General features: G+C 37.1%; 10 protein-coding genes, 2 non-coding genes and 1 pseudogene across 25 annotated transcripts; 6 read left to right on the forward strand and 7 right to left on the reverse strand.

Moving 5' to 3' along the window:
* Window positions 1-2,753: 2,753 nt before the first annotated feature.
* On the reverse strand, window positions 2,754-9,954 carry LOC121784542 (titin homolog). Its single transcript, XM_042182699.1, has 5 exons — window positions 8,679-9,954; window positions 6,679-7,795; window positions 4,248-5,637; window positions 4,080-4,157; window positions 2,754-3,455 (listed from the first exon to the last, which is right to left on the reverse strand). Exons 1-5 carry the CDS (start codon window positions 9,415-9,417, stop codon window positions 2,856-2,858), a joined length of 3,924 nt encoding a protein of 1,307 aa, XP_042038633.1. The 5' UTR covers window positions 9,418-9,954; the 3' UTR covers window positions 2,754-2,855.
* A 4,023-nt stretch (window positions 9,955-13,977) lies between these two features.
* On the forward strand, window positions 13,978-17,207 carry LOC121785124. 3 transcript variants are annotated; one of them, XM_042183490.1, is made up of 9 exons: window positions 13,978-14,078; window positions 14,294-14,387; window positions 14,581-14,722; window positions 14,811-14,925; window positions 15,018-15,100; window positions 15,580-15,643; window positions 15,742-15,859; window positions 16,596-16,750; window positions 16,872-17,207. In XM_042183490.1, exons 3-9 carry the CDS (start codon window positions 14,607-14,609, stop codon window positions 16,950-16,952), a joined length of 732 nt encoding a protein of 243 aa, XP_042039424.1. In that variant the 5' UTR covers window positions 13,978-14,078; window positions 14,294-14,387; window positions 14,581-14,606; the 3' UTR covers window positions 16,953-17,207. The 3 variants fall into 3 exon arrangements, with proteins under 3 accessions (XP_042039424.1, XP_042039425.1, XP_042039426.1); XM_042183491.1 differs by lacking the exon at window positions 14,294-14,387; XM_042183492.1 differs by lacking the exons at window positions 13,978-14,078; window positions 14,294-14,387 and having other exon boundaries at window positions 14,806-14,925.
* A 120-nt stretch (window positions 17,208-17,327) lies between these two features.
* LOC121784617 (la-related protein 1A-like) lies at window positions 17,328-18,472 on the reverse strand. Its single transcript, XM_042182795.1, has 4 exons — window positions 18,118-18,472; window positions 17,929-18,019; window positions 17,774-17,848; window positions 17,328-17,682 (listed from the first exon to the last, which is right to left on the reverse strand). Exons 1-4 carry the CDS (start codon window positions 18,432-18,434, stop codon window positions 17,593-17,595), a joined length of 573 nt encoding a protein of 190 aa, XP_042038729.1. The 5' UTR covers window positions 18,435-18,472; the 3' UTR covers window positions 17,328-17,592.
* Window positions 18,473-22,779: 4,307 nt separating this feature from the next.
* Window positions 22,780-23,711, forward strand: LOC121784390 (annotated as a pseudogene).
* Window positions 23,712-24,891: 1,180 nt separating this feature from the next.
* LOC121785362 (UDP-glucose 4-epimerase GEPI48-like) lies at window positions 24,892-29,038 on the forward strand. Of its 3 annotated transcripts, none has more exons than XM_042183756.1 (10): window positions 24,892-25,128; window positions 25,237-25,517; window positions 26,098-26,147; window positions 26,640-26,775; window positions 26,860-26,961; window positions 27,116-27,343; window positions 27,692-27,770; window positions 28,328-28,410; window positions 28,624-28,715; window positions 28,807-29,038. In XM_042183756.1, the coding sequence occupies exons 2-10, from the start codon at window positions 25,335-25,337 to the stop codon at window positions 28,889-28,891; spliced, it is 1,038 nt and encodes a 345-aa protein (XP_042039690.1). In that variant the 5' UTR covers window positions 24,892-25,128; window positions 25,237-25,334; the 3' UTR covers window positions 28,892-29,038. The 3 variants fall into 3 exon arrangements, with proteins under 3 accessions (XP_042039690.1, XP_042039689.1, XP_042039688.1); XM_042183755.1 differs by having other exon boundaries at window positions 24,893-25,128; window positions 25,205-25,517; XM_042183754.1 differs by lacking the exon at window positions 24,892-25,128 and having other exon boundaries at window positions 25,140-25,517.
* Window positions 29,039-29,134: 96 nt separating this feature from the next.
* Window positions 29,135-30,519, reverse strand: LOC121785363. 7 transcript variants are annotated; one of them, XR_006046948.1, is made up of 5 exons: window positions 30,424-30,514; window positions 30,160-30,289; window positions 29,933-30,091; window positions 29,449-29,637; window positions 29,135-29,355 (listed from the first exon to the last, which is right to left on the reverse strand). XR_006046948.1 is itself a non-coding variant. In XM_042183761.1 (4 exons), the coding sequence occupies exons 1-4, from the start codon at window positions 30,449-30,451 to the stop codon at window positions 29,595-29,597; spliced, it is 360 nt and encodes a 119-aa protein (XP_042039695.1). In that variant the 5' UTR covers window positions 30,452-30,514; the 3' UTR covers window positions 29,135-29,594. The 7 variants fall into 7 exon arrangements, 5 of the variants coding, with proteins under 5 accessions (XP_042039695.1, XP_042039692.1, XP_042039694.1 ...); XR_006046949.1 differs by having other exon boundaries at window positions 29,135-29,637; window positions 30,179-30,289; window positions 30,424-30,519; XM_042183761.1 differs by having other exon boundaries at window positions 29,135-29,637.
* A 1,988-nt stretch (window positions 30,520-32,507) lies between these two features.
* LOC121784583 (la-related protein 1B-like) lies at window positions 32,508-33,540 on the reverse strand. The gene is made up of 4 exons (XM_042182752.1): window positions 33,272-33,540; window positions 33,093-33,183; window positions 32,933-33,007; window positions 32,508-32,840 (listed from the first exon to the last, which is right to left on the reverse strand). Exons 1-4 carry the CDS (start codon window positions 33,481-33,483, stop codon window positions 32,748-32,750), a joined length of 471 nt encoding a protein of 156 aa, XP_042038686.1. The 5' UTR covers window positions 33,484-33,540; the 3' UTR covers window positions 32,508-32,747.
* A 1,119-nt stretch (window positions 33,541-34,659) lies between these two features.
* Window positions 34,660-40,832, forward strand: LOC121784619 (probable inactive ATP-dependent zinc metalloprotease FTSHI 1, chloroplastic). Its single transcript, XM_042182797.1, has 15 exons — window positions 34,660-35,591; window positions 35,669-35,753; window positions 36,375-36,809; window positions 36,890-36,943; window positions 37,031-37,096; window positions 37,405-37,500; window positions 37,597-37,725; window positions 38,319-38,371; window positions 38,678-38,873; window positions 38,975-39,089; window positions 39,190-39,464; window positions 39,592-39,675; window positions 39,773-39,885; window positions 39,956-40,205; window positions 40,489-40,832. The coding sequence occupies exons 1-15, from the start codon at window positions 34,891-34,893 to the stop codon at window positions 40,663-40,665; spliced, it is 2,829 nt and encodes a 942-aa protein (XP_042038731.1). The 5' UTR covers window positions 34,660-34,890; the 3' UTR covers window positions 40,666-40,832.
* Window positions 40,833-40,907: 75 nt separating this feature from the next.
* On the forward strand, window positions 40,908-43,936 carry LOC121784620 (F-box protein SKIP8-like). 4 transcript variants are annotated; one of them, XM_042182798.1, is made up of 3 exons: window positions 40,908-41,751; window positions 42,970-43,166; window positions 43,530-43,936. In XM_042182798.1, the coding sequence occupies exons 1-3, from the start codon at window positions 41,404-41,406 to the stop codon at window positions 43,798-43,800; spliced, it is 816 nt and encodes a 271-aa protein (XP_042038732.1). In that variant the 5' UTR covers window positions 40,908-41,403; the 3' UTR covers window positions 43,801-43,936. The 4 variants fall into 4 exon arrangements, with proteins under 4 accessions (XP_042038732.1, XP_042038735.1, XP_042038734.1 ...); XM_042182801.1 differs by having other exon boundaries at window positions 43,541-43,682; XM_042182800.1 differs by having other exon boundaries at window positions 40,915-41,751; window positions 42,970-43,096; window positions 43,541-43,936.
* Window positions 43,937-44,227: 291 nt separating this feature from the next.
* Window positions 44,228-46,995, forward strand: LOC121783183 (RNA polymerase II transcriptional coactivator KELP-like). The gene is made up of 3 exons (XM_042181172.1): window positions 44,228-44,685; window positions 45,092-45,197; window positions 46,631-46,995. The coding sequence occupies exons 1-3, from the start codon at window positions 44,395-44,397 to the stop codon at window positions 46,717-46,719; spliced, it is 486 nt and encodes a 161-aa protein (XP_042037106.1). The 5' UTR covers window positions 44,228-44,394; the 3' UTR covers window positions 46,720-46,995.
* Window positions 46,996-52,700: 5,705 nt separating this feature from the next.
* Window positions 52,701-52,786, reverse strand: LOC121785637. The gene has a single exon (XR_006047021.1). It is a non-coding gene; the product is annotated as a small nucleolar RNA Z196/R39/R59 family (small nucleolar RNA).
* Window positions 52,787-52,861: 75 nt separating this feature from the next.
* Window positions 52,862-52,946, reverse strand: LOC121785634. The gene has a single exon (XR_006047018.1). It is a non-coding gene; the product is annotated as a small nucleolar RNA Z195/SNORD33/SNORD32 family (small nucleolar RNA).
* Window positions 52,947-60,138: 7,192 nt separating this feature from the next.
* LOC121784915 (B2 protein-like) lies at window positions 60,139-61,894 on the reverse strand. Its single transcript, XM_042183188.1, has 4 exons — window positions 61,096-61,894; window positions 60,757-60,857; window positions 60,458-60,652; window positions 60,139-60,365 (listed from the first exon to the last, which is right to left on the reverse strand). Exons 1-4 carry the CDS (start codon window positions 61,709-61,711, stop codon window positions 60,324-60,326), a joined length of 954 nt encoding a protein of 317 aa, XP_042039122.1. The 5' UTR covers window positions 61,712-61,894; the 3' UTR covers window positions 60,139-60,323.
* Between the last annotated feature and the right edge of the window lie 6,205 nt (window positions 61,895-68,099).

Genomic DNA, 68,099 nt, shown 5'->3' on the forward strand with positions numbered 1-68,099 from the left:
GTGGCTGCTGAAGTGTCAAACTGCTCTAAAAGTCACAAACTATTCTCATTTTTCGGTTTTTCCCACGAACTAAAACATTATCCTGCTGACGTGTCCTTCTAAGCTGACGTGGTGGCTAAGTGCGTGTGGCTAAGTGCGTGTTGAGTGTGTACTGACGTGTTAAAATTATGCTTACCCTAATTATACTGAGTGTGTCCTTTTAACCCACAAAATCCCCAAATTTACCCTAATTTACACTCCATTTTTTACCCTAAATTCATCCCCAAATTCCTTTCACTTTACTCTCAATTCGGTGCCGACGACAATGAGCACGACGGCAGCGAGGGGCTTCTGCGTGGCGGCGGAGGAGTCACTTTCCTGGTTTTTTAAAGCTGCCACGTCGACTGACCGCGACTTCTTCCTACCCTTCCTACACAGGATAAATAATAGTAACAAGAGAAACCGTCCTAAAACAGATCCAATTGCATTTTCCGCAATGGCGCCACCACAGAACTTCTTCTTCCCTTCGCCGCCGCCACTCGCGGCAATAGCCAGAGTTTTGGGGCACAAGGTGTCAAGAGGCTTCCCACAAAGAGAAGTGTCGAGAAATTATTCCTTCGATTTTTCCACAAGGCCTTTTGGAATGGAGCCGTTTAAATTGTTGAAAGATACGTTGAATTGGTCAAGATTTAGGAGCTAGAATGAGTATTCTAAAAAACGAAATTGAAATTGAAACCATACATTCTAACCAGAAAATTGACTAATTTCGAACAAATCAAAAAATCGCACATTCAATCAAAATTGACCAAAAATCGATTGTTTGAAATGGAAAAAAAATTAAAATTGGATTACGACTGAAATCTCTGGAGAAGAAATCGCAACGAGAGAATGGAAAAAGTTCGTGGGAAAAATCAGAAAATAGGAAAAGTTTGTGACTTTTAGGGTTAATGAATTTTCGGCGTTTTCCACGTCAGATTCAGGCTTGCCACGTGTGCAAGATTTTGACCGAAAAACTCTAGGGTCGGGTCAAATGGGTAAAGTTCATGACATTATACGCCAATTGTTTAGTTCGTGGGAAAAACCGGAAAATGAAAATAGTTTATGACTTTTAAGACAGTTTGCCTATATTTATATACTGAGTACTAATTTTATAATAGAATGTGACGTAATGATTTAGTTTAATGGTAGATCCATTTACCTAAAATGAAAAAAAAATAAAACTTTAAATCACATAAATCAAAAATGCAAAAGGTATCATTTTGTCATATTACCACTTTGCCTAAGTACTAGGAGTACATTTTATCATATAAAGTACCATTCTCTTTTACATAATACTTCCAGTGTACTACTTAGTTCGACAATATGTGTCTATTTTAACTTCCTAGAAAATTTTTAATAAATATAAAAGTAAATAAAATTTATGGTATGAAATGTCACATTTATAATTTTATAATAAAATGTGAGTTAAATGAATTAATTATAACCTATTAGCTAATTATACTAAAAATATTGTTTCTGTTTGCCATTAAATTTCACATTTCCTTTTTCATCCATCAATTAATAAATATCTTGTGCTACTAACTCATCTCACTCACATTTTATGATAAAATCAATAAATAAAAAATAAAAATAACATCCACATCTAGTAACTTTTCCTAACTACTTGCTATGTTTTATAAAATTAAATAATTTCTTAAAATTCAAATAGGTTAAGAATGAGACATTTGTCGTAAGATGGAGTAAATAGGCAAGTGATGATAGATGGGTCTAACTGAAAAAATGAAAAATATAGGAGTATACATTATATCAATAATATGTTAAATTAATAACTTACGTGACTGTATTCGGCATCGTCTGAATTTAGGAGTAGTAATTAATTGCTTAACTTATTCTACATAAGTGGGTAGGAAACCACTTGCGAAACAAAAATTTCACATTTTTAGGATCAATTATATTTATCCTCGGTTACCAACACTCAATCCTCGAGTTTACTCTTACTATTACTACTACTCCTTATCTTCATTTTTTATTTTTCTTGTTTCAGTTTTATTTACAATAATTACTTATAATTAGATTAGATTACATTCAATTAGTTTATAACAAAAATAGCATTGACCGTTATGGTGGATTAATTCCTATGAGGCAGGCACACAACTTCACTATCTTATACTATACTTCCTATTGTTTTACATAATTATATCCGCCTCAATTTAATTTCTCTCCCAAGGAAAAAAAAGGGGTGGAAATGGGAAAATAGGTCAAAATAATTTGTCTCTTTCTGAACATAGGAGTACCATTTTTACCTTCCATACAAGAAAGGGGTATTTATTCACCTTTTAAGATGAAAAAATAAAAAGAGAAAGAAAAAATAATAATAACAATAATAATAATAATAGGCCATTTTCTTAACCAAGCAAAATACTCTAAAATCTGAAATTCCAAATATTAATTTCAGAAGCAATTAGGTTTTCATCAAGTATGTTTAAGCATATAATTACTATTAATATTAATCAATATAAGCAAAGAAAGAGAAGCAGGTACCTTATGTGAAGATTTGCAGAAGCAGATCAGAAGTCATCAGCTAAAACCTATTCTGGTGAAGACGAAGAAGCCTGAATCTTTGGGATCTTGGTGAGGAATAGGAAAGCACATTGTATATAGTATACAAACATTTTCCCATATTCCCCACAAAGAACCAAAGACTAGACATTCCAGGAGGAAACAAAAACCACGTTTCCGACCTGGAAAGAGAAATTCGGAGAGTAGAAAAATAATAGACGAACCAGAGTTTTATTGATTAACTAGCAGCAGCAACCACATTACGAAGATTATGAAATTACCAAAGTCATTTCAAAACCTCAGAAAAATAAATCGTCTCAATGTGTACTTTCAGGAGAATGATGTATCCGACTCAAATTGACTGACCCAGTCACGATAGACTCTGGCATCATAGCCTCAGATGCATCTGAGAATATATCAGAATTAAGCAATGGATCAGACTTAGTAGAATCTACCAACTTCACTTCCTCATTGTTACTACCAGATTCTGCAGCCAAATCTTTCGTTTCTGGTGATGGTAGTGGAGCACTCGAGCCTTCAACATCTTCAGCAGCTAAAGGCATCCCCACATCATGCTCCTCCGGCCCTGGATCAAGCACTGAATTCACCTCCAAGTTGATATGCTCTGAGGCAGAAACAGGGTCCTCCATCTTTTCACTTATACTGCCACCAGGTATGTTGGTTTCTGCATGCCCTCCATCATTGTCCATACCATTTTTGGGATCATCCTCAATATCAAAGATTGGAAGAGCATCCTCCACACCTTGCATGTCATCAGCTGGAGGCAGTTTCTCAGTTTTCTCATCTACCACGTTCATATTCTCCTGATTGGAATTTGGAACAGGACCACTCAAAGTCTTCTCGGCACCTTCAGCCTGATAATGTTCTTTCTGCCTATTGTACAGGGACATAGATTTCTGCAGTTGCAAAGAAAGAGAGAAAGCAAGCACAAATCAGGGAATGCCTACCTAGAAAAGTGTCACTCAGCATTGTCAACCAAACATCATACTTGTAAGCGATGGCAGTTTAAGAAAAAACTAAAAGTTAGGTGGAAAAGCGACGATCAGAGACAAAGAAATGTGAGCTACAACTAAACATTACAGCATTCAGGAATTAACTGCCTTTGCACCCAGAATCACTGAAAGTAATTTGTTTCTAACTCAAACACTCACCAATAGGTAGAAACCTTCTGGCTATCCCAGAATACTAAACCAGCTAGAAACAAATTTGGAGACTAATAGTTTCACAAATGGATGATTGTTATCAACTATTTAAGATAAATCTGCATGACTTAAAAGTTAATGCCAACAGAAGCATCTATATAACATCACTCACCAATAACACAAGCAACTAGTATAACATTCTATAGCAACAAGTTGGCCGTGAAATATTTGGCCTTTTATGTACTGCACAGCTAAAAGAAGTGCAGAACAGTTTTAATCAACATAAGCAGTATTAAATGACATAGTGGAGCCATTGATATATTGCCAGCAATTTTACTCATGAAAGAACTGCATAAGAAAAAGTATGCAACAATGTACCTGGAAAACAGAATCATCATTAGATCCCAATAGTACATAATTCAAATGCTTGTGAGATACCACCTCGGCTTCCAAATCCTATCACGCAAAAAGGAAAATATTATTCAGACTACACTCCAATGATATCTATAATAGGAAAATGAAGCACATAATCAATTTAACCTTTACCTCAATATAAAAAATTTTAGAATCACCTACATCAGAAGATACACTCTTGTCATTACCAATCATGTGTTTGCACTTTTCAAGTAAATCAGGGTCGGATAGATCTGCAGAAATATCAAGTTTGGAAAGGTAAACATGAATTCGATGAGCATCATCCTTTCTCGACATTTTATCAACATCGCCAGTATCCTCCAGACTACCCTCAGTTTCATTCTTTTTGGAGCTCCTTAATTGCTGCCTAATATCTGTGCTATCTGCCTGCTGATCAACTTGATTTTGCTCATTTATAGCTGTCGGAGTAGACTGACTCCCCAAAGCGTCATCTCCACTTCGAAAGGAGTTATTCTCTTTCTCAGTAGGTGGGACCTCCATGCTTCCAGTTCTATTCGGCCCCTTCCAAAAGTCTCCACCGGCATCCCATCCTCTAGTACCAGATAAGTTCCTGGAATGATCCCAATCTGATCTTCCATAAATGTGAGACTCATCCCCAAACGCAGCATTACCAGCATCCCAAGCATGTAATGGATGGCAGGAATCATCCACCTGATTGCGCCACCCCATTGGACGCCCAGGACCAGAAAACCTATCGGCTTCAGACATGTGGTAAGCACCAGGATGGTTTAACTCTATCGAAGGCCTGACTCCAAACATTGGTGGGGCAGGAAATGGCTGCATAACTGAATGAAATCCAACAGGAGGCGGAGCATGTGGGAATGGCAAGAAACCATTTGCCACAGGAGAAGGCCAGCTTGGAACACCTCTCCAAGGACTTCCTTGCATTCTGCCCAGGTTACCCACGTTGGGATCACCGACCCTCCTATGACGGATGCTGGACTTACCTCTACCATCATCATCACCTGAGCCGGGCCCCATAGGGCTATCTACACCAATCCTGAAGAGGGAAGGTGGTGGCATTGCCTTCGAACCGCTGGAGAAATGGCCTGTTCTTGTGAAAGGCGAAGCAATAGACAAATTATCTGTATCCCCTTGTAAAAATTCCTCTCCAGGAAGTACATCCATGGCATCTCGAGTTCCCCTTACATCTTTACCAGTGTACTCCTTCCAATCTCGAGAACCACCACTTCTCTGTGTTGATTCTTCAATATCATTACCCCGTCTAACATCAGGCCTACTGAACTGTCTCCTGTCACCACTCGATGATGGAGATTTATCTACTAGATGCAAGGGTGAAGAACGAATATCAGACTTGAGACGCCTTTCAGCAGAAATCTCTCCGGAAGGGCCATCATCTCTTTGACCAATCTTCTCAACCGACCGAGATGAAGAAGTTTTCTCAGATCCTCCAACAGCACTAGTATAATCTCTTGCTGAAGGTCTAATTCTCTCTTCATAATTATAATCCCTATACTTGGAGTCATCTTGCTTCAGGTTCCTGAAAATTTAATAGACATGTAAATGCATGCTCCCAGTGGAAGCTGTTCATAGATGATGTTATATTAACGTTTTAAGGAAATTAACATAATACAAAGCTATGGAACAGAAAGAAAGTAAAATGTCTGACATCCATCTCAAAAGGAAAGCAAAAATACCGATATGCAAGCTAAATTCAAGAAAATATAAGATGTATAAAACAAATTAAGCAAGGCACTGTAGTAGGCAAACAAAGTACTGAGCTCTGATCATACAAATCCTGATTAGTAACTACGGAATTATCCCACCCAAAGAAGAAAAGAGAAGAAATGTAACTAAATGAAACAAGAATTGAGAGCCATTTCCTCTCTTTAACCTTCACTTTCAATTTCTACATATTTAGAAGAAATACTCTAAATTTAAGAGTAATAAAAGTCAAGTCGCCATCAGCATGATATAACTGAATTGTATATAGAATTGAGGTACCAGGATGATCTAAAAACTCCACATGCATGTTCTCACATTCAAGATATTATTTACTATACTCCCTCCGTCCCAAGTTACTTGAGTCGTATTCCTTTTTGGGTTGTCCCAAGTTACTTGAGTCATTTCTCTTTTTGGCTAAAAACAAAACATCTAATCACACCTACTTTATTCTTTCTTTTACTTTACTCTCTCTTCTTTCTCTTACTTTATTCCCTCCTCTACTTTATTTAACTCACTAAACACAACTTTCTTAAATCCCGTGCCAAAAAGAAACGCCTCAAGTAACGTGGGACGGATGGAGTATTACTCAGATATTTTTTTACTATATATCACACACAAAATTTAATCAATCACATGATAATATACTGCTTGCTCATGCTTCCTCATCTAAGAAAATGACAAATTCTTCTTTTTAGTCATTGCTACAGATTACAAAGAATAGATTTTTCCCTTGATAACAATCACTCAATTGAAATCCAATCTCCCCGCCCCTGCTCAATAAAATTCACCCTCACCCTTAGGAAGGTCACCCAACAAAAAATTTAATTATAAAACATAAATGCAAGTATACAAGTACCTTTGGTGATCCCTCGGTGTATGAGAATTCGAAGGGGGTGAACTACGCCGTCTACCATGGCTAGAAGTAAGTTCCAAATCAGCATTTCTGGGAGCGGACCTAACTCTATCAGTAGCCAAATCCATTTTTGCACTGCTTGTACTCTTCCTTTCAGCATCAGATCTTTGATCCTTTGTGCCTCGAGATTTAATATCACTATAGTCCTCCTTTTCATTAGTTCTTCTCCTGCCTTGATCATCTCGGTACCTGACTGCTCGATCATCATGTATTGGACTATCATCATGTGCACTTGATTTTCTTGCATAATGATCCATAGCAGAGCTATCATCCCTAGAACGCTTATGGTCAGATTTATCACCAGAGCGGTCTCTTGCTGTCCGTTCATCCCTATACTTACTCTCTCTAGTTCTCCTATCTCTATCATATCCATCCTCATGCTTGCTATCCTTATGGCGGGTGTCTCTTTCAGGGTCTCCTCGATATTTTTCTTCCTTGTGCCTATTATCTTTATCAACATCGTCCCTATCCCGGCACCTATCATCTCTATCACCATCTTCATTATACCTCTCATCCTCACGCCTACTATCCTTATCAGCATCTTCATGATAATGATCATCCTTACGCCGGTGGTCTCTATCAACATCCTCATAATACTTATCATCTCGGCGGCCATCTCTACCAGAGCCTTCACGATTCTTTTCATCCTTCCGCCTACTGTCTCGATCCCCATCCTCACGATGCTTTGCATCCTTGCGTCTATTGTCCCTATCATTGTCTTCGCGATGTCTATCATCTCTACGCCTAGCATCCTTCTCACCATCATCTTGATATTTATAATCCTTATCAGCTTCTTCACGGTACTTATCATCCCTTCGCTTGTCATCCTTGTATCCATCTTCCTGATACTTATCGGTATAAACTCCGTCCTTGTGCTTATCGTCTCTAAATTTTGCATCCTTGGCACGATCACCTTTTGATGATGATCGTCGCTCACCACCTTCTTTGGAATCGTCATAATATTTCTCTCTTTCACTAGAACCTTCTCTTTTCCTACGTATTCTTTTCTCGATGTCCTTCTCCAAGTCAGGACTGCGCAACTCTTCTAGTAACAAACGCTCTGCAGAAATATTTGCAAATGAAAGTTAGGTGTGCCATCGAAAAGAAAAAAGTAGCAAAAAGAGATGACAATTAATATACACATCTCCTCTGAAATTTTTAAAATCAAATTTCAAGAAGTGACTTCTAATCATTTGTGTTGCAACATTTAATGGAATCAAGTAAAATCAGCAAGTCTGAGCATCATTTTTACTTTATCAGAATAAGTACAATCTAACACAAAAACATATATGATGATTAAAAGGTAGGAAGCAAAGAAGTTTTTGGCTTGCAATACACAAAGTCGTGACAAGAATACTCCTAGTTATGAAGTACGAACAAAGAGTGACCATAGCAACATCCAGAATTAATCAATACTGTGGAGGAAGACCACAACCAAGTGACAGATTACAATCAAATAAATATGATGTAACATGGATCTTATTCGATCCCATTCTTATAAGCATCTAGCGTGCATAAAACAAAAAAGGTTCTTTATTAGAATCTAGACATTCTTCATACAAATTTCAATTTTCAACTAAACCATATCAACCAAAAATTGGAGACAAATAAGAAAAATACAAAGGTTGAGAGCCTCGTTCCTAAGTAACACTCACTTTACCAGCAGTAACAAAACCGAATCATCCAAAAATCAAAACAAAAAAGTTTAATGTCATAAAGCAGTGGGTCAATAACAATGAGAAAGTTAACGCTTTCAGAAAAGAGCATATTGAGATAAAATAATCAATTAAGGAGAAACATAATAAAAATGATGTCGAAGCTTAGCAAGTTCAAAGATATCTCATCCTCGAGATTATTGGTTGCATAAGAGAAACCCACTGGCAGCACATCAACAAAGATAAATCGTCAGTGTCTACATTGATACCATTAACAAAGTTACTTACCAGTATTTTCTCGAGCACGTTTGCACTGTCTCTCCTCAATAAAATCACCTGGCACTGACTTTTTCCCGACATCCAATTCCACTATTTTCACCTCAGCATCACCACTCTTGCTCTCCTGACCGCCATTTTTGTCCTTGTCCGACCTGCGGTCCTTGTCCTTCAACCCTTCTTTACGCACAGAAGAATCCCTCTCAGATTTCCGTTTCGATTCCCCTTTGCTCTTACTCTCCTCTCTGTCCACCAGTGTAGCTACCAAACTGTCATCTTTTCTCTCACCAGCATTTCCACTCTCATAGCGTTTACTCTTACTCTTTGAATCAACTCTCAAGCTCTCGCCTTTACTGCTATTTTCCTTTCCTTTGCCATCAACTTTCAAGTTCTCACCTTTATGATTATCCTTCTCCACATTCCTGTCACCATCCCCTCTCTCATCTCCACCCCCATTCCAACGATCACCACCAATAGTGGCATCAGTTTTCTCCTTCCGCCGTTTGGTTGAAACGTACTCCTCCAAGGCATCACCATTCCCGTGACCACTCAGATCTTTACTGTCCTTGCCTTCCCGCACCTGGGATGAAACCTTTCTCTTTTCGCCAGATGCCGAATCCCGATGGGCCCGAACAGAATCATCTTTACTACTCTTCTCTTTCATCTTCACTACATCCTCATCGGAGTCTGAATAGTCCCTAGAGCTGTGTTTGCTCTGTTTGTGCGATTTGTGCCTCGAACTCCTTGGCATATCTACAACTTGTTGAATACTCACAAACCTAAAGATTCACGTAGCTCAAGCCCTGCTTTTGTTCCACACTCCGGCCGCCCAAATACAACTAAGCCACTGGAATTATCAATTCAACCAAACAACGGAGAAAAACCAAATCAATGATATAGCCTAGAGAGAAGAAGCGACAAAAACTGCCCTTGCAGTTGAGAAACCCGAAACCCTAATTCGGAACTTTGCCCTAATTCAGACCCCCTTGTTCCAATCCGACTACTAAAACCTAACCGGAAAGTTCCAAAAAATCGACGCCGGGAAATCGATGGTTTGCAGTCCGAAGACTTTGACCCCTCTCAGATTGCTGGATTGCGGCGGAACAAAAATGGGGAATCAATCTTCGCATACAGCACTGCTCGATTTATTTAATAAAATGCATTGGCACATTATTTTAAGAAGAAATAAAATTGAAAAAATAAAATTTGCGGGGAATGAATAGAGAAAAATTGCAGAATAAATTGGAAATTTTTGGACACGCAGAGATCGGAGGCGAGGTCTTGTTGATGTTTTTGTTGTTAGCAGCGTAATTACAATTCGTTTTGGGGATAACTGCCTGATTGAAAAGACGCTATTGTCCTTGGGCAAGGCTATAATTTACGAGGTGCCACTGTCGGCGATCTACTTCTCGTGCTTGGGCGAGCCGTCCATTTTTGGACCTAAACTTGAACCCTATATTTACTCAATAATTTTAGGACTTCAAATTTAAAAGATTTATTTTTAATATTTACAGTATCCAGTCAATTTTATTAAATATAATAATAATAATTCCTAAATACAGGGCTAATCACGTAGCATAAATTTATTTTGCATTATTTTTTCGTAATTGACATTTTTACATATTATGATATGGGTAATATGGTTCTCTTGTTAGCTGATCCATCACCGCCCAGCCCATCCCACTCTCAACTCATAGCCCAACCCAAATGGAGCTCGTCGATGAACTTGATACAACTAAGCCTACAAGACGGTGTCGTAATCGTAAACCTGCGTGCCCAAACAAATATCGAGATTTCATCTAATAGTGGATCTTGTAAATCTTGTAGATATTATTTAGGTTTCATATTTTAATTTGAGTATTTGAGTCAAATAATATCTACAAATTAGATTTTATTTTGATTATGCATTTAGAATTAATACAAAAGGGAATAACACATGATTAGTCATCTTCATATTATATTTGGTCTTATTAGTGGCTTCGTAAAATTACCGCAGGACGGGAGTGGTACGATTGCGTTGCAGAGGAGTTGTTGGATCGAGATCCACGATTAGCAATTATATTATCAATTATTGTCTTATTAAAAAATCTTAAAATAAATCTTAAAACCATGGATCAACTTAATTACAATAATTACTTTTATATTCCCAATTAATAATTTATTAAATAATTTTTATTTTTAGTGTAAATTTTCAAAATATGAATCATATTCTATGCTATATTATTATTATACTCAATTAATGATTTAATTTGAAAAATCTTACTTTAATTATTGCATCTAGTAGTTCATTAGATTTAACAAGTTGAATATAGCTACGAATAAACAAATCTTTGATATTTTTCCCTATTAAAGTTGATTAATAACAAATTCACAGTATTTAAGTTCTTCATAATGCTAACTTAAACTTGGAGCTACTAGTTAGAGAAAGTGTGTGACTATGATAACTTTAAACTTCGACCTACTAGTTATAAGTAGGGGTGGGTTGGTACGGTATACCTTACCAAAACCACCATACCGTATACCTTACCGTAAATTCGGTATATGAAAAAATCATACATTTACCTTACCAAAATTTTTGTTATACCGTACTTCGGTATACCTTATTTTCGGTATAGCAAATTTACATACTGATACCATACCTCATTCTCGGTATACCATACCGAAGTTCGGTATACCTTACTTTCAACATCAATGAAAATAGAATATTTGAGTTTTTAAAATATTATGTATATTTTATAATTTTAAAAATATGTTAAATATATTTTATTCATAATTATAACTATATTTCACAACAGATTTTAATAATTTAATAATTTTAAAATATATAAAACATATATTATATATAATTATAATTATATTTTACGGTATATACCTTAATTTACGGTATATACCGAATATCGGTATGCCACGGTATACCGCGGTATATGAAAATTCATACCGTTACCTTACCGAAAGTCACGGTATACCGAACATTTGGTATTTTTGATATTTTTTTGGTACGATAAGGCCGGTATTTCGGTAATTCGGTATTTTTTCTCAGCCCTAGTTATAAGAAACCTCATGAATATCAGTACAGGGTGCATTACCCTCCATGTCACCCTAGTATAAAACATAGGACTAATATAATCTCTTGGATCTATTAATCTGATGGCTTTGATTAAAAGCATCGCCGTACATTATTACACCATTTTCGTACATTAAAGAGCAATTTGGGTATATTACTGTTACATCATTTATATGAATTAGTATATTAACTTAATGTTTACATTAATGTGTTATTAATGTAACATTAATGTGTTTTAATGTACATGTCTCGTCTACGTAATGTAGATTATAATTTTTTTTAATAACTGACGAAAGTTATATCCATTCCTCAAGGGTTTAGCAATCCATGAGGCTAGGGTGTAGTACCGACTCAGTAACACAACGTTCACTAGGGTAATCTTGTGGATACTATACCCTAGTCCTATGGATAAGTTAACCCTGACGGACTGGATCTAATTTCCTCCGATTAGTTAACGTTATGTTAATATAATGGTATTGCACCCTAGCCCCATGGACTACTAAATCCTTGGTGAATTATGTTAACTTTCGGCCCTAAGGGAATTAATACGATGCTACATTATCATGGGCATATCGTACATTATCATGGGTATATCATACATTAGGCTAGGGTATATCATACATTATCATGTGTATATCGTACATTACTTTCCGTCTCATGAATTTGTGAATTCGTGGATGCTATATAGTATAGCTTCCATCCAAAAATTCATACGATGCTACACTATCATGGGTATATCATACATTAGACTAGGGTATATCGCACATTATCATGGGTATATCGTACATTACTTTCCGTCTCATGAATTTGTGAATTTGTGGATGCTATATAGTATAGCTTCAATCCTCAAATCCATACGATGTTACATTATCATGGGTATATCGTACATTAATGCGTGAGACTTGTACATTAAAATACCATTTTCATACATTAACATCATGTACTAATAGAACATGATGTACAAATATAACTACATCATGTAGCGAAATCATGTACAATTGTGCTTAATTATTTTTACCCTTTTCAGTTATTTTATTAATTTTTAAATTTCAAGTGACTTCCATATCCACCATCAAATCATATCACACCAGAATGAAATTAGTTTTTCTTTTAAACAGTTTTTTACACAAATATGAATATATAATTTTATAATAGGAGTATCATCATCCATTGATCTCGAGTCCAGTCAACCAAACCCTTGCAATGCAATTGGTCTAGATAGATAACAGTCATTTTATTATCCTACCGAATAAAATAATGGATAAATATGTGACGACGAAAAGAGAAATTTCGAAATAAGGGGTTAAATTCGCTGACCTTTCGTAATTAGGGATTCAATTCGCTGACCGTTCGTAATTTGGGATTGAGGCATGCGTATTCTTCAGAATAAGGGATTTGTGATATTTTATCTTATTTATGTTCTTTTTTAATATTATTTCACTCTAACCATTTATCAATTTCCTATATTACCCTTCAAATTTTTACCTAAATTCTACTTCAAGATTTTGAAGATCCAACGTTCAAACTTTTACCTAAGGTTATGTGGTGTGGTGGTAACAATCATATAAAAAATTGCTCTTTCTTGTTTTACAATTTTGTCATGATCCTGTTGCTACCTCGACTTCCGATTTACGAAGAATAATTTTAACCAAACACAAATAAAAATAAAAATAGAATATATGATTCACATGTTGAAAATAACGTAATGCGAATATAATTTAGATTATACTATCCTTTTTACAATATCATAATTACAACATTTTCATTTTCTTCAATAAAATGATTAGTGTTTAATTAGTGTACATAATATAATATGTGTACATAATACTATATTTGTTGCATTTATTAAAAGGGGAATAGTTTAATTAGAGGTTGGGAATTTGGTTTAGAGGTATATAACATAATATGTGTACATAATACTATATTTGTCGCATTTATTAAAAGGGGAATAGTTTAATTAGAGGTTGGGATTTTGAAATTTGAACATTGGATCTTCAAAATTACAAAGAACTAGAATTTAGGTAAAAATTTGAAGGGGTAATTTAGGTAATTGATAAATGGTTAGAGGGAAATAATATTAATAAAGAATATAAATAAGATAAAATATCACAAATCCCTTATTCTGAACAATACGCATGCCTCGATCCCAAATTACGAAAGGCCAGCGAATTGAATCCCTAATTACGAAAGGTCAGCGAATGTAACCCCTTATTCTGAAATCTCTCCGACGAAAAAACCCACCCACCCATCACATCAACAACTCACAATAATAAGCAAAGTTTTGGCGTCAACAGCTCAATGAACAACTTCACATTTCCTTCTCCAATTTATTAATCTTGCCAACAAAGGTTTACTTCTTTCTCCCTTCGCGGTGTACTGTTTGTAGTATTAATTGATTTTAAGTCGATTTCGATGTAAAGCACAACTGCTAGTTCATATATGGTTTTCTGAATTGATTTTAAGTCGATTTTGATTTAACAGCTAGCTCTTATCTATGATTCGAGGTATTTTTTGTCGAGATCATGTTTAATTTCGCCTGTTTCTATTGGTTGATCGATTGCAGGTTCATTTCTTTAATTTTCAAGAATTTTTATGTATTTTCCTAGTTAACCTGGCTTTGCGAGACGGGATTTTTCTGGCAATAACCGGAGGAAGTGGTTAGTTTATTAGTATGTTAGTAGTGTCTGCAAAAATAGAGAAGTATTTTGGATATGTAATTTCATCCTGGATCAAAACTATATTAAGTTGCTCCTGTAAGAGTAATTGTATTGTATATGGGAACCGGAGAATGAGATGGGGAGCAATAAGCCATTGCTGTCGTAGGAGTTCTCATAAATTTATTTTCTGCAGGCTGAGCTTACAAGTGAAATATCTTAATGGGTGATGGTCCTCGAGGAATACAAGTCATCCCTGATTATTTTGCAGCATCAACTTCTTGTTCAGGCTCTCCTTCAACTCCAAGCCAAGCATCATCATCAGCCACAGAGTTGAGGTGCTTTTTATTTGAAGAAAATTAATAAAGAAAATGGATTTATGTGACTCCAAATTGATTGCTATTGTAATTGTTTGCCTTAGCTTAGACCTCAGAGTCTCACATCATCTCGTAGAAGATTAAAAAGCGCCAGATCCATGTTGAACTTGTTTAATTTAAGGGGACGTTTGTCTTGGAAATTAGGCGCAAATGGTGAGGAAAAGGTAAAAAAGGACTCCAATAGTTTCCCAAATGATAATTGGTTGGAAATTAATGTTTTTCTGTTTTCCGAAAACTCAAGCATTACAGTTTGCAGGTTGTATTAAGTGCTGTGGAGGTGGAATCTCTTCGTTCAGAAATAGCTGATTTAGAAGAAAGAGAATCTCACTTTAAAGCTCAGTAAGCAAGCTTCATTCTGCATTTGAAATTTCCTACTTACCCACTAATCAGCTCCCTATAATATCTTATTCTTTCATTTTCTTTACACCTTCTGTCTTGCCTTCTAGTGATTGATGTAAGCCATTTTTCCAGACCAAGTTTCACTATATAATTATTAATCAAACATTACCTAAACTCTATATTACTCCCCAGTAGACCCTTTGTAGGTTAGGAGTTACATGGATAAACTTATGCAATATGCACATATGCATGTGGGAGTTTCTTATGCATTTACCTCGAGGTTGGCATCAGTCACTGCATTAATTTAATCTCTATTTTCAGTGACCCCTTAAGTGCTTCAGATGCTTGTGATTTTTCAGATTGAATGATTCTTTCTCAGCACTCACTCCTGGGTTTTTTTATGATAATTTTAATCAACTCCCCTTACAATCTGAAAAGTCTACCATTCAAGTTTTCTAGATTGTTTCTTATGTATACAGATTGGAGCATATAGATGAAATTCTGAGATCTGCACGTCTATCTGGCTATCTGTACATGCGAATGGTAAGCTGATCTATCTCATCATGTCAACATTTTCTCATCTCCTGAGCATCTCTATTTTGTCTGCTTCATGTAATATGTTCCTATTTCATTATTTGTAGAGATGGGCAGCATTACCTAGAGAACAACCTCCCATAGATGATACTGAAGTTGATGATTGGCTTCCACGCTTCATTGTCCTTCATGGATCATGCATCTACCTGTATACGAAAGCCACTGGTAATTGATCTGAAACTAAGTTTATCTTTAACTGCATTTCTTGATATTTCATAACATCTTTAGGAGTAGCTCTGTTTATGCTATTAGCTTGTTTACTTAACTTGGAATATTTAATCCGGTTATTGGCGGCAAGGTTGGCCAAAGAAATTTTGCTATTTAAAATTCCATGTTTTTAGCTTTCAGCTCCTTCTGATCAAACTAAATAACTAATGTGTCCGTAGATTTAATGAGACACTTTTTGTTACTCAAACTCTATTCCACATCTCTCAGTTCTGCTGATCATAAGAAAACTGATGTCTTTCTTTAGTGGACTATGGAGCCTTTGTTCTGTCTGGTGCTGTGTGGTTGGCTATTAATTTATGGGCATACATCTCATATTATGGTATACGTGGTGCTTCACTTTGTCGTAAATCCGCGACATAATTCTATTCAGTGATTACCTCAACCTTCATCCTCATGTTGTAGATGAACAAATTATATTTCTACCTTGATCCATCTATCTTTCCCAGCTAATAATGTGCTACTATAACTTTCTGTTTTCATGCATTACTCGATGTTTTAGATACTTGATTTTTTCGCGTTGTTCTTCTTCGATCTCGGTTATGTTTTAATGAATTTTGTTATCTGCATTGGCACAATGCATATCTTGTACGCAACACCCTTCCAATGTTTTCCTACTCTTGGCTTTCAAATGTTAATTTTTAAATTTTTTTTGTTTGTTGTATATATTATGCAGATTTAAGTCCGCAGGACTCCGCTCTCCTACCTGATGTTATTGAAGTTGGCCGTCTTCCTTGCTTAACACTGGAAGATGAAGCATCTCGATATTGCTTTTATATTTTAACCCGTCATGGGCTGCGATATGAATGCTCTAGCAAATCCAAGATACAAGTATGTCAAGTTTGCCTCATCTTCTATACCTTGCCTATATGATTACCTATCAGAAAAGTTCCAAGTGATCGAAGTATTTTGAAAGCAGTCCTTATTTTATCCATATGCTCTTGATCTCCAGGTTGATTCATGGCTGGAAGCACTGCAGATTGATTGCAAGTTGGCACTCGATCCTGACGATCTGAACGAACCAAAGGTGTAACTCGGTTTATCTTCTATGGATTGTCCTTGCATATTTCAAAACTGAATGATATCACCTTGTTGTAGCCTATTTTTATCGTGGCTGGTATCACTTTGTATAATTGTATGTAGCTTCTTTTATCATGGATCAGAGATGGTAGACGTTTTCATCATGTACATATCCTGCTTCCTGCTTTGATTTTTGTATTGTTTTTACCAGGCTCATAATATTTGTGAAGTTTTGCTATACCTAAGCATATACAATTCTTTTCGACTATTTTTTCTTTTATAATACAATTGAAAAAATATTAACGCCAAGAACACATGCAAACAAAAGAACCAGCTGGAGAAAAAGAAAAAATAGTGATATTTATTTCTCTAATGATATTGATAACAAATTTCTCTATCTATACTCCTATGCGGTTCAACTCTCATAATCTGGACAGGGAAAGAACCGACAAAGAAAATTCGGTGCGGAGTTTATAATTGGCTCTATGACTCAATTACAAGATTAAAAAAATAAAAGAAAGAAAGATACGAGATCCTAAGTCGATTACATCCTGTACATAATATATCTCAAATAGATCTTCATCTCTCTAAGTATTGCTTGGGCTTGTGAGGTGATGGATGGGGCGACGAGAGGCCGTCCCTAGCAGCTTTCTTCATAGATCGTCAGCCCATCGCTGCTGAATTCGCATGGTGGCGTCAAGTAACCATTTGTTCCAAGTAATGCGTCGCCTCACTTTCGTTCCCTACAAATTCAAACATACTACTATTTCAATAACTCAGCATATTTGCTAACAAAGCTTTCATATATATATATATATATAAAGCATTGTTAACCTCAACTTGGACCGTTTGTGAAGATGAAATCAACGTGAACAGAATAAGTCCAGTATCTTGTGTTAGCTCAGCAACCTATATGTCAAACTTTGCTTGTTACTCATCATGCAAAAAAGTAAAGAAAGAGAAGAGAAAAGCATGATGGAAGACCATACTCGTGGAAAACTGGCAATCAAAATAATGGGAACCCAACCGTCGTCATCCATATATTGTTTGAGATAAACATCTTTAGCAAGATTATCATCACTGCAACAATATCAAATTTCAAATTCCAGTTAGTATATATGTTCAAAATTATAAAGTTTTTTTAAAGAAGGCAAACATGAAAGACAGATTATAAATACCTGAAGTAGTATTCGATTTGGTTACGAATGTTGTCTCTCAATTCTTGTGTTTCTCGTAGTAGTGATAGCAGTGGTGACTCCGATGGAACAAACGGTGGTGGAGGTGGATGAACAAGTGAAGAAGGAGACGACGAAGGAAGAAACGGTGGAGGAACAAGTGAAGAAGATGGTTGTAGACATCCCAGTGGAGGATAGTAACCATAATTAGTAGTAGTAGTAGTATAAGTGAAAAACGATGAAGGTAGTTGTAGAAATCCCATTGGTGGATAGTAGTAATAATTAGTCGTATAATCAGGAGTGAAAAACGGAGGATCCATGCTATCTATGCTATGATATGCTAATTAAAGAGATTATGTAAATGTATGTATGAAGAAGAGTAATTAAATACGAGAACAAGAGAAGAGTGAAGAATGAATTACTGGCGTCTGATTAAGGGCTTGTTTATATAGATTTTACAAATGTTTGTGATTCCTTTTAGGATTATGATTCTGTACAAATATAACTCCAATTTAATTAGATACGGAGAACACTATTTCATCTAATTTTTCTTATTTTGGTTTACCGCTTCACTATTTATATAACTCCAAACAAAACATATGTTACATGATTTATATTTATGGTATGAGGGAGTCTATTAATTTGTGTATGTATATCCATATGTTTTTTTGTTGACATCTGAAGAAGTAAATATCATGTACTGTATTTATGTAAGTTAAATTTGATCATAAGCCGACGAACATAATGATTAATTTTGATCTATTAATTAATAGATTTAATTGATTGTGTATATCTCTTTATTTGCACTATATGTATCTTATATGACTATAGATTATAAAATTAATAATCTAAAGCTTAATTGACTATAAATTAATATTTTATCGAAAAAATGAATATTTTATATATAGTTGGGTAAAAGATAAACCATAATAGCAACACTGTTACTTTTTCTTAATACAACATTATAGCCACTGAACTTGAGTTTACACCTTATCTCAATATGGCGTCTCTGTCGTTTTAGATGAAAACATCTCTAGCAATTTCATGCAACGATCAAATTAAAATTCTCATTCGAAACATAAAAAGTAAATATTCAAGTTTTTATACTTTACCAATTACTACTACTTTTTTCTTGTTCGATTACTGTTTTATTTTAGATAAATTATTAAATAAATCATGGAAGGTCATCAAATTGTGGTCTGTTTATTTTGACACCCTTTCTCTCATGCAGATGTTCTCGTCCACGACAAATTTGAGAAACACAAAATCGATTTTCCTGTTGAAGGAAGGGATAATGGGTTTGACGTAGAGCTCGAAAATTGTAGTGGGAGAGTTTAGGTTTTTATCACAGAACATTGTTTTTCTTTGGATTGAGCATGCGCAGCGGTGGCGTCCGTCGCCACCGCCGTCCGCGCCGCTGGCACGGACGCCATCCTCCGCCGCTGCGCTCGCGCCGCTGGCACGGCGCTGCTCGATGTATCGAGCACGTCCGTGCCAGCGGACGCACACGTGGCGCGCTCCCATTCGTCAACGGCATAGCCGTTGTGTTTAAATATTTTTTATTTTTTTTTAAAAATCGGTATTTAATTATAAATAATGCTAAAAAATAAAAAAAAAATATTTTCCAAATCCCAAAAATATGGCCGTTTTTTCCCGTTTTTTCTGAATTTTTTTTATTTTTTTTTATTTTTATTTTTTTCCCAAAATCATCTATAAATACACACATTCATCACTCATTTATCACATCAATTCACCTCTCATTCATCTCTCATTCATAATTTTTATACAAACTATCAACACATTCAACATTCACTCAAAACATCAAATGGATTTCACTCATCTCATGGCGGAAGCGGAGCGCGAAGAACAAGAATACTACGAACAACATCGTGCCGCTTACGAAGCATATGTCGCGGCGAATACCCTCGCTCATCCTCCTCAACGCACTAGATCAAATCGCCGCTACATCCATCGTGACCGGGAGGGAGCCCACGAAAGGCTCGTTGCCGACTACTTTGCCGACCATCCGCGGTTTCCGGCAGATTACTTCAGGCGCCGTTTTCGCATGTCAAAGCGCTTGTTCATGCGAATTGTCAACACATTGTCCGCACGTGTTGAATACTTTCAAACAGGTGTAGATGCAGCCCGCCGGCAAAGTATCACGGCGTTGCAGAAGTGTACGTGTGCCATCCGACAACTCACTACTGGGCAAACGGCCGACATCTTCGACGAGTATTTGTATATCGGTGAGTCCACTGGAATCCTTTGTTTAAAGAATTTTTGCGAGGGCGTTCGTTCTGCTTTTGGGGATGAATTCCTTCGGGCACCCACCACCGATGATTGCCAACGGTTGCTTCGTCTTCACGAATCAGTCCATGGCTTTCCCGGAATGCTTGGCAGCATTGACTGCATGCATTGGAGGTGGAAGAATTGCCCGACTGCTTGGAGGGGGCAACACTTAAGCGGTCACAAAGGCGGCGGCCCAACACTTATCCTTGAGGCGGTCACCGACTATCGCCTATGGATTTGGCATGCATATTTCGGCGTTGCCGGATCCAACAACGACTTGAACGTGCTCTATTCTTCACCACTCTTCAATGATGTGATGAATGGTGTAGCACCGGCGATCGACTTCACCATCAACGGAAATACATACCGCATGGGTTACTATCTCGCCGATGGTATCTACCCAAGGTGGTCGACGTTCGTGAAGACGCTCCACAACCCGCACGACCCGAGACGGGTTCTTTTTGTGCAGCGTCAAGTGTCAGCGCGGAAGGACGTCGAAAGAGCCTTCGGGGTCCTTCAAGCTCGATTCAACATTGTGAAGGCCCCGGCTCGGCTGTGGTACGTGAATAATATCGCCGACATCATGTTCACGTGTATTATATTACACAACATGATTATAGCCGACGAAGGGCCGAGGGCGGCTAGCTTCTACGACGAGGACGAAGCCGGAAGCTCAACAGCGAGGTCTCCCCCACGCCGAGGCGAGCATACGACGGTTGGCCAGAGGATCGAGACAAGACACACAATGCGCGATACTCGAATCCACAATCAACTACAAGAAGACCTAATCAACCACATGTGGGCGAAATTCGGCAACGAGTAGTGGTTTTTTTAATTTTTAGGATTTTAATTATGTAATTTTTTATTTTTAGGAGTTTAATTATGTAATTTTTCATTTTTAGGATTTTAATTATGTAATGTTTAATTTTATTTGTCATTTGTAATATTTATTGTGGTTTTTAAATGAATTTTAATATTATGAAAATGTTATTGTTTAATTGAATTTTAAATTAATTGTGCTCGTCCTTGCGGAAGAGCACAGTTGTGGGTGTTGTGCTCTTGCCAGAGAGCAGGCATGAATAGTACCGCCAGGGCCCACAACCGTGCCGCTGGCAAGAGCACGGTTGTGGATGCTCTGAGACACATTTGGAAAAACAAAAATATTAAAATCAATACAGTAAACTTTTTTTCTAACCCATTATAAATGGGTTTTTAGCCTATAAATACATGAACTTTGAATTTTTTTTTGTTTTTCCCCTAAACTTTAAAATTTAAATATAAATACATGAACTTTTGATGCTTTTGATTTTTCCTCAATATATAAAATCAAAATACATGTGGCAAATTAAAGCTTATGTGGCAATCAAAACTACACAAATATGTTTATATTAATTAAAAAATAATAAATATTAAGTCCACATTAGCCATCTTTCACCCTCCCTGCTCTTTCTTGGTGAGCTCTTCGTGAAGGCTCTGCCCGCCGCGCGCTCATATGGTAGAGCGCCATGCGAGAGGCATGTGGTTCGATTCCAATCAACTCTACTTTTGACGTTGACGTGGCCATTGTGATGGGCAATTCTGAATTTAGTTGTTGATAGATAAGAGCATCTCAAGTGGTTCTGGACATGCAATAGCCCTCCTATAGCCTTGTCACTGTCACATCATCAGCACTAAAATCCTCCTGTCACATCATCTGAACATGCAACTTAACATGCAATAGCCCTCCCATAGTCTATCCACATCACTAATAACAATTATATAATTTAATTTACAATCGTAGCAATATACGGAATTTAATTTACAAGACAAATACAGGAAAATTGAATAATATTATTAAAATTTAAAAAATACAATAATTTTTTTAAAAAAGTACAAAAATTAAAAAGTACAATAAAAAAATTACATAAAAAATCACTCATCGACGCCGTCCTCGTTAAAACAAGTGGTGCTAATGAAAATGATGTCCAAAGCGCGTATATATAGTGTTTCGAAAAATTTAAAAAAAAATTAAAAATCTGGCGCCGGTCTGACGCCGATCCGGGGCCTACAATGGCGCCGTGAGGATCGGCGTCAGCCCAAGAATTGGCGTGGGCACGCCGATTTTGACGTCGATTTCGCCGACGCCGCTCGCAATGATTCGGCGTCAGCACCGGCGTCCGCGAAAAATCGGCGTGCCGGTGACGCCGCCGCCATTGGAGATGCTCTAAGGACGCATCATTTTCAGGTTTTTTATTGCAACGATCACACGTGCATTCCACGTGTCGGCAGCCGACCCATAACGTTCCAACACAATCCACATGTCCCCACAAAAGTTATAAAACAACCGATCCAATATCAACCTCATCATCATCCCCTACAAGAAAAAAACAAACCAAAATGGCAAATTCAAGCGAGGAATTCCGGCTAACCCTGCCCGGCGCGAGCCAGGATGGGCGGCTGCCCCGCCATTACCTGGCAGACGGGCAGGGAGCCAAGAAAAACATCTCGCCTCCCGTCGAATGGTACAACGTGCCGGAGGGGACCAAGAGCCTGGCTCTTGTGGCGCGGAACATTGACGCGCCCGAGCCCGAGGCCCCCACCATCCCGTTTAATATATGGGTGGTCGCGGACATCCCCCCACGATGAAGGGGCTACCAGAGGGGTTCTCCGGCAAGGAGGTGGAGGCCGGGGTTAAAGAAGGAACGAATGATCTCAAGAAACACGGCTGGGAGATGCCTAAGATGCCCAACCCCGGCCACCGGATTGAGTTCAAGCTTCTTGCTTTGGATCAAGAGTTGAATCGCTTCTTGCTTTGATCAAGAGTTGAATCTTGGCAATAAGGTTATTATTATTAATATTTTAGCTCTTTTTGTTCATCATATAAAATTAGTCTACATCTATTTTCAAAAACTTTTTACAACTAAAAGTGAATATATCACATAACAACCAATCTTACATTAACAGCAAATTGCACCATTTGATAAACTCCATCAGTTTCATAAAAATAGACATTTTTAGAGTGACATGAATTTTAATGCGCAAAAATAGACATTTTTAGAGTGACATGAATTTTAATGCGCAATTAATGGTAAAATAAGAAAGGGATACCAAGAAAAAAAGTTAAAAAAAATAGAAGTGTATTAGTTTTATGGGGGACGATGAAATGAAGAGTGGGTTTATTTTTATGGAATGGAACTAAGTTTTTTTTTTGGTAGATATAATTGAGGAATGTATTGATGATGATGGTTGTGCAGGTGACGGTGGAGAAGTTGTTGGAAGCAAGTGAAGGGCACGTTGTGGGCGAGGCCGTTTTCATAGTTACTACCTAAGTTAGTACTCCTACTATTTGTAAACCACATTTCCTTATTATTCGGCTATTACAATATCTGTATGTATGTTTTGGGTTTAATTTGGGACTTCTCAATAAATTTTAGCAAAATTTAAGCGTAACATTTGAGCTTGATCCAGATAAATGTTGTATATAAGCGATTCAACATTTCAACTAATATGTGAATTTCATTTCACAAATTAACTAGGATGAAAAGGGATCATTGTGTATAAAATACTTATCAAGTATCTTGGCACTCGGCAAATGGTTTTTAATTTTTATGCTAAAAATCACTCTAATGGTGTTTGCATAAATATCTAGATTTTTCCTATAAATAGGAATAGTATATCCATTATATTTAACCGTGAAAAAGTTTGACACATTTTATGCAATCGAGAAATGATAATTGAATAGGATAAAGTTGTAAGATCCCTTGCTTTATGCTTGGTCCAATTCCTTATAGAATAAAGTGATCAAGGCATATCCTGAATTCCAAGAATTTTCTGTATAGTAATCTTATGAAGCAAAAACAAATTTGTTTACAAAGTCTACTATCTAAATAAAAATGATCGCAAATCTTTGGTTGGAATGATTTTTTTTTTCTTAATTGATACACTACAGGCACTTCAAATGGATAATATTACTTTCATTAAAAAAAATCCAATTTCCGGTAACAGGAGAAACAAAAACGTGAAAAACACAGAATTACATAATGAAGAAAAAGTTGTAGGTTGATTCAAAAATTTTCTTGTCAGTTTGTTTTTATTAATAATTAATTAGGACTAATTACGTATAGTTTCAAATTTCAATCCCGGTCTATGTAAAAATTTGAAATATTATCAAAACTATCACTAATCTAAATTTTCAGTGCCTAATCGTTAACTCCAAGACTAATTTCTTTCAGAAAACCTAGAAACTATGTGCCAAATATGATTAAAATATACTACTAGCTAGTACTATAAATTTTTTATTTCAAACACCGATATGTATGTTGAAAAATCACAACTCCAAAATTGACCATTAATCACTAACTTGTAGTAACAAAATAAGAAATCATTATTTGATGGCTATGGACTATGACGGACTTCGAATTGAAATGAAAATTTATTGATCCAAAGAAAAATGAACAGAATCCAGATTAGAATATTATTCAATTTTCAAATGAGAAAACCGGCCAAGAAAGCGCAGTGATTCTTTCTCTTCACTTCAAACATTATTCACAGAAAACTCAAATCGTTTCCATCAAACTTCAAACATTATTCCAAACCCTCAAAATTAATCCTGATGAATACTATAGAATTCAGAGGTAATCGAAGAACAGATCCAACAACTTAATCGACAACAAGACAAGAATCTGTACATCTGACGTGACCTTACTCCATAAATACAATTTTCACAGATCATCCAATCACCGAAAGGTACAATTTGATATTATTATTAAATCACATAATTAATTTCCATGAGCATAATTTTAGTTCCCTTATTCATCCTCAGTGGTATATATATACTGTTTGCTGCTCACACAGTCATCTCAGCTCGCTGTATTATCAATTTCCTCCTCATTCTCCTCGACAAGTTCATATCTTTTGCCTCTAGATTCGTTGCGAGATACTGCTTGGGAAGCATGTCTTCGAGTATTCTCGTGACCGGCGGCGCCGGCTACATTGGCAGCCACACCGTTCTGCAGCTGTTGCTCGGCGGCTACAAGGTGGTTGTGGTTGATAATTTGGACAATGCGTCGGAAATTGCGCTCACGAGGGCCCAGGAACTTGCTGGGGAGAAGGGGTCCAATCTCACTTTCCATAAGGTTTTCTTACTTGTCAAGATTGATGCTTTTCTTCTGTCTTTCATTTGGATCTTTTTTGGGGGTGTTTGATCTTGCGCTTTTAGTTGTGGTTCATTCGGATTCTACAATGGCTTTTGTTTTGTGCTTGATCTGTATTGATCTTGATATTTTCTGTGATCTGTTTTGTTCTTGGTTTCTCCGGATGATCTATAGGGGTCAACTAGAGTGATTAGTAGCCAATATTAATGAATGTATTGGTTGATCTGCAAATCTCTGCTTGATGTGAATTTTGATTTTATAAGCATATTAGTTGGTTTTCATTGGCATCATCGATCTGAGTATCTTTGGCCATCGTTTCAGAATTTTGGCTTTGTTGTGGAGAATTCAATGTGTGAAGTTCGTGTTAAACCTGAAGGTTATTCTTTAACATTGTTTTGACTGATAATGACTTTGATGCACTGATAGGGTTGATGTTAAAAAGATACTCTGTTTGAAATGTTTTGCTTGATTCATTTCTAATTCAGCTATATCACGATTCATTAATAAGGTTGTGTGAGAGAATATTTTGTTTACTATCGTCCTTGTTTCTGGTTGGTGGCAGATAGATCTCCGGGACAAGCCTGCACTTGAGAAGCTTTTTTCTTCTCAAAAGTAAGTCTTCTTATGTTATGTGGTTTAGTTGTTCACATCCTTCAAACAAATTAAAATATGTTATTGTAAGTGTAAAAACTATTCTTATTTTGTGAGTGCTGCCATATGCTCTTTCCCGCATACTGAATTCTTTGTAGAGATGGATGCCTGGACGTTGATTGTTATTCCTTCAAAGTTCTCGTCCACAGACTTCAATCGTCATATTCATTGTTAAATGATTACTTTCAAACTTCATCTTTTTCAAGATACTCCACTCTTGTATTAACCTCTGTATATATGAGGATCTACCTGATACTACATTGTAACATGAGTAATATTTTTGTATTGGCATCGATTTTAATTATCTGATCTGTGTGTACAAAAAGTGCATTTTATATGATACTGGATTAACATTTGGTGAAGTTACTCAATGTCTGTATGCACCCATGAAAATTTCTATGTAACACCTTAATAATCACACCTCTTTCTCACCTGATGCTGTACTCAATGAAGGTTTGATGCCGTTATTCACTTTGCCGGATTAAAAGCAGTTGGCGAAAGTGTGCAAAAACCCTTGCTGTATTATGACAACAACCTTATTGGTACTATAGTTCTGCTGGAGGTCATGGCTGCCCATGACTGTAAAAGGGTAACTACCATGATTTGGCTATCACTCCATTCTCATACTTATTTTATTTTCTTTACTATGTTTTGACTCATTCTCACGTTTCAGCTAGTGTTTTCATCCTCTGCTACTGTGTATGGTTCACCGAAAACGGTCCCATGCACAGAGGAGTTTCCCATTAGTGCTCTGAATCCTTATGGAAGGACAAAGGTATATCAATTCATTTTAATGGAAATGTTTTGAGAAATGAAACTCATTAAGGATATTAAAGTACACGTGCTGTATTTATATGCTACTTTACAGTATTTATGCGAGTTGCTATTCTGTGCTATTAGTAAGATCACCCGAATACAATTTTTTTCAGCTTTTCATCGAAGAGATATGCCGTGATCTTTACCAGTCAGACCCCACGTGGAAGATCATTTTACTAAGGTACTTCAACCCAGTTGGTGCACATCCTAGTGGTTATATTGGCGAAGACCCTAGAGGAATCCCAAACAACCTTATGCCCTTTGTACAACAAGTGGCTGTTGGAAGGCGACCTGCACTCACAGTTTATGGAACTGACTACGGGACAAAGGACGGAACAGGAGTAAGAACCTTTGTCTAGTCTCATATTGTCTTTGTAAAGACAAAATTTAGTGAACATCTTGAAAATCCACTGAACCAAATTTTTTTCTGTTTATTGGCTCATTATTACTCATGACATGCTACAAGCCTACAACCTCTTGTTCATAGGTAATGATGATATTCAAATATATTTCCATTTCCTCAAGCAACATAGTCTATTGTGAATTGTAGGAGTAGAAGGGTCAGTGAAATTGGTTGGTAGGAGTTGAATAATTAATATACATAATATTCAGATGTATTTGAGCATAAGCTTGACATTTGCATAACTAGTACTAGATGTTTATTAAACTTCTGTATATGTCATATTCAGGTGCGTGACTATATCCATGTCGTGGATCTAGCAGATGGCCATATTGCAGCTTTGAACAAGCTCTCTGATCCTTCTGTAGGTATGTGCTCTGTGTAGGGTAAAATCATTTTTGTTCATGCGTTGATGTTTGCATGAGATTGTTGGATGATCTAGAAAATTCCCGCTGTTAAAATTTAATGAGTATTTAGTATTTACAGAGTCATTATATTTCAGAATCTCTATGCATCAAAAGTATATTGATCCTATGCACATTCTTATTATTTTTATTACTTTTTGTGATGCCAACTCATAGATTATTTCACCATTATATATCTGGTGTATCAGCACTTTGTTTAACACATGATAAGCTCCTTTCTTATAACTTATTAACTAGGCCACCTTTGCCTATGTTTTCTATTCATATTGACAAACTTGAGTGTCCAATAAGAATTATTTTGACCGCATCATCTTCATCTATGCACTTTTTGAGTAAATTTGATCGACTAGATTTAAGCCAGAGATTCCTTATTCCAAGCTATAGGGAGTCTAATACTTTATCAACTTTGATAGAAAGGCTTCACAAGTTTTAGCCTTGTACTATTAGATGTAGATCTTATGTTTTGTGGCTTAATTTTTGGTGATGCACGTAAACCGCAGGATGTGAGGTGTACAATCTTGGGACAGGGAAAGGTACATCTGTTTTGGAAATGGTAGCTTCTTTTGAGAAAGCATCTGGGAAGGTAAGTTCTTGAAACTTTCATCGTCATTCCATGATTAATTTGTCGAATTAGATGCCACATGGGGAAGAATAGTACTCATGGACATGGTGCTGTAAATATACATACATCGTATCATAGTTGGACAAATGAATTGACAAAACTAAAATGGTTCATCTTAATACCATTGATATTTTGTTACTCCAATGGAGTGATATGATTGTTGTGATGCTGCAGAAACTTCCATTGGTGATGGCTGATCGACGACCTGGTGATGCCGAGATCGTGTATGCTGAGACAGACAAAGCTGAAAAGGAGCTGAAGTGGAAGTAAGTCTGCAACTCACTATCTGATTGGCACATAGGAGAAGAAACTAGATTGAGTTGTAATTTGTTGACTGAGTGTTGCTTTGCATTTTAGGGCGAAATATGGGATCGACGAGATGTGCAGGGACCAGTGGAACTGGGCTAGCAAGAATCCATATGGATATGAACCTGCCAAGTGAAGTTGTGCATTGTAATAGTTGTCTTTTGTACCAGAAATCTCTGGCACAGTGAGTGTTATTATGAGAGTGGGAATGCTGTATGTTTATGTTTTCAAACTCAAAACACCCTAAACTTAATAAAATGCTGGACACATTACTTTTTTCTCATCCTTTACTTTTCTTGTGTTTAAAATGTTGAGTTACAATAAAATAAGACTCATTACCAGCAAATTTCATACTAGAAGCAGGACAGATGCTCAGAGATGATCAAATGTTAGATATATTACAAGAAAGCGAACTGGATATATATTACAAAGAGAGGGTTTAGAGTTTAGACGTACTAATAATTATCGAATGTTGGATATACTACAATACAAGAAAACGAACTAGATGTACGCAGGTACAATTCTATCCTCTAGCGACGCTCTTGCTCTGTCGAATGCAGCACTTTGTTCCGCTTCCTTCTCTTCCAGTAGTTTCTGAGACTGTTCCAGTTCCTTAGATGCAATCAAATGTTTGCCCTCCAACACCTCCTTATTTTTAGATAATTTATCTAGCTGAAGCTTCAAAAGTCTCACCTCGGCTTCGATTTGGAAGAGCCGGTCCTTGGTAGAAGAGATATGCTCTCGCAAAACATTAAGTTGATTCTGGTTGTTGATCATGGCTTCTACTGCCTCAGCTTCCATCTTCTTCTTTTCCTCCACCTCACGAGCTTCCATTGCTTCTAGCTCGTCTTGCCAAACTCTATATCCGCAAGAACCTTCTCCCTATGTGTATGATTCAAAATTTCAAATATAAACACATAAACCCCTTCACTAAAAATGCAGCTAGATACCTCAAAATTATTAGTAAGATGGACTGTTAAAAATCCAAACTTGTGAACATCTAAACACATAAAATCGCTTCACTCTAAATGCAGCTAGAAACCTCAAGATTATTAAGGTGGACTGTTAAAAATCCAAACTTGTGAACATTTATGCAAATTAAAACAGAGTCTGAAAGCAATCAATGGTACAACAGAATCAATTCCAACGAAATTCAAGAGAATAGGGGGGGAAAAACCTCCTTGATTCTGCAGAGGAACATGATCCGACCACCCGGAGAGGATCCGGTAATAACCCTCTTGACTCGGCAAAGTCCGGCGCCGCAGCCGCCGCAGTAAGGCACGAGGATCCATTCATGGGGCTTGACGTCGTCTTCTCACTTGTTAAACTTCTTGTCCTGAAAAACAACAAGCTGATTGAAGAAGAATTGGAAAAGGAGATGAAGAATGAAAGGAGAGGACAGACATGGGGGCAAGTGTAGAACCAGCGATTGGGGTTTTGGGGGGTGCGGGACTGTTTACGGTGGCAAATTCTGGAGTTACGCAGATGAGACACCGCTCATATCGTTTCTCCCACACACCCTTCATCCTCCTCTCTATATGATTATTGATTAGTAATCGAAGACGCAAAAAGAGACTATATATATATATATATAGGTTATAAAATTTTGAATTGCAACCCTAAACATAAACATTTGATGTAAAAGATATGGAAAGTTATGTCTGATACCACCACTTCTGTCTGCACCTGCGTCCATCTAGTCTGCATGGTGGGATTTCTCACTGCTGCTAATTCACTCACAAAGTGAATACTTTTTGTCATTGAATTGACATTGATGGGAGTTTTTGTCACCTACTTTTTGGTAGCTTTTGATATTAATGAGATAAGTCACTATGGGAGCGGGTCAATGTACATGATCACGGGTGAAGTTTTTGAGAAAATACAATTGAAAAAAAGAAGATTATTTATAATTTTTAATCACAAGTGATCATGACAACTAAACGATCCTTCATGTATTTAGTCGTGGGACTAGACAACTATCACTTGCTAGCTTGGTGAGAAGATGATGGGGCTGGCCGAGGAATATGTGTCGGGCATGTCCAAAATTCTCAATAACGTTATTAGAAATGAAGGATATCAAAATATTACTCCATGTATTTTTTAAAAATAGAAACTCTTTCATTTTGGTTTGTTTTCTAAAAATAGAAACATTTCGTTTTAGTAAACTTCTTTCTCTCTATGAGGTAGGATCCATTTTTCACCAATACACTTTTTCTTTCTATTTTTCTTTTACTTTACCAATTTTGTGTTAAAATCCGTGTCGTTTCAAAAGTTCCTTTTTTTTAAACATAGGGAGTATATATAAGTGTGTTCGGTTGTGCCATGAGTCCCTATTAATTTAACTTTTTATAAATATTACACTCCCTCCGACCGGGTTAAGATGACACATTTCTTAGTCGGCACATGATTTAGGAGTTGTTGGTTAATGCAATTAATGTGAGAGAGAAAAAGTGGGTGTAAGTATTAAATGGCGAGAGAAAGTTGCAAAAAGTAGAAATGTGTGATCTTAGTTGATACAAACTAAAAAGAAGAGTGATCCAAGCCCCTTGCCTAGCGGTAAAGGGCGCTGGATACCGCGTTCATCCTGGAGGTCACGAGTTCGACCCCTGGGAGGCGCGTTCCCCCTTGGGGGTGATGGGTTCACTGGCCAGGACCCGGGAGCTGGGGGAGGTAGCCTAGACCCGTGCTTGGGGGAGGTAGGTGGACTCGTTTGTTCCCACTCAGACAACGAAGCGCAGCTCGGTGGTAAGACGCTTCACCTCCGACCATTAGGCCGGGGGTCCGAGTCACTTCGGGGGTAGATGGGGAACCATCGTTGATCCTCCTTAAAAAAAAAAAACTAAAAAGAAGAGTGTGTGTTGGGACTAAAGGATGGAATTGTATATATTTGTAGTTAGAATAAATTGTACAGAGTTGTTTGTAATTATCTGATTGCTTGGTAGACGACTGACCTACAGACTAACATTAGTGTTTCCATCGTGGTCACCTATCATAAAACACTATCCAAGAAGATTCCCATGGGTCACTCTTTTTACAATTATCACAGACTAAATCTAAACATAGTTAATCTTGAAGTTCTTAAAAGATGGATGTTACAAAAGAAGATGTATCTATCTTATTAGTATGAGTAAAATCTATCAAATTTGTTAATCTTTCATTGAAATGCAATTTCGTACCTGCATGTTCTCATAATTTCTCTATTTTTTGGTGTGTTTCGATTCATTTATATAACCCACCGCTTTACAAGTAGGAGTCACTCCTTGTCTGTGCCCTATGCACCGACGTTCCCTTCCTACTTTTGCCCATATTTTACATCATTGTCATAGTTGTTTAGTATTAAGTCTGATGCAAACGTGCCACGAGCCACAAAAATGACTGTATTGATAGAGAACGTACATAAAATTCTAGTTTCTTCGAACTCAAAATATACTCATCATTATTATAAAAATGAAAATCACTATTTATAAGTGGTTTGGATTGCAAAAATGAAAAAAAAATCAAAATTAATAAAATGATAATTTCCAGCCGACATAAAACTGAAATCCATAGTATGGCACAGAGACTTCCATAAAGTTTGAAGAATGATTTGGAAGTGTCACACTTTAGGTTTTAAATAAAACCTCAGGGTAAATAATAGTAGTAGTAGTAGTAAAATCAGAAATTGCAATAGAAATAAGAATGGGGACTTACGAAATCAATAGCTTTCTTTTCGTTAAAAAGGAGTTTAGGGTAGAGACAATTATCATCTATGGGGGTGTAGCTCATATGGTAGAGCGCTTGCTTCGCATGCGAGAGGCACGGGGTTTGATTCCCGCACCTCCAATATTTTTATTATCATTAGCATTAATTTTATCTTATACCTCAGACTTTTATACTTTTATTTAGTAGACAATAGTAACTCAACTATAAGTCTATTTCTACAATTCTAACAGTAATATGCTTGGGCTTGGGCTTGGGCTTGGATCCGGCAACGAGAGGCCGTATCAGTATCCCTAACAGGTATCGTCAGCCCATTGCTGCTGCATTCGCATGGTGGCGTCAAGTATCCATTTGTTCCAACTAGAGCGTCGCCTCACTTTCTTTCCCTACAAATTCAAGCATACTATTATTTCAATAACTCAACATATTTGCTAACAAAGCATAGGAAATTAATAAGTAGATTATTTATAAAGCAAACCTCAACTTCCACAGTTTGTGAAGACGAAATCAACGTGAACAGAATAAGTCCAATATCTTTTGTCAGCCCAACAATCTGTAATTGTATGTCAAACTTTGCTTCTTACTAATGCAACTACAAAAAAAATAAAGAGAGAAGAAAAGCATGATGGAAGACATACCCGTGGAAAACTAGCGATAAAAGTAATCGGAACCCAACCGTTGTCGTCCATATACTGTTTTAGATAAACATCTCTAGCAAGATTATCATCACTGCAGCATCAATTTCAAATTATCTTCAAATAAAATTAAAGAAAAGAAAAACAAACATATACCAAGAGAAAATTCTATACATATATACCTGAAGTAGTATTCAATTTGGTTAAGAATGGTGTTTCTCAATTCTTGTGGTGATAGCAGTGGAACAAACGGTGGTTGAGGTGAACGAACTTCTGAAGGAACAACAAGTACTGGAGAAGATGGTTGTAGATTATTAGGGTTGAAAAACAGCGGTGATAATTGACGTCGTCGATGACGAGACGGTGGTTGACGCTGAACACTAGGAGGAGCCATGCTACCCAAAGAGAGAATCGGTATGTATGAAGAACAGAAGAAATGGAGCGAATTAGGGTTCTTATATGCAATCGTAGGAGTATTAAAAAACCCCAATTCTATTGAGTATATATTAGATATTGAAACACATGCGTGTTATATATGTAAATTAATATAATCATGTAATTTTAGGGTTTAGTTTCGGAACTCTTATTTCATCTTTCTTTGTAGATGAGTCTATTCATGTTACATATGGTAACTATATATTTTCCAAATCTAAAAGATATATATGGCCATAATATAATTTTCCATTATATGAACATATTTGTAATTTAAAAATAATGTAATGGATAAAATAATAAATTTTACATTGTTTTTACTAATTCAATTTATTGAGAAATATTATGCTGCATATTTCATATGCCACCATTCATGAGTATAATTCTTGTTTAATTTATAGAGATGTGATCAAATCAATAAGTGAAATTCTGTCAAAAAACAAAGCAAATTCTCAGCTATTGCATCTTGTGATGTAATAATTAGATTAATGTCACATGTCATCTAATAACGTTTTAGTATAATTATGTAGATTGTGTAGTCTAACAACGTAGCTCGGCTAATAATGTAACGTTTTTGGTGTAATAATGTAGCTCGGATATTTTTATCACAACCATCCAATTTAACGATTCAATGGTTGAGATTTGCTTTGATTTTTTACAGGATTTCACTTATTGATCATAGTGCACCCTTAATCTATATCTATATATTATTGATTTATTGTGTTATACATTTATTTTAAACTAACCAAATTAATTAAAAAATCAAATTTCAATTTATTATTTTATTCATTTAATGACATCAATAATAGTTTTTTTTAAAGTGTTTCGATCAAAACTATGTTGTCCGCTTCAAAACATGTCTCTTGATTTACATATATAACCTTAGATTAATCAAAGTCGAACTAATTTTAAAAAACTCCTCGAACCTTCATTTTAGTACATGCTTCAAAAATGAATTATAATGAACTAAAAATGAATTATAATGATTGGTTGTGCGCTACGGCGCTAGTATTAATTTTGCATGTATCACTACCTTTTTATTAAATGATTTATAAATACAATAAGGCGAATAACTATTTTTCATATTTTTGAGCTTGAGTTATAGTCTCTAAACTTTCAAATAAAGACATTTGCTTGTGTCGTAATAATCGTTAGTCACAAACAGCGATATCTCCTGCATCATCTTCATCTCTCTTCTGAATAATCTTCCTTCACCTGGTTTTATTCCTTCTCTCTCACTCTCTCCTTTTGGGCATCTGCATTTTGTTATGATTTCACACTACCTATAACGCCGTCTTCATGTAAATTTCTCAAACTAAGAATGCCCAAATTCCATAAATTAATACACCCCAAGTTTTAGCTAGAAAGTATGTATTCCGCACCGTTGGGAACTTCTAAGCCATTGATTCATTTTCCCACGGTATTCCCCAGTCAAAGAACTCGAAAGAATTTGTATTTTTCCCTGAAACCCGCCAAAAGAGTGCAGCTTAATTGCCACCCACGTGTTTTTATACCGAAAGCGAGTTCGAATTCGACCTCGTCGGCGAATTCGGGTGCTGGAGATGAGGATTTTGTAACCAGGGTTTTGAGGGAAAACCCCAGCCAAATTGAACCCAAGTATTTGATTGGGGATAAATTGTACACGTTGAAAGAGAAGGAGAGCCTGAGTAAAAAGGGTTTCAATGAGAGAGTTCAGGGGATTATGAATAGGTTGAATTTGAAGGCATTGGTGGGTGGAAGTGTTAAGGAGAGTGGCGGTGAGAGTAATAATGTGAAGCCGGAGAAGGAGGTGTATTTGAAGGATTTGTTAAGGGAGTACAAAGGGAAGCTCTTTGTACCGGAGCAGGTTTTTGTGGGCAATTTATCTGAAGAAGATGAGTTCGATAAGAATGTGAAAGAGTTGCCCAAAATGAGCTATGAAGATTTTAGGAAGTATATGAACAGTGATAAGGTGAAGTTGGTGAATTTTAAGGAGGATGGCGGGGTTCCATATGGTGACGCTCTTTACAGGGATTTCGTTGTTGATTTGAAAGAAATTCCCGGTGAAACAAGCTTGCACCGAACTAAATGGTGTGTAGTGAGTATATCAAAGTTTGTTGCTGCTTTGTGTTTGATCATGTGCTTGAATTCACGAGTTGTGGTTGCAGGGCTATGAGACTGGATGAAGAACAAGTGCAAGATCTTCTGGAGACATATGATGGACCACGGAATGAAGTAGAGAAGCAAACACTGGTATCAACATTTATCCTTTATTTAAAAGCTTTTGCAGGATTCATACACTCATGTTAAACGGTAGACACATATCCTCTCTATTCCCCATGCTCTGAAAAATGAGAAGCACAAGTGAACATTAACATGTCTAGAATGGCCACTTAATATCTCCAGTACAATGTTGAGATGCTACAAACACTGGCATAGTGCCATTATAATAACTTAAAGACAATATAGTATAAATAATCATAGTGTAAAATGTGAAAACCTCTTTAGTTGTATAGTTTAATTATTTCCTCACAGGACTACATTTTTTATGGCGTAAGACCACATACTTTCCCTAATTAGTAACAGTGTTGGTCGTGTAAGATCATGATGACAGCATGAAACATAAGCAAGCTATCATGGTGTAATCATCTAGGTCGATAATATAGTTTCTTGATGACAGAATCCATTTGATTTTTCCACTTGTAGTTATTGCCAAGCATTATGGAATTCAGAAGCTAGTACTAATAGAATTGCATTGCTTAGATTGATTGCCTAGGCCAAATTTCTTTAGAAGTGTAGTTTGTCAGTATGCTGGATTATATAAATCAATGGGGCATGTGAGTTGTCTTACACCTCTTTTTTCGCTTTCTCGAGGCCTGGGTTGGAAAGCTGCCAGAATATCCTCATCCTATAGCTTCAAAGATTTCCAGCAGGGTGATGGTTGAACTTGGGATGCTGACTGCTGCAATGGCTGCAGCTGCAGTTGTAGTCGGGGGATTTTTGGCTTCTGCAGTATTTGCTGCTACCACCTTTGTCTTTGGTGTAACTGCATATGTCATATGGCCTCTGACCAAGCCATTTCTCAAGCTATTTTTAGGTCTTACATTTGGGGTTCTAGAAAGAATCTGGGATAATCTTGCTGAATATCTTGGAGATGGAGCAGTTACATCAAAACTATATGAGCTCTACACTTTTGGTGGGGTTTCTGCCAGTATTGAGATGCTAAAGCCAATCATGTTGGTCTTTGTGACAATGGTGCTTCTTGTTCGTTTCACCCTATCTAGAAGACCTAAGAATTTCAGAAAATGGGTGGGCTTCACTTCCATCATTTTCTTTTGATAGCTTTGCTGTTAGCAGTTCGATACAATTGCTACTTTTACTTTATGCAGGATATATGGCAAGGCATTGAATTCTCTCAGTCAAAGCCACAAGCCCGTGTTGATGTTAGTTAATATACTTGTATTTGCTTTCTAGTTTTAGTAAACCATTATATTTGTTTCCATAGCATGCTGAGAATAACATGTCTGCAGGGTTCCACCGGAGTCATGTTTAATGATGTGGCAGGCATTGAGGAAGCAGTGGAAGAGCTCCAGGAGGTATCATTTTTCAGAATAATTATATAATAGCTATTGGAATTATTGCAACTCTTCACTCCACATAAATTCTAAGAGGCAAACCTGAATCAATGCATTTTAATTAATTTATCCTCTTAAGCTAATTATTCTTTCACTAATTTATTTGCACATAGAAATACTTTTAACTAAGATAGTGTTTGATATGCAATTTCTTTGACCTCAAATTTTCAAATGAGATGTGAAATATGATCGTTGATATGCAATTATGCAGTGATCACAGAACTTTGAACCTTTCTGATCCCTCTCTTTTTTTTTTGGCTGCAAATTAGTTAGTTAGATACCTAAAGAATCCTGAGCTATTTGATAAAATGGGAATAAAACCTCCTCATGGAGTACTACTTGAGGGCCCTCCTGGATGTGGCAAGGTCAGTTGTCTCTTTTTTATTTTTATTTTTTTATTTTAGAAACATGAATTACAAATATCATACAATGAGTTACATAGTTAAATGGTTCATTGCCAGACACTAGTTGCAAAAGCCATAGCTGGTGAAGCCGGTGTTCCATTTTATCAAATGGCTGGATCGGAATTTGTTGAAGTACTAGTTGGTGTTGGTTCTGCTCGTATCAGGGACTTATTTAAGAGAGCAAAGGTAACTGTTCATATGTATCATATGTGCGAGGTTTATGTCAGTATTAAATTATTATTGGCCATACCAACATTTTTTTCTGAAAAGCTATGCTGTATTCATTCCATACAAAAAATTTGTCTCTGTTTTCAGTATAAAATAAGATTCGGCTTGTGAATTGCTTGGCATCCTGTCCTCAATTATGATATATTGGTCCAGTTAGGTTGCCATTTTCATAATCATCTCAGAGATCTCTGGTTTAGCATTCTTATAAGTTAGGCTAGCTAGTTCGCATATCATATTTCACTTTTCGGTGCTTTTGTCGTGCACCTTATTGGTGTCATCTACATGGCTGAAGTTAATTGGTTTAATTTGGAAAATAAAACACAACAGGAAATTTCCACTGTACATTCCAATAATATTATTCTCAGTTTTCCTTGAAGATAATGACAGGGAAACTATTGAGTCAATAGGATGAGTAAGTAACTAGTCCATCCTTATTGCTCTAAAATGGCATCTATAGAGACTAAAGTTTCAGTGAGTCGTCTAGCAGATTTTAGGTTGTAAAGGTGGTTATTCCGTATACTCCTTTATTGATTATATATGCTCTTTTGTAGGTCAATAAACCATCAGTCATTTTTATTGATGAAATTGATGCACTGGCCACAAGGTAGGGCTATTCAATCTAATTTCTCTTTCTTGGCACTGAGTTTAAATTAGCAACTTGCTTGTCCTAGATATATATCCACAATTGCCATATACTTCCTACAAACAACTTCTGGTTGCCAGAATAAACTCAGGATTTCATGTACTTGGATTTGTACTTGATCTGTGCCTATAGTGTAAGATATGCTTGCTGTAATGCTGATCATACCTGATCTATTGCGCCGTGCCCCCTTCAAACAATTTTTATTATGATGGTTTCTCTGTTCTTGCTTTGTACTAATTTTTTCTTGTTGAATTTTGTTGATAATAGGCGACAGGGAGCATTCCAAGAATCATCAGATGACATGTACAATGCATTTACTCAAGAAAGGGAGACTACATTGAACCAGCTCTTGATAGAACTAGATGGATTTGATACAGGCAAAGGTGTTATATTTTTGGGTGCCACCAACAGGATGGATTTACTAGATCCTGCCCTTCTTCGTCCTGGTCGCTTTGATCGTAAGGTGTGTTTTCCTTGAACAGAGTATTGAGTCATCAAAGCTTGATTACTTTCTTCGCTATGCATGGACTGGCTGGCTTTTGTAACTGTTCTGGTTGATTCTAGATAAGAATCCGTCCTCCAAATGCAAAAGGGAGATTGGAAATTCTAAAAGTTCATGCAAGGAAAGTGAAACTATCAAATACTGTCGATTTGTCGACCTATGCAAACAACCTGCCAGGTGTGCAATTGACTTGATTTTTTTTTCAGTATTAAACTGACGGTGATTTTTTCATACAGTGCTATTCTCTAATCGCCATTGCCGTAATCATTGTAACCAGGGTGGTCAGGTGCAAAGTTGGCACAACTTCTCCAAGAGGCTGCTCTTGTGGCAGTGAGGAAAAGTCATACTGCTATTCTTCAGTCAGATATGGATGATGCAGTTGACCGTCTCACGGTGGGTCCTAAGCGTGTCGGGATAGACCTAGGTCATCAAGGACAATGTCGACGAGCTACTGTAGAAGTAGGGACTGCTTTGACTTCGCATCTGCTAAGGCGTTGTGAGAATGCAAAAGTTGAGCGTTGTGATCGTGTATCAATTGATCCTCGTGGACAGGTTTTTCCTCTTTATTCGTTGATTTTCTACGAATGTTGGAGTTTACACAATATTGTCGCACAATCAACGTGTTTAATGGTTCCTTTTTCTCACCTTTTCACTGATGATATTGAGATGTCTCTTGCAGACACTGTCCCAAGTTGTATTTCACCGTCTTGATGATGAGTCATACATATTTGAGCGATATCCTCAGTTATTACACCGCCTTCAGGTCTGCCATTTCAGTTTCGACTATATTTGCGCTATTATCTCCTTGTTTTACAGTATGTAGTTGAGATTATAAAGGCGTTGAGATTTTCAATTTAAAGGTATTACTAGGAGGAAGAGCTGCTGAAGAAGTCATTTTTGGACGAGACACTTCTAAAGCATCAGTCAGTTATCTGGCTGATGCATCTTGGCTCGCTCGTAAGATAATCTCAATGTATGTTTTATCCACTGCGTTTCCTATGGTTCTCTGCTCTCTGCATCGTTACTAATTGTGTTTCTTGCAGATGGAATTTGGAGAACCCAATGACAGTGCATGGCGAACCGCCTCCATGGAGAAAGAGAAGTAAATTTGTTGGTCCAAGAATCGACTTTGAGGGTTCTCTGTACGACGATTATGATCTGATCGAGCCTCCTGTCAACTTTAAAATGGATGACGACATTGCAAGGAGGACGGAGAAGCTAATGCAGGATATGTATGGAAAGACTGTTTCATTGCTTAAGCAGCACAATGCTGCTTTACTCAAAACGGTTAAGGTACGTGGTTTAGTCAAGATTATTGTTCTCTTACCTTTTCCAAATCATTTGCCATTTCTGATTGAATACAAGTATGGAACTTCTACTGGTTTATGTAAGAAATCACAAAAGTGTCTTGAGTAGTAATGCAAGAAAGAAGAGAGGAATAGAACAAAATATGGAGTAACTATGTGCTTGATTAGTTGACGTTCATCAAGAGCGACTTTTGCCTAAATTTAGTCGAGCTTATGATTTGAAGAGCTACCTACAGTGGTTATACAGAAAGATGTGTTTCATGTTGCAGGTCCTTGTTGATCAGAGAGAGCTTACGGGGGAAGAGATCGATTTTATTATTGAGAATTATCCTCCACAGACGCCTACGAGCCTCGTTTTGGAAGAAAGGGAACCAGGGAGCCTTCCATTCTTCCAACAGGATCTTGGTGAGACTGAAGAGTTGGAGTACACCATGCTGAATTCATGATTAACGATGAATGCATTTTGATAGATGGTCATTTTTGCACGCATAGTTGTGATGAGTATGTACTTGTACCCCACTTGATTTCATTTCATTGTAATTTTTAACATGCTATTCAAAACATTGTAGTAATATCACAACCACATATCGAATACGGATTTGAAGGTGTTAAATCGATGCTTCCTTCCTAACATAGTGTTTTTTGTAAATATGGATAAAAAATATCATCATCATCATCAAATAATAACTTGCTAGCAAAAATAGATCATGGGCAATTTAGTAATGTCAGTGTTCATATAATTTTATGTATGAAATGAAAAAAAGTTAACCGGCCCGGTTCAACATAGTTTAAAAAGCTGTTTGTTTGTTACGAAAATACCCCTGAATTGACGTCGTATTTGTATAGGCTCTCTCTCTGCTCATTCGTTCATGGTTTCTCAACAGTCAACACACCCTTGTTGAAAAATGAAAATGGATTCGGTTGTAAAACCGTCAATATATACTCTCTCTCTCCTAACCCCTCTCTCTCACTCACTCTTTCCCAACACACCCTTGATTAGGGTTTCAGTACAAATCGGAAAGAGGGAGAAGATAGAACCCCACCTGAAAACGAAATTACATGCAAAACCACATTTTTTTCTGCTTCACTTCAAGGTAAATTACTTAGGGTTTTAACAAATCGGGTTGGTTGTTCTTTTACCCCTTTCATGAATTGCGATCCATGTTACTGCAATTTCATGGTGGATGAATGGTTGTGGTGTTTTTGCGGCCGATTGTTTGGTAGCCCTATTACCAACTGTTTTCTGTGGTTTTCCTGAGGGTCAAGTTAGGACTGAATTGCGCGAACCCGAGGAAATTGGTGGTGTGGAAATGGCTGTGCAGGTGAATGAAGGTGCGACTGAAAATGGTGGTGTGGAGAAGCCGGTGGAGAGACAGTCGGGGGCGTCGATGATAGAGCAACTGATGCCTGAGATCACTACGCATGCCCTGAGTTACTTGGATTATCGGAGCCTCTGTCGCCTCTCCATGACAAATTCGCACATGCGCAAAGCTGCCAATGATGACAATGCCTGGAAGGCGCTTTACCGTAAGGTTGGTTGGATTTCGTTTCTCAAGATTTTTTTCTGAATTTTGAGTGGTGTTTCATTTGTTTTTCGATTTGTGAATGGCTCCTTGTTGTTTAAGTTGATGTGATTGCTTTGTTGTGATGTGTGGGCAACCTGGTTTAATTGTTGGAAATGGAACTGGAAGTAAAAGGAACAAGAAATCAGAATTCAAGATTTGACTGTTAATTGATGTTACAGTAGCTTAAACTGTTTTAAAGAAAACAGGCTCTGGTAGGTTATTGGCTGATTAGGAAGTGACTAATGTGTTAGTAGAAATCTTATCGGTTTTGGATCATGATACTTTTGTATATCTCTGCATTTTGCTGTTTTCTTGAGATCAAATGGCCCTTATGATAGATGCCCCAACTATGTTATTTAATTAAATTTTTATGTCTATTTATTTGAAACTCTGAGGATAGTTTTGAACATGGAAAAGTAATTTTGTAAAATGTCTGGGATATAGTATAACTTTGTCATCTTGTGGCAAATGCAATTAGCAAGAAGTTGGTTAGTCTTAATCTGCCTCCCCTCTATGTGTGTGCGTGATCTGCGTGTATCCTCAGTTCTCGAGGTTTTTTTTCTTCAAATTTTGTTTTCTTTCTCAAGCAGTTGCATTTGTACAGTTTATATATGCTACTACATTATTGTAGTCTTGAATTTCTTATGGACACAAAGGTTTTCTAATGCAAGAAGTGTTATCTTAATTCTTACATGGCAATTAATTCATTTAATTGTTAAGAGGGTTTTTGTACTAAGTTATCATATTACCTTATGTTGCTTCTCCTGGTGGAGACCGGAGGTTTTTTTTCATGTTTCCTGAATCCTGCCATATCCAATTTTTTTTTTCATGTTTCCTGAATCCTGCCATATCCAATAAATGGATAAAGGGGGGTATATGTCCCTTTCCAAAAACAATTCTATAATTTAGTACGCCATTTTGTCACCATTTAAAAGAGAAAAGAAAGCCTACAGGTGTATTGCATGTTTTAGCTAAGAGAGTGGAGTCGCCAATTTAATATCGTGAAAGAAGAAATTATACTGTGATCGCCAATCGACTGTTGAATCATTATTGAATCAGGAAATTCATTGGTTGAGTTCAAAATTATGTGCTACTTGTTTATAACAGTGTTGTGGTTTATAGTTGCTAGCAATCTGTGATGACGTGTTTATTGTGCTAATTATGCTTCTTTTGATTTTCTAATAGGATTTCACTTCGGAACAAGACAATGTAACCCCACCTAATGGGTGGAAAGCATATTATGCTGCTACAAGAGCTGTTGTTACTGCAAATGCTGAATTTTTTCGGAGGGTCAGGGAAAGATTGGTTCAAGGTATGCGTCAATTTTGGCTTCATGCTGATTACGTGAAGTGTTTCCACCCAAATGGGGACTCATTTAGTGGGTATGCTGCTATCTTCAAAGTTCTTTACTTTATGCTAACTAAGGAGTATTTTTTATTTCCAATACGAGGCGAAACTAAAATGAGGCTCTTCAATTTCCTTTCTGACCATGTATGCATGATTCACTTTGTCAGATTCTGCAACAAAAAAAAACACATGCCAAAGTCTTAATTTGAACCTTGATGTTTTTTTTTCTTCTAATTAAGCTTGATTTGTGAAATCATCTGTGCTTCTTATACAGACTTTTGTTTCATCACCATCTCATTAACATGATATTTGCATTTCATTATGTCCTAGCATGGTTAAACCTTTTATACACCTATGCAGACAGTAGCTTATAGCATGTTGGTTGACTCTGTTTCTAGTTACAATGCAGTAATGGGGAGCTGGCAGATATTACTTGGCAGGGAGGATGTGGCTGCTTTCCAGATACAAGATGTGAGGGTTCGTGTAATGTCAAATGTGGCTTGGATGACGATGAAAGTGTATCATGAGATCGTACCTGGTCTGTTCAATATGACGAATATATATGAATTGCACGATGGAAGATGGTACATGGTGCATTACCACTGCTCGGAGTTTGTGTGGCTTGGAGGAGGTGGGCATGGCCATGGGCAACAACCTGTGCATGTGTGAAGGATAACAGAATTAATTCATCATAGTTGAAAGAAAGATGTATTAGGGGAATTTTATGAGCTACTTAGTATTTTTTTTCTTCCCCTCTCGGCTGATTTTATGACAAAATGCATGCACAGAGCAACTTTTCTTCTTCCTTGCTTCATTTTTGTCAAGTCAAATTTATTTAGGTAATGGGATCACAGCTCAAGAAATTATTTATCTGGAAACATATATTAAAAACTAGTCATATCATTTTTAAAAAATGAATACTCTCTTTATCTCATTAATAATGTCTCAAAAAAATACTGAAGTATGCATTTGTGTGATTATATTTTAAAGGAAAACCAATGAAAGGACATTTAAAATAGTGGAACTACTCTATGATTTTGAAGGCAAATGGGTGTAATTTTAAACCCTACAATTGGGTATCCTGCTCCCGAGCACACCTTATAATTGCCCTTGCCACGTCTCTTTGATTTCCCAATTTATGATGAACAGAAACTGAATTGCTCTCTGCGTCTGCGCACAAATTCCATAGTTTTTTTGCAAAAAGTCTGACAGATTACTCGAAATAGGCTATCCCCAACACTAACAAAGAAAGACGGAGGAAGAATGGACGAAGAAACACGTAACAAAATCGAGGAGACGGTTTTGGAAATCCTCAAAAATTCAAACATGGACGAAACTACCGAATTCAAAATCCGCAAATCCGCCTCCGACAAGCTAGGAATGGACCTCTCCGACCCTACCCGGAAGAAGCTCGTCAGGGGGATCGTGGAGACGTACCTTACCGAACAACAGGCTAAAGCGGAGGAAGAAGCCGAAGAGGAAGAGGAGGAAGACGGAGGTAGAAAGCCAGGCGAAAAGGAGTACGATGACGAGGGCGGCCTCATTGTTTGCCGCGTGAGTTTCCATTTCATTTGCACATTTGTTAACAGATTTTGTTGCTCTATTGCATTTGCATAATTCTTGTTGTGCCCTTCAATTTTGTTATAGTTTGTTTTCCCTTACTAATTTTAGGGTTTATTTGATAATTCATTGTAATTGGAGATTTATGATGGAATGTATGTCCATTCCTTCCATCCTTCTTCTGATTACAGTATTCAAATATTCAATAATGCTCTCCTGCAAACTACTTCATGTTTTGTGGCAAAAATACATATTCTGAAATTGAGTATTGTGTTCAGCCATTTTTGAATTCAAACCGTACCATCTTTCATTAAAAGGAGTTTGTTTGCAGGCGATTCTTAAGATATCCTCTTACATTGTAGCACATTATGATCTGATATCATGTTTCTTGTTTGTGTAGTTATCTGACAAGAGAAGAGTGACACTCTCTGAATTTAGAGGGAAGACTCTGGTTTCAATGAGGGAGTATTACAAGAAAGATGGCAAAGAACTTCCAACAGCCAAAGGTAAATTGCTCTACTGCTGTAAGGCTTCGTATATACAGATATATGTCCTCTGTTTGTATTACAAGAAAGATGGCAAAGAACTTCCAACAGCCATATTGCATTCCTTGTTCAACGCTAGTTGCCTCGGTTGTGTTTTGACAATATTTGGACTTGAGCTAGCATGTTCAGTTGTATGGGGAGTGCCACCCAGTGTTGTTAGGGTCGAGGGTCGCACCGGGTCGATAAGGTGAAAATTCGGGTCGCGGGTCGACGAGTCGACTGGGTCGAGAGACCCACTAATCTGCACACAAAATTCAAAAAGAAGATGAAAGTTAGAACAATACCTTGATTAAACAAAGGAAGGAATAGATGAAGGGTGGCTCTGTATATTTGTTTAGGAATGAAGAGGATGAATTTAGGGTTTGAAAAGCTTGATGGAGTTCATGCATATATATAGATAAAAACGTGTGCAGTCAGAATATAAGTGTGAGAGATTTTTGAAAATCAGAGTATAAGTGTGAGAGATTTGAGGAAAAAACGTGTGCAGTCAGAATATAAGTGTGAGAGATTTGAGGAAAAAAGACTGAGATTAGAGAGGAGCACACTGCTGAGATTAGAGAGGAGAAAAACGTGTGCTCCTGTTGAGATTAGTGAAAGTCAGAGCAAAAGTGTGAAAGATTTGAGAAAATCAGCAGACTTTTAGGTAAGTTTTTACTTTTATACTTATGTTTATTTTAGTAAAAACAAATCAGCATTAAAAAGGAAAAGATTCAGAGAATAAAGGTCTAGGAATTACCTGTATCTCGACCCGGCGGCGACCCTCTCGACCCAGGCAACCCTCTCGACCCGGGCGACCCGGCGGCGACCCCGTACCTCGATCAACCCACCCATGTTGGGGCGGTGACGGTCTCGACCCGGGCGACCCGGGCGACCCGAGCGACCCGGGCGCCATTTTGACAACACTGGTGCCACCTTCTTCTAGTTGATGAAAGACCCAAATATGCTTCTGTGAAGTAAACCCTAAACCCTTGCAAATATAGTTGATATGGAGTAATATATAGTCTGTATATGTAAGTTATGGAGTGGAATGGAGTGAAGCTAATACAAGCTTTAGAGGAAAATATAGTGAGCATGAACTTGGTATATAATGAATACATGGGTTGATGATGATGCAGCTTAATCGGTTTTTGGCTATTTTCCATCTGTTTTCATTTACTTAGTTCGCCTGGAGTCTAAAATCAAACACATAATTGGCTGGAAGCTCAATTGCTGACATTGCCATGAGACGGGGATTTTGAATGCAATATGGATCAAGCTTTTATACAAATTTAGCTACTCCAAACTGGAGACTAAAACCAAACACATGATTGGCCTTTTGGAACTAGTACTGCTTCTTGTTGATTTCTGAAATGAACATGGTCGGAGTTATTTACTTTGGCAAAGTATGTGTGCAGGAATAAGCTTGACAGCCGAGCAGTGGGCCTCCTTCTATAAGAATGTACCTGGTATAGAGAAGGCCATCAAGAAGATGGAATCGAGATGAACTACTTGTGTCTCGTCCAATGTAAGACACCCTGTTTTGATCTCCAGCTTCAGGTGCTACTGCTAGTCATATTAGTGCATATGATATGTCATTTTGCTCTCTAGAGACTCTTTTAAGCTATTATGTATCATTCCTCCTAACATTGTTTTGTTACAACAAGAATAGAGTCGGTTTGTTGAGACAATAGATGGAGTTTATCATCTTCTACTTGTTTCAAACTACATTTTGATCCTGGAAATATCTGCCTCTGCTACTCAACTGAAGTCTTCTTTTGAACTATCTCTGGTCCAAGTTTTGTACACAGTAAAATCATTAGGACTTAGGAGCATCAAAGCAAAGATGAGGTTTTGAGGTTAAAATGAAGAAAAAACCCCAAATTATTAAAAAAGAAATAAGAGTAAACTATATAAAAAAAAAAGTATCTCTTGCATTGTATGGGCCTCATATAAGATTGGAGCCCAAACATGTTTGGTTAATAGGATTATGAACATTTTTTGTCTTTTTAATTTTCATGTTTGACTAATTGTATTCAAGTTATTTTAAAATGCTTAGAAAAAGATGAAAAAATATCAAAATGCACAAACTAGCATGCAATGACCAATTAATCACCAATCAATAACAATTAAAAAAAATCTTAAAACTAAAGGGAAAATATAAATTTGAACAAAACTGAAAAATTGTTGTTACAAAACTATTTTTCCACATGTTTAAAATATATACTCTAAATTGTTTAGCTTTTTTCATAGACAATTTATAAAATCAAACAATACCATTCCTGTAATTGATATATCCTTTTCAGACTTAAGACGTAGCCTTTAAAGCACTTTGATAAATCACATTCAAATTTCGCAATTACTATTTTCTAATAACAAGTTAATTAAAGTCCTCCACGAAAACTATTAATACCTATAACAACATTTTCCTGCTCCGTTGGCCTAATTTGATCTTTTTCATCCTATTTTATTTTTCCTTCTTATTTTAATTTTTAAAAACAAAGAACTTGTTGACCTACTATGTTTGTTTAATATAGTACTCCACAAAACTAAATCTTTTGAAATTGTCTTAATAGATTAGCACCAATAATTTGGTCACATTGTTAGGTGTCCTTTGCATCATAGCTTTCCTAGTCACAAAAGTTGATCAATTCACAAGATTGGTGAAGTGATCGAACCTTATTACAAGAATATACCATTCTTAAACCCAAATAATCTTTTTATTGATTTGATTTTATATGGAAAAACACATTAGTTTGAATATCTAGTCAAACTTCAAAGTAGTTTTACTACAATGTCAATTTATCTTACATGGAGTATATGGCATGTCCAAAGTCACCAATCAATTTTAAATTTCCGCATCAAATAAATATTAAATTCCAACTCCAAATTTTTGCACAAATAAAGAGGGTTGAATTCACTCCAAATCAAAATATTGGAATAGTTTAGGAATTGAGTTCGATTTATATTAAGATAAAAATTATATAAATACTCCTACCAATTATAATGCATGCTAGTATTATTTTTTTTTAATAAAGAGTAATAATAATCTAGAAAAGGTAAAGCGAACCACCATTAATATTCTCAACCGAAAGAAAGCGTCCCGTGAAGGAAAAGGTAAAGAAAATTCAAAATTGTTAAGAATTTGCCGTCCACCTAATCTTGATAATAAATTTTATTTGGTGTTTTTCCAAACTCTATATTTTACTAGTAGCTTTCTACGACTTGTCGCACTCGTTACATACTACCACCTCAAATATATATATATATATATATATATATATAGAGTTGTGATCAATGTCGAACCAATTTTAAAGACTGAACTAGAGACCAAATCTGGGCCATTAGATCTAGTTTTTTTGATGAGATGTGCTGCTGTGTAAATTTTTCGGTCTTCATTACAAGCCCATTTCACTTCATTGTATAGGTTTATTACTTCATTCTGTACGTAATACCTTGAAACTACAACATGTTTTTACTTTCTTCCAATAGGTTTTGAAATGATTCAACATATGTTTCATTTGAATTCATTGACCTGAGTTTTTACTTTATTTTCATTTGGATAAGGTTTTTACTTCATTCCAGTAGGACTTCAAATGCTTCTACACATACTTCATTCCAATAATTTATTACATCATTCCATGTGTTTATTACACCATATCAGCGTTGTGGTGGTGGTGATAGATATTGTAGAGAGAAAGAACGGCACGCGACGGCGAAACCGCATTTACGTACTGGAATGAAGTAATAATCCTACTGGAATGAAGTAAAAACCTACTGGAATGAAGTAAAAACCTACTAGAATGAAGTTAAATCTTCGTAACATGTTAGTATGACTTATTTACCTTCGGATGAATTTAAATAGACTCGTAATGAAGGCAAAAATAATTGATAAATTTGTGTCTCTCATCCATAAAAAACTAGATCTAAAAACCCTAATTTGGTATGGTTCGGTGGTTCGGTCTTTAAGAGTGGATTTGTGAATAATGAGACTCGAGATATATATATAGGGGAGCATTATTCTCCTTTTCAACTATAACATCCTTTCTTCTTCTCATTCTTAGGCGTTAGATCAACTACATCAACGGTCCAGATTGACAATTCCAATGTGAATCCGTGTTGCATTATGGAACCTGTGTGTGTGCATTATAAGGCTAAAATAGTAATTCTACGAGATTAGAACTGCCAGAATTTGGAAAGAGCGAAATTATAGAGATTTGAAACTTCCAACTCTTCATTCTCGGTCATTAAACGTTGTACACCAAATCTTCCAACTCTCCACTCTCTCCACTATCGCCTCTTCCCAAACCCTAGATCTGTGAACAACGCGCAACTCTTTCAAGTAATTGACCGCAAGTGTCCGAAATTTCATCACACATCCTCCGCCGTTCGTAACAACGAAACCCTACCGGCGTCAGGGTACGTGTCTGTGCTTTAAATATTGTTTTGGTGCGATAACTATAACTTGTAACAGCGACAACTGTGGCGGAACAATAAATTCACAACGGAATTTATTGATTTGGGTTTAAAAGCATGCATTTTGATGGCCGACTGGGTTGTATTGTGTGTTCTGACATTTCTCTGAATCCTACTGGGTTTTATTTATTCTGGGTCTGAGAGCATTGTTTGATTTGGAATTTGATTTGGTTATTGCCAGACAGATAGAATATGCGAGGACGTCCACGCTCACAACCATCTCAAGTTGCAGGTAAATTTGCGGCGCTGCTGGTGGAAATCAATATCTTATATGTCGATTTTGTGGAAGGATTATTCCATGTTTGCTTAATGCAGTATGTATATATGTAAGTGTCATTATGTGCAGTATATGATGCATTATGTAGGGTGTTCTGATTTTAAAACGTAATCGTTATGGAGGACCGTGTGTATGAGAGAATTATTAAGGGTCTAGCTTAAAAAGATACGAATAATGCACCACATGGTAATGAGTAATGGATATTCTTGACCGTATAATGCTTAATCTATGAACAATAGATATCATTATGCATAATCAAGTCGATTTTGTGGAAGGATTATTCCATGTTTGCTTATTGCAGTATGTATATATGTAAGTGTCATTATGTGCAGTATATGATGCATTATATATGTAAGAATTATTCAGGCAATATTATATTTATGCATTATTTATGTTGTACTCTGCATTATGTAACATAATATTTGCATTATGCTGTCTATATTATGTATTACTACGGGTACTGACTCTGTGGGTTAAGCAACTCTGTCAAAGTTTACATATTGTTATTGTTTGGTGTGGGAGGTGCATTATGAATCCGTAATTATGCATTTGGTGGAGTGTATGGCTCAGCATGAGTTGTAGTCTTGATATGGTATACTAGTCTTTGTGTGTATTACATGTGCATTTTTGGGTGTAGACAATGCATTATGTATACATGTAAGTGCCATTATGTTCCTTAACTGATGCATTATTTATTTTGGACTGTGCATTATATATCATATATTGTGCATTATGATGTATATAGCAGGCATTAATACGTTTATTGTCTTTGATGTTTAAGAAACTCAGACAAGATTCAATATGGTTACTCCTGCGTTTGGGTATTGCATTATGAATCTGTGATGTATTGTTGATATTGGTTACTAGTTTTTTTGTGTAATACGTATGCATTTTTCGCTTTAGACAATGCATTATGTCGTATGAGAGTTTCATTATGTCGAATACATTTTGCATTATAAAAGAGTATTATGAGGAGTATAGTAAGCACAGCAGAGGTGTTGATTGTATTTGTTAATTGACTCAGATTACAAATTAAGCTTCAGGTTGTTGATTAAATTGATAAATATGTTATGTTATGGTAATAAGTGCATTATTTGCTTTTTCAAACGCATTATGGGTGGTACTTTTTGCATTATATGTTCTGACTGAAGCAGTAGCTTTTTTGATTTACGTGTCAAACCTTACACAGGTCATATGATGCTGACTTTTGAATTGGTGATAATTTTCTAATGTGTTGTTTTGTTTGGTAATATCAGACAAGGAGCTTAGGGACGAGATAGACGACGTAGTGGACGACATTATACCAGTGGCTGAGTGCAAAAGGAACAAAAGGCTTAGAGATGTGTAGAATCAAGATTGCACGGACGCTCCTTACCTGTGCGCACAACACCCGAGGTTCTGCAAACCAAACTAAAACGACAAAGTATTGGAGGGAGAGACCTGCAAAGTTCAATTTCGAGCAGTGGGTTGATAATTATGGTCTGTAGCGAGTGATGGTTTTGCATATAGGTTGATGGAGGTTAATGAAATCCTTGATTTGGTGGTTCACATTTGAATTTGATACTGAAGTTTTTTGCACCATTAAGATGCGTGTTGGTAGTTGACAATGTTTTTGGGAATATGTAGTATGAATGGATTACAAGTAATTATTCAAACTTATAATATGTGCATTACGTTTATTACTTTGTGCATTATTGTTAAAGATGTTTGCATTATTCAGTAATAATGCGTATTACATCCCACATAATGTAAATGACACGATACATAATGCAACTTGTAAAACAAACAATGCACTAATACATTATACAGTACAATAAGCTAGAGGGATGTAAAATTTGTTATTTGATTTACGACTTTCTTTAAGCGCCGAAAGATTATCGATATTCAGATAAGTATTAGGTGCAGTACTATTATTTATGATGTGCATTACGTCTGCATCCAATGGCATTATTTGCAATATAGTATGCATTATGACAATTTTTTTGTGTATAGGGGTGAATATGGTTTTGTAGGCCTTAACATGCGTGTAATTTGTAAGTTGCTAACGGCACACCCTAGGGTTAAACAAGAAACGTGTGCTAAACATTGAAACACGACACATCAAAACCCTAAATGAATGATGCATACTCTCGGTCCTTCATTAATTCCTCCAACGTATTATGCATTACACAGAAAATAGATATCATTATGCACATTTATTTGGTGCATTATATGTATCCTTGCACCTTTTCCATAACTTTATTCGGTAAAATATGTAAATTTCAAAAATACGTGATGTTTATATACGTCAGTTACACGCTCTTTTACAACTTCCATATAATGTGTAAGTACTATACCCTAGCCCCTAGGCTTATTAAACTCTTGGGTTAAACAAGAAACGTGTGCCAAACATCGAAACACGGCACATTAAGAGCCTTAATTAATGAACAATTTTAACTTACTTAGCAAAATACTAGTAATTGGAACAAGAAATTTCATAATTTCAATTTAGAAAGAAAGGACAATATACAGAAACAAATAAAATTAGAAATAAAATAATTTTAAAATAAATATGTAGACAGGAAATTAGTAACAGAAAGCCTATGCAGCAAAGCAAGCTGTGTCGCAAGGCCTGTTCTAGTTAATTTATGCGCACAAAAACGAAATATCAAGAAATTGAATAAACTCCTTAACATTAGATACCATGGGCATAAATAAATCAAATACTAATTCTTGATAAAAGTGTTTGAATCAACAGCAATTTCAGTCGAAAGATGGTGATTTTGTATTTGATAATCACTGGATATCAGTCAATTGACAACAAATTGCATCACAGATTGCCATTTTTTACATCAAGTTTAAAAAATGGCATTTCAATCAGAAATTGGAAAAATAAATGAATTTTTGAGATACTGATGAGAGATCAGATGGTAGTGCATGAAAGTATTCATCATTCAAATGCAGAAATATATCTATATGGGTAGATTATCATCATGCCTCTTATTCAGATCTCGTGAATTCAAAGACACATGAACAAAACGAAATAATTAGAAGAAGAATCAGAATTTCAAGAGTCGATCTAATTTGTAGAATTAGATCGAAATAAATCATCACATAGATCTAAATCTGCAGATTCAATCACGGATCGAAAAATATTTGAAAAATTGGGAGTGGATTTGGAATCAGAATTTGAATTGTCAATCACCACGCCGGTAACCGACGACACTAAACAATTTAGCAATGATCAGATATCCGATAATTGCAAGGAATGGCTGAGCGAAATAATCAATTAGAGAGAAGAGAATTTTCTATAGTTCACGTCTGGAGCGAAAAAAAAATTGCAGAGAGGAGAATAACCGTGAAGATCTTCAGAGGAGTAAATTAAGGAAGTTACCATAACTACCAAAAACACTTATTACGAATTTAGCCTTTTCCGATTTGTTTAGTGATTATTTTAATTGATTCAACCCACTCATTTAGGCCCTAGGATTTAGTAAATCAACGGCTATGATGAAGAAGGAAATAGGAGGAAATATAGAAAAAGGAAATGAATATATATATATATATATATATAGGGTTTTAATCTATGTAAAACTAGATTTAAATACAGAACCACAGAACAATATCATGCATATGGCATGTTTAGGTCATTGTTAGTTTATGTTTAGGTCATACTAACAAAGCATGACCTAAAATGATCTTAATATGACATTGAACTCAAATCTTATAATATGACCAAAAACTGCTTAATTATGACCTTCCGTATTTTTGGTTAATTATTGACCATTAGATCATCTAATCCTAGGGCCAAGATTTGAGCTGCATTTCTAGATTTAAACACATACTTATTTGATCATCTCCCTATATATATATATATATATATATATATATATATATATATATATAGGGGAGCGTTATTCTCCTTTTCACATCTTATATCATTTTTCCTTCTTAATATTACGCGTTAGATCTAAGGCATCAACGGATCAGATTGATTCTATAAAACTGATTCCGTGTTGCATTATAGAAGGTGGTTGTATGCATTACAGGGTTATTATTGACATTTGACGGAAAAGTAACTGCCACATTTTGGTATCTGCGAATAATGCACCACATGGTCACGAGTAATGCATATAATTGTCTATATAATGCACAATATGTGAACTGCAATGCATACGAATAAGATGTACCATGTTATGATGTTTGGACACACGTTTCTTGTTTCCCCTAAGGGTTTAATAAGCTTAGGGGCTAGGGTATAGTACGTAGACACGTATGTAATCTTCACATGGTAACGAGTAATGGATATAATTGACTATATAATGCACAATTTGTGAACTGCAATGCATACGAACAAGATGTGCTGTGTTATGATGTTTGACACACGTTTCTTGTTTCCCCTAAGGGTTTAATAAGCTTAGGGGCTAGGGTATAGTACGTACGCATTAATAACAAATTATAAAACGATACGAATAATTCATCAAATTGTCACGAGTAATGGATGTTATTAACTATATAATGCACAATATGTGAACTGCAATGCATACGAATAAGATGTACCATGTTATGATGTTTGACACACGTTTCTTGTTTCCCCTAAGGGTTTAATAAGCTTAGGGGCTAGGGTATAGTACGTACGCATTAATAACAAATTGTTGTTATTGGAATATACGTATGTGCATTATTTGGTTTAGGTAGTGCATTATGTAGCTGTTAATTGTCATTATCTCAATATATTATGCATTATTAGAGGTATTGTGTATATGGGTTAATCAACGGATTGAAGATTACATACGTGCATTTAGTAATGTCTACGTACTATACCCTAGCCCCTAAGCTTATTAAACTCTTAGGGGAAACAAGAAACGTGTGTCAAACATCATAACATGGTACATCTTATTCGTATGCATTGCAGTTCACATATTGTGCATTATATAGTTAATAACATCCATTACTCGTGACAATTTGGTGAATTATTCGTATCGTTTTATAATTTGTTATTAATGCGTACGTACTATACCCTAGCCCCTAAGCTTATTAAACCCTTAGGGGAAACAAGAAACGTGTGTCAAACATCATAACACAGCACATCTTGTTCGTATGCATTGCAGTTCACAAATTGTGCATTATATAGTCAATTATATCCATTACTCGTTACCATGTGAAGATTACATACATGTCTACGTACTATACCCTAGCCCCTAAGCTTATTAAACCCTTAGGGGAAACAAGAAACGTGTGTCAAACATCATAACACAGCACATCTTGTTCGTATGCATTGCAGTTCACATATTGTGCATTATATAGGCAATTATATGCATTACTCGTGACCATGTGGTGCATTATTCGTAGCGGTTTCCAGCCATTATTAGATTACTATTGTACCCTCATAATGCACAAAATAGGACAAATAATGCAACACGGGATTAATTACCCAATGTTGATCTTGACCGTCCATTTCTCTAATCTAATGGCTGATATTAAGAAGGAAAAAGGAGGAAATATAGGAAAAGGAAATGAATACATCCCTATATATATATATATATATATATAGAGTAGTGATCTATGGCAAATGCCCCTTAACCAAATAACTAGAGAACAAATCATAGCCACAAGATCAAGAAAATCAAGGGCTAGTATTAATTTTCGAATTTAAGGGGAAATTAGTTCCCTCAATCACAAATTTACTCCATAATAACAAGGCAGGGGTATAATGGTCATTGCATATCCGAAAATAGGATACGTCGGCAAATTAGAATTCATCTCCTCTTCTTCTCTTCTCCATCCTCATCACCGCCTTGTACCTGCCGTTGTCGCAACGGCGGCAGGAGATTCAATCTCATTGTGCGATTCAACCTTTTCTTCTCTCTTCTGCAAAATTCGCGCGATTCAACCTTCTTGTCGATGTTGGCGTCGCCGTCGTCACGTTCTGTAGGAATCGGACGCTGAATTGGAGGAAAAAGGCGTCGCTGATGGTGGAATTGGATGCTAGAGATGAGCGAATCCAGGTTTTGGAAATGATTGTGGAGAAATTAGAATCGGAAGATTTGGCGGAGTAGGAAATGCAGATGTGCTTTGATGAGAAGGAGATGGTGATTAGGGAGATCGGCGGTGGAAGGAGGTGGATGGTCACAGCCATTGCCACTGCTGCTGTTGTCATATTCTACTTCCATGCTCACAGAAATCATTGATTTTTGTTGATTAGAGTTTCAGATTTGGATAATTGTTGTTAAATAATGCACTTAATTTGCTTCAATTTTGTGTTTGCTGCACTGGCATATATTTTTGATCACTACTATTATGAGAATTTGATTTCTTGAATCTTGATGGTGCTTGAGTTTGGAATTAGATCACTTCATATTTATGTGTTGTTCTTTGTGTTTTGTAAACAAGAGTGAAGTAAAATAAGAATAAGAGTGATGTAATTTGTAAACAAGAGTGAAGTAAAATCAGAATAAGAGTGATGTGTTTTGTAAACAAGAGTGAAGTAAAATCACAATAAGAGTGACGTGTTTTGTAAACAAGAGTGAAGTAAATTAACAATAAGAGTGATGTGTTTTGTAAACAAGAGTGAAGTAAAAGAGTGATTTGTTTTGTAAACAAGAGTGAAGTAAAATCGGAATAAGAGTGATGTGTTTTGTAAACAAGAGTGAAGTAAAATCAGAATAAGAGTGATGTGTTTTGTAAACAAGAGTGAAGTGTTTTCTGAACAAGAGTGAAGTGTTTTGTGAACAAGAGTGAAGTAAAATCAGAATAAGAGTGATGTGTTTTGTGAACAAGAGTGAAGTAAAATCAGAATAAGAGTGATGTGTTTTGTGAACAAGAGTGAAGTGTTTTCTGAACAAGAGTGAAGTGTTTTGTGAACAAGAGTGAAGTGTTTTCTGAACAAGAGTGAATTGTTTTCTGAACAAGAGTGAAGTAAAATCAGAATAAGAGTGATGTGTTTTGTAAACAAGAGTGAAGTAAAATCATGCTAAGAGTGATGTGTTTTGTAAACAACAGTGAAGTAAAATCATGCTCAGAGTGATGTGTTTTGTAAATAACAATTATTAGTATTTCCTTCTTTACAATTAAAAAATAATAAACCAAGAAAGTCTACTAATTTAAGAGAATTGCAAAGTTCGGCCGATTGATTGCTAAACACTATTTTCCACAATATAAATAATTTAAAAATGTTCGGCCTATTGATTGCTCAATAGTTGTGGATTTAATATTTAAAGGAGAAAATAAGACCAGAACTTTGAAACTTCAGGTTGAAAACTAGGCATGTGGAAATAAATGATTTTCCCCTTGTTTTAACTTCTTGCCTTAGCATGATTGCAACGGCAGAATTAGAAGCGGAAAGCCTACAGAAAAATCACTAATCCCAAACTATAATCCGCCATTAAATCAGAAAACATTGAAGACAGTCAGAATCAAGTCCCCATCCACATTACTCACTCTCTCACTACTAGCTTCGAATTCATAAATCATACGCTGCTGAGCTAGCTCATTTTCTTCCACATGTCCTTCGTAGCTGGTTTGGTGATCGGATTGGTTGTCGGCTTAGCCCAATCGCAAACGCGCCGCGCTGGATCCTCAGAGATTTCCCGCCGACGCTGATCCCGGTGAGTCCGACGTAGAGGTACAGCCACCGACAAACGATGCATACAGCGCCGGAGCCGAAGAAGTCGACGAGATCACCACCGACGGCGGCGGTGCAGCCGCCGGAGCCGTCTAAGAAGGCGTCGGAGTGGGCGGAGCCTGCCGCAGCTCCGCCACAGAGACAGCTAGCGCGGCGCATGGATTTCACGATGATTATATGTTATTCATGAATTCACATTGATGTATTGAATTCCCAAAATGCCCTTGGACAAGTTTTTTTTCATAAAAATCTGAAAGTTTATTTAAGCCATAGGATTAATTTGGAGTATTAAGATGTGTGGCTGAGATTTGTTCTCTAGTTATACATTTAAGATTAGTTATATCTTGATCACTAACCTATATATATATATATATATATATATATAGGGTTTTGATCTATGCAAAACTAGATTTAAATACAGAAACGCAAAACAATATCATAATTAGGTCACTTTTAGGTCATAATTAGGTAATTTTTAGGTCATGCTAACAAAGCATGACCTAAAACGATCTTAGCATGACATTAAACCCAAATATTATAATATGACCTAAAATTGCTTAATTATGACCTTCCGTGTTTTTTGTTAATTATTGACCATTAGATCATCTAATCCTAGGGCCAAGATTTGGTCTGCATTTCTGGATTTAAACACATACTTATTTTGATCATCTCCCTATATATATATATATATATATATATAGAGTCCCATTATTCACAAATCCACTCTTAAAGACCGAACCACCGAACCATACCAAATTAGGGTTTTTAGATCTAGTTTTTTACGGATGAGAGACACAAATTTATCAATTATTTTCGCCTTCATCACGAGCCTATTTTAATTCATCCGAAGGTAAATAAGTCATACTAACATGTTACGAAGATTTAACTTCATTCCAGTAGGTTTTTAATTCATTCCAGTAGGTTTTTACTTCATTCCAGTACGTAAATGCGGTTTCGCCGTCGCGTGCCGTTCTTTCTCTCTACAATATCTATCACCACCGCCACAACGCTGATATGGTGTAATAAACACATGGAATGATGTAATAAATTATTGGAATGAAGTATGTGTAGAAGCATTTGAAGTCCAACTGGAATGAAGTAAAAACCTTATCCAATGAAGTAATAACGTTTCTGAATGAAGTAATAAATGCACTTGACTAAATTGCATTTTTTAATGTAAATAAAGTAAAAACTCAGATCAATGCATTCAAATGAAACATATGTTGAATCATTTCAAAATCTACTGGAAGAAAGTAAAAACATGTTGTAGTTCCAAGGTATTACGTACGGAATGAAGTAATAAACCTATACAATGAAGTAAAATGAGCTTGTAATGAAGACCGAAAAATTTACACAACAGCACATCTCATAAAAAAACTAGATCTAATGGCCCAGATTTGGTCTCTAGTTCGGTCTTTAAAATTGGTTCGACATTGATCACAACTTTTTATATATATATATATATATATATATATATATATATATATAAATACCAGTGACACATCTAAATAGAGTAACGAGTCAATTGATCCACCATCAACTTAGAACTACATTAAATGTACTAATATTTAGAGCTATCGTCGACTTTTAAATTTGGATCATTTTATTTGGTGTCTGCTATTCATCGCTAATGGCAATCACTGCTTCCCAATCCTTTGATTGCGTCTACTATCCATTGGCAACGACAATCACCGCCTTCCCTGTATCTTTCGACATCAACACCAACCTTTACTATTATTATTCCCATGAGTTTCGTTTGATAAACGCATTTAATAGAAATCAAAGAAATTTCATTATTGTGACTTCAAATTGCCTGAATTGCGGAATATAATAGTAATATTACACATCAATCACTAAATTAGAGTCTTTTGCCCCGTCAATCACGAATAAATAAATCAAACAAACTTGGTTCTCGAAGAAATATAATATTACTCCTGTAATTCACTTGTAATCATCTGTCGACAACGGTCACATTAGATGTAAATATGAGTGATATTTTTGTAAGATCATCTTACGAATATAATTAGGATTATGATTCAAATATAATTAAACATAAATACTTTTATAAAATATATTTGTCGACAACTTTTTCGTTGTTCCCCCTACCGACAACTCCTCTACTCTGCTGATTTTGCGTCATTACATTGGTACCTTAACAAGTGATTCAAAACACACATAAATTATATACCTCACATTACATAGTCATAGTTTATCAATTTTTTTTTAAATAACACTCCAATTTATGTATACTATCAACAAAAGCTAATCCACCACCAGCGAAGACAGCATCGAATTTATCCATAATTTCACATCTGAGTGCACGAATATACTTACTGCAGGAATATAAAATTGAAATTTGTGTTCAATTTCGATTCCCAATCTAAATGAAATTGCTGGTTACAGCACACATTTCCACAACAATCACAAAAAAAAGACAGGTGTATGGCACCTCCACACAAAAATGCACCAAATTAGTTGGCAACCAAAGCAACATCATAGATTTCATCAAAATTATTGCATCTTTGACTTGAAGAAAAGAGCAAAGCATTATTCACTTACACAAGAAAACATTAACTTAAAATCTACTTGTAATTGTATAGAGTATTTTGTAGTAGTATTACAAACGAAGTCCCAAAACTCCTTTTGATAGATATATGTATCATTCCTTCTATATACATATACACAACCAACCAACCAACCAAAATGCTACCCTTGTTCTTCTTCCTTCAATCCATCCATCCATCAACCATTCATCTTAAACATTGGTCTCATCAAAAATGTCCAAAAGGGATAGAGCCTGCAATCACAAACCAGATTCATTAAGATTAGCTGATATGTTGCAAGTTTGAGTTAAGTGGTGACTGAAGCATGAAGAAAATGAAATACTACCTCAGGAATGTTGAGTTCAAGGCGGAACTTGGGGCCGTCGTAGTGGTGGAGGATTGGGCGGAATGAGTCTTCCTCCAGAGGCTCGCAGATCTTCCTCGTCACAACACGGACCTGAGCAGGGAAGCGCGACTCGCCTTGGTTCTTCTTGTCCTCCCAAGCTGTGGGGTCGATGTTTGTGCCTCCGAAGCTTGCAGCCTGAATCCGAAAATCATGATTCATAGATTTACACAAGTTGAACTAAACTATCATAGTTTGATATTCAGCACAATTAAGCTAAAGAAACTTAGATAAAAACAAACCTCGAAAACTCCATGAAGCTGATGAGTTGAGTAGTTGTACAGAAAGAGGGGTAATCCTGGGGTTATGGCACGAACAGAGTCACGGTAGCGAGGTGGCAACCCTGAAATTTTGGATAATTTTAGGTCACAGATTCATACAGTACAAATAAACTGCCAAAATTGGAAACAGTAACTCTAGATTCGTGATCGATCACTAGTAAAGATCCGTGAAATTCAGCAATTGTTTACACAAATTTTACCAAAACTAACATAGACAGAGTCCATCAATTTTACCAAAATTGAATTATTCATATTTTAGGGATTGATCAAAAACGATATAGAAATGAGAAGAAATCTTACCAAAAAGTTGGCGCTTGAGGTTCTCAGCCATGGTATCGTTGTTGCAGACAAAAATATATCCACCGATGGTCTCGTTCCTCGGCAAAGCCTCAGCCGGCGGCAGCGTCTTAAACCTCTTATCAACCGCCGTCTTGTTGTCGCCGTTACTATCCTTACCGCTCTCCTTATTCCCCCTATTCTTCTTCCCCAATTTAGCCCCATGCTCCTCGTCGTTCTTCCCCCTATTAATCTTCCCATTCACCACAGCATTATTCGCGAAACCTTTCCCCTTACTGTAGTAGCTGTTGAAATTCATAGACGGCGTCGAGTAAACGCCCTTATTAAACCCGCCGTTCAGCCCAGTGGAACCCGACCCGTACCCGGAGTAATTGACTCCGCTGTTAGAGCTATCGTTGATCGGCGCCTTCCACGCATCGTTGCTGAACCCTACGTTGAAATCCGACTTCAGATCGCCGCCGGCGTTGCGGAAGTCGAAGTTGCGCCTCTCCTCGGCGGTCCGCTTTGCCGCGTAGTTGGTGCTCCAGATTGAGTCGTTGAGGGACAGATCGGCCAGGCTCCCCGTCTGGAGGCGGAGGTTATCACTGAACTGCCAAAACGAGGATTGATTGTTCTCCATTTTAGAATGAAAACCTCAAAAAATCAGTAGAAAAGGTTAAATCGGTGCAAACAGTAGTAGATGAGGAATTGCTGAAGGTAAAGGGGAATGGAGAGAGGGGGTATAAATGGGGGAGAAAGGGAGCGTAGGTGCGAGGAAGGAGAGGGGATAACGTGTGGATTTGTCAAAGCTAATGAGGAAGGAAATGGAATTTGGGTTTAATTAAAAAAGAGAAAATGGGGGGTGAAGTAAGTGAGTGGGGATTAATTAAAAAGTTTGGTGGAGCGTTTGAAGAATTAGGTGTGATGACGACAAAAACGCGGTTTTGAAGTGAAGTCTAGTTTTGAAGCTACACTGATTTCCCTCCTCATCACTACTATTTCTGCCCAACGGTTTCGTTGGGTTTACGAGCATCCACAATGGCTTTTGTCAAGCAATAGCCCAGCTATAGCTCAGCCATAAACTCCTCCTACCACATTATCAGCACTAAAAATTCTTCTGCTACATCATCAGGACAAACAAATAGCACAGCAATGGCCTAGCAATAGCCTAGCCACATCATTCAAAATTTAAAAAAAATCGCTCGCCGGTCCGGAGCCCACAACGGCGGCGAGCGGATCGGCGTGCGCTCGCCGATTTTTTCGCCGAAATGGCGCTCGCCGGTTACAATGGTTCGGCGAGCGCCGGAGATCGGCTAGTCGGTCCGCTCGCCGCCATTGTGGATGCTCTAAACGCTAAATATGTGACGTTGTGCTTTCAATAGTTGCTAAGCACGCGATTGTTTTTTAAAACTGTATATTATCTATGTTTGATAGTTTTCTCTATTGCCCACATTGTTTTCCACTTATTTTGGCTACATTCGTTGTTTCTCTTTTGATTATCTGCTAGTTGTCTCGCTTTTTCACTGATTTTTCAATTGTTATGATAAAAGAGAAAGAAACTCCTGATACACAATTGCCTTTTGACTATCTAGCTCGTCCTTTCGGTAGTTTTTTTTACTAAATTGAATAATAACTTGCAATTAAAGGAGAAAGAAACACGTGATACACACTCAACAAGAGGTGAGGTGGTGGTGGAAAGAGTACTCGATAAGAACGACTTCATCCCTTAATCTCAAATGTGGCCTCATATTATCATTTTTATTCTCGGTTGGGTGTGGATATCTTGCAGTATTGTAATTAAGTTGAAAGTTGTAAAAAAAAGTTCTTTATGTGATTCAATCCATCATTTTGGACCTTCGAAAATAAAATTAATGTTAAAATTCAAACCTGTAATATCCAAAAGCTATAACAAATTTGAGTTTCAATATTGTATAAAGACGATCTAAATTCTAAATTCGTGTTTGTACAAAAAAGTTAGAAAGTATTTACTGCAAACCGAGATACGTATACACAATAATATTTAAAAATAAATTAATTACGAAGTACTAAACGATTGACGTTTAATGTGGTATTAATTTCATTATTATATTTTCAAAAAGTGAAAATTTCCAATCATTTTTGGGATTTATTTTTAATGGAACAATTGGACAATAAAAGTTTTGAATGTAATGTTAGAGCATCTCCAATGGCGGACGTCCGGTCGGACATCTGCGACGGGCGACCGGGACGTCCGCCATGTGGCGTTTCAACTCGGATACGGACGTCCCGTAAGAACGTCGGATGTCCTCGGACGTGCGGGCGACGGGCGGGCGGACGTCCGCCATTGTGGCGTGGGTCGGACGTCCGGGTCGGACGTTCGGTATTTAATTTTTTTTTAAACTCTATATATACAACTCGTTGAACTTCATTTCATTCGCACCACTTGTGTTAACAAGTTTCTCTCTTCTTTTACTACAAATTTCATTTCTACTTAATGGAGAACGACAGGAACTCCCCCGCCACGAGCGAGTCGCAGACTCCGACGTTTCCCGCCGAACTGGAGGGAAACTCTAGCGAAAATGCGACAACGGTTCCGGCAATGTCGGGGATGGGTGGAATGGGTAGGATGGGTGGGATGGGTGGGATGAGTGATATGATGTCCCTTTACTGCAATATGTACAATTGGATGGGTGGTATGGGGGTATGATGCCCAGGGCAGCGGGGATGGGGGCATGACCCCAAATATGATGGGGATGGGGATAGGTATGGGGGGCATGACCCCAAATATGATGGGGATGGGTGGGATGATGTCGGGGATGATGCAGACCATGCCTGGGGGAAGGGGTGGCTGGGGCCCTGAACCACTAGCGGACGATGTCTATCGGCCGGTTATCGACATGTTGTCTACTGATACCCCCTCCAGTTTTGTTCCGGAGAATCAGTTCACCGGAGTGGATACTTTCTCTTTTGAGGAGTTGGGGCTATCTCTAGTCAGGGAGACTCCCGATGATGTGGGGACAGCGGCAAGGGGCAGGGGCAAGGGCAAGGGGAAAGCCACGGGCTCTTCCTCGCGAACGGTGGCTGAGGAGGAGGATGATGAGGAGACGGGAAAGAGGACGGTCTGGAGAATGTGGGAAAACGTCGCGCTTTCGAAGGTTTGGGTTTCAATAGTCGAGGATCCCTATGTCGGTGCTAACCAGCATATTGACAGACTGTGGCATCGCGTCGCTGAAGCCTACCTCACACACAAACCGGCTGGGGCGAAGTGTCGCGTGCCCGAACATTGCCGGAAACAGTGGGAGCGGTTGAGGCCTAAGCTTAGTCGATTTGCCGGCCTCTACCAAAATAATCTCCGCCAGGCAACCAGCGGTATGTCCGAGGAGGATGTGAAGTACCGTGCCTTGGCGCAGTACGCCGACAGATCCTTGAAGTTCAAAGATTTCGACCAGTGGGAGGCCTATCTCGTGGTGAAGGATTCCCAAAAGTTTGTGGGGGTGTCGAATCGGGCTGGCAGAAGCGGACGAAGATCAACGCTTCCGGTGAATACAGCAGCAGTGCTGGTTCGCACGAGCTCCCTGAAGCCGAGGAAGTGTCCCCACTACCTCAATCAGACTTCCGCCGGCGTCGTCGCCTGATTGGGCAAAAGGCTGTGCAACGGAAGGCTAGGGGAAGCAGCAGCGGTAGCGGGTCGTTCGAGGTCCAATCGGAGGCCCTTGCTCCCCCAGAAGAGTACGATCGTCTCGCCCGCGCGCAGATAACGACTAGTTTGGTCCGGACCATGCATAGGTGGCATAGCACGACAGATCCTGTGTACAAAAGGATGTTGAAGGATGTCATCGATGGATGTCGGCGCGATTTGTGGATGCTACCCATTGGAGATGATGGCGCCGAGATTAGCGACGGGGACGACGGGGGCAACACGGGCGACGGCGAGGGCGGCACGGGCGACGAGGACAACGCGGAGTGAGCCGAGTCTAAATTTCCCGTATTATGTTATTTTTATGATTGCGTATTTAATTTTCCTAAGCATAAAGCATTCACATCCATACTCTTTGGCAAGAGAATGGAGGTGGGCACGGATCCATTTTTATTTATTTTTTACTGTCTACTATTCTCCAAGAGCAAAATACCCACATACATGCTCTTCCGCAAGGACATGCTCAATGGTCCCACTATTATATTATTCAATTTAAATAAAAAACATTTCCACAATATTAGAATTCATTAAAAATACTCGGAATACTATTATAAATTACTAAAAAATTAAAAATTACATAATTCAAATCCTAAAATTTAAAAATTAATTAAAGTTCTAAGATTAAAAATTACATAATTTAAATCCTAAAAATTAAAAATTATATAATTAAATTCATAGAATTAAAAAAACCCACTACTTGTGGCCGAATTTCACCCAAATGTGTTTGATTAGGTCTTCTTGTAGCTTAATGTGGGCTTTGGTATCGCGCATTGTGTGTCTTGTTTCGATCCTCTCTCGCACCGTCGTATGCACACCTCAGCGTGGGGGAGACCTTGCGGTTGAGCTTCCGGCTTCATCCTAGTCGTAAAAGTTAGCCGCCCTCGGTCCTTCGTCAACTATAATCATGTTGTGCAAGATAATACATGTATACATGATGTCGGCAATATTCTTAGAGTATCACAGCCGAGACGGGGTCTTCACAATGTTGAATCGGCCTTGAAGGACCCCAAAAGCTCTTTCGACGTCTTTCCGAGCAGACTATTGACGCTGTGAATAAAGAATCCGTCTCGGGTCTTACGGATTGCTGAGCGTCTTCACAAAAGTCGACCACCTTGGGTAGATACCATCGACGAGATAGTAACCCATGTGGTATGGATTTCCGTCGACGGTGAAGTCGACCACCAGTGCTACATACACCATTCAAAACATCATTGAAGAGTGGTGAAGAATAGAGCACATTCAAGTCGTTGTTGGATCCGGCAACACCGAAATATGCATGTCAAATCCATAGGTGGTAGTCGACGACCGCTTCAAGGATAAGCGTTGGCCGCCGCCTTTGTGGCCGCTTAAGTGTTGCCCCCTCCAAGCATTCGGGTAATTCTTCCACTTCCAATTCATGCAGTCAATGCTGCCAAGCATACCGGGAAAACCGTGGACTGTTTCGTGAAGATGAAGCAACCGTTGACAATCTTCGATGGTGGGTGCCCGAAGGAATTCCTCACCGAAAGCAGAACGAATGTCGTCGCAAAAATTTTTGAGGCATAGGTTTCCAGTTGACTCACCCACATGCAAATACTCGTCGAAGAGGTCAGCCGTTTGCCCAGTAGCAAGTTGTCGGAGGGCACACATACACTTCTGCAACGCCGAGAGACTTTGCAGACCGGTTGCATCTCTACGTGATTGAAAGTATTTAACAAGTGCGGACAATGTGTTGACAATACGCATAAACAACTGTTTTGACATGCGAAAATGGAGCCGGAAGTAATCTTCCGGAAACCGCGGCGTGTCGGAAAAATAGTCGGCAACGAGCCTTTCATGGGCTCCCTCCCGGTCACAAGGAATGTAGCGGCGTTTTGATCTAGTTGGTTGAGGATGAGAGGCGGGGGTGGCGACGGCGACATAGGCGGCACGATATTGTTCATAGTGTTCTTGGTCTTCGCGCTTCGCTTCCGCAATGATATCGTTGAGATAAATTTTTGAATTTAGAGAGGGTTTGAGTGAAAGAGGAAGATGTAGATGAGTTGTATGAAAAAATGGATGATGAATGTGTTGTATGAAAAAAAAGATGATGAATGTGTGTATTTATAGATGTTTTTGGGATTAAAATTTTTTAAAAAAACCGTAATAAACGACTATATTTTTTGGGAATCCGATTTTTTTTAATTCTTGGTATTATTTTCAATTTAAAAAAAATTACAACGGCATTGCCGTTGGCCAATCGCACGCTGCCACGTCGTCGTGACGTCGGCGCGAGCACAGCGGCGGACACGGGTGTGTCGCGCCGTCGGCATGGACGCCGTCCGCCCCATCGAGCAGCGATGGGGATGCTGTAAATCCGATTGTTATGAATATATGAATCTTGTGATTCATATTTCATCCGACTACACCAATAGGATTAAAATAAAACAAAATATATTTACACTATTTACATCCTTTTTCTAAATATATTACCTAATTTATATTTAAAAAATCATTTTTTCTCTGGAAATAATCGAAAATAAATATCTAGAAGGTCAGAGTGAACCAGTGCATTCCAAGTGAAGGATTGAGTTCACACTGAAATGAATATTTGCTTATGTATTAAGGGAGCTGCACGTGTCTTCTACTTAAACACATGGGACCCAGCTGGCTTCCCGGGTCGGGCTGCTATTCGTCGGGCCGATATTGCTAGCTTTAATGTTTGAGTGATGCTAAATGGCCATAATGTGGCCGGCCATAAAAATTTAATTTAGTCCATTTATATGAATAAAAAAATTAGAATTACCGATATAAACTTATATGTGTGTGAATGGACTTGTAAGTTGATACTTATCTTTGAATTCCATTACGAAAACACATTAATATCACGAATTACTGTATACGTTGAGCAACAATCAAGAAATGACAGTAGTAATAAGTTGAGCAAAAACTACGAAAGAGCAACACTAACATGTTGAGCAATATATAATGAAGATTATAAAAGTAAAATCAAGTAGTATTAAACCAAAAATTTAAAAAAAAACAAATTTTTTTGTTATTTAATTAATTTATGGCTGGCCATAATGTGGCCGCATAGCATTATTCTTAATGTTTTTATTTTTTTATACTCCTTCCGTCCCCAAGGAATATGAAGCTTGAGTTTGATACGAATTTTAATGTAAAATTGGTAAAATTACAGAGAGATAGAGAAAAAAAGTAATTAAAGTATTATTAGTGGAGAATGTGTCCCACGTCATTAGAGAGAAAATATTTTCTAAAATTAGAAAGTGCATATTCTTGCGGAACGGACTGAAAAGAAAAGAGTGTATATTCTTGTGGGAGGAGGGGAGGAGTATTTTTTAATAATTATTCACAAGTCTTATTCCTTGTAATT

This window comes from Salvia splendens, chromosome 21, assembly GCF_004379255.2.
Source record: "Salvia splendens isolate huo1 chromosome 21, SspV2, whole genome shotgun sequence".
NCBI lineage: Eukaryota > Viridiplantae > Streptophyta > Magnoliopsida > Lamiales > Lamiaceae > Salvia > Salvia splendens.

Coding starts and splice junctions, on each gene's coding strand:
- LOC121784542 (XM_042182699.1), bottom strand. CDS start 9,417: ATGCCAAGGAGTTCGAGGCACAAATCGCACAAACAGAGCAAACACAGC. Junction 7,796..8,678: donor ACGTGCTCGAGAAAATACTG/GTAAGTAACTTT, acceptor ATATTTCTGCAG/AGCGTTTGTTACTAGAAGAG. Junction 4,158..4,247: donor CTAAAATTTTTTATATTGAG/GTAAAGGTTAAA, acceptor TTTGCGTGATAG/GATTTGGAAGCCGAGGTGGT.
- LOC121785124 (XM_042183490.1), top strand. CDS start 14,607: ATGGGTGATGGTCCTCGAGGAATACAAGTCATCCCTGATTATTTTGCA. Junction 15,644..15,741: donor GCTATCTGTACATGCGAATG/GTAAGCTGATCT, acceptor CATTATTTGTAG/AGATGGGCAGCATTACCTAG. Junction 15,860..16,595: donor CCTGTATACGAAAGCCACTG/GTAATTGATCTG, acceptor TATATTATGCAG/ATTTAAGTCCGCAGGACTCC.
- LOC121784617 (XM_042182795.1), bottom strand. CDS start 18,434: ATGGATCCTCCGTTTTTCACTCCTGATTATACGACTAATTATTACTAC. Junction 18,020..18,117: donor CAAATCGAATACTACTTCAG/GTATTTATAATC, acceptor ATATTGTTGCAG/TGATGATAATCTTGCTAAAG. Junction 17,849..17,928: donor TGATTGCCAGTTTTCCACGA/GTATGGTCTTCC, acceptor TTTGACATATAG/GTTGCTGAGCTAACACAAGA.
- LOC121785362 (XM_042183754.1), top strand. CDS start 25,170: ATGAGCATAATTTTAGTTCCCTTATTCATCCTCAGTGGTATATATATA. Junction 25,518..26,097: donor CCAATCTCACTTTCCATAAG/GTTTTCTTACTT, acceptor GGTTGGTGGCAG/ATAGATCTCCGGGACAAGCC. Junction 27,771..28,327: donor GCTCTCTGATCCTTCTGTAG/GTATGTGCTCTG, acceptor CGTAAACCGCAG/GATGTGAGGTGTACAATCTT.
- LOC121785363 (XM_042183758.1), bottom strand. CDS start 29,956: ATGTTCCTCTGCAGAATCAAGGAG. Junction 29,638..29,932: donor TCCTCTGCAGAATCAAGGAG/GTTTTTCCCCCC, acceptor TCATACACATAG/GGAGAAGGTTCTTGCGGATA.
- LOC121784583 (XM_042182752.1), bottom strand. CDS start 33,483: ATGGCTCCTCCTAGTGTTCAGCGTCAACCACCGTCTCGTCATCGACGA. Junction 33,184..33,271: donor CAAATTGAATACTACTTCAG/GTATATATGTAT, acceptor TTGATGCTGCAG/TGATGATAATCTTGCTAGAG. Junction 33,008..33,092: donor TTATCGCTAGTTTTCCACGG/GTATGTCTTCCA, acceptor ATACAATTACAG/ATTGTTGGGCTGACAAAAGA.
- LOC121784619 (XM_042182797.1), top strand. CDS start 34,891: ATGTATTCCGCACCGTTGGGAACTTCTAAGCCATTGATTCATTTTCCC. Junction 36,810..36,889: donor CTAAGAATTTCAGAAAATGG/GTGGGCTTCACT, acceptor TACTTTATGCAG/GATATATGGCAAGGCATTGA. Junction 37,097..37,404: donor CAGTGGAAGAGCTCCAGGAG/GTATCATTTTTC, acceptor GCTGCAAATTAG/TTAGTTAGATACCTAAAGAA.
- LOC121784620 (XM_042182798.1), top strand. CDS start 41,404: ATGAATGGTTGTGGTGTTTTTGCGGCCGATTGTTTGGTAGCCCTATTA. Junction 41,752..42,969: donor GGAAGGCGCTTTACCGTAAG/GTTGGTTGGATT, acceptor ATTTTCTAATAG/GATTTCACTTCGGAACAAGA. Junction 43,167..43,529: donor AATGGGGACTCATTTAGTGG/GTATGCTGCTAT, acceptor CTCTGTTTCTAG/TTACAATGCAGTAATGGGGA.
- LOC121783183 (XM_042181172.1), top strand. CDS start 44,395: ATGGACGAAGAAACACGTAACAAAATCGAGGAGACGGTTTTGGAAATC. Junction 44,686..45,091: donor GCGGCCTCATTGTTTGCCGC/GTGAGTTTCCAT, acceptor TTGTTTGTGTAG/TTATCTGACAAGAGAAGAGT. Junction 45,198..46,630: donor AGAACTTCCAACAGCCAAAG/GTAAATTGCTCT, acceptor GTATGTGTGCAG/GAATAAGCTTGACAGCCGAG.
- LOC121784915 (XM_042183188.1), bottom strand. CDS start 61,711: ATGGAGAACAATCAATCCTCGTTTTGGCAGTTCAGTGATAACCTCCGC. Junction 60,858..61,095: donor CCTCAAGCGCCAACTTTTTG/GTAAGATTTCTT, acceptor CCAAAATTTCAG/GGTTGCCACCTCGCTACCGT. Junction 60,366..60,457: donor TTGAACTCAACATTCCTGAG/GTAGTATTTCAT, acceptor TTGTGATTGCAG/GCTCTATCCCTTTTGGACAT.